The following is a 62,786-nucleotide window of genomic DNA, read 5'->3' as shown; positions in this document are numbered from 1 at the left end:
ACAGTATGTTACTGTTGGGGAATGCTATAGCATATATGGAAAGGTACCAAAATCGATTTGTTTATATTATAGGGATAGGCCCTTTTCAAATGTAACGCGAGATTTCTGGCGTTCAATGAACTACCTGCATCGGTTTCCGACACATTTCACCGCGAGAGGCGCTTCAAACATACCATAACTCTATCGGAAACTAATGGAAACTACGACATGTTCCATTAAACTCCAACAGATGGCGACACGATAGTGTTTACAAGTCTACAGTGATTGCAGTATTTTAATGAATTTTTGTTTCTTATTGAACTTTAAATGGAAATTTTAATAGCCTTTTAGTGCATTGTTTCCAATATCTATTGTATTTTTTTTATAAAACACACCACATGTAATTATTTTTGTTAAAAATGAGCTTTTCAAATGATTATTTCATTTTGTTCCGAAAATGGTGCAGTACGGTAAAGCTGCCGATGGAAAAAAAATGACAGCTCATTTGTGTGGGCAGCCAAACCACAGACGAATTTATATCGATATCAGTCGATCCGGCTTTCCGATTGACGAACAAAACCCCCTAGAACGTTGACGATCAAGCCCTTCAGTTCATGAATCTGTCGGTTGGTCAAGTCCTCATTGGATAAAGTTGTAGAAACGTGTGTCCTCTTCCATCTGCTTCGGGGCCACCAGATAGGTAATGTCATGATCGCAGTGCTTGTTTTCCCACAGAATTTAATTGATAGAGATCAGATACCGTGTGAACAGCGACTCCTTGTTACTGATTTTGGCAAATTGGATATCACTTCTAGTTGGTCGACGAAAAGCTGGCTGGACTATAAGCTGGCTTTACGATGCACTTTTTGGAAGAGGATTTGGTCAACATGTGCAACAAACCTTGTACAGATTCAAACAGCTGAAAACAAAAATGTTTAAACAATTGAATTATTGATTATAAAAATTGTCCCAATTCAAAATTCTCACCATCAAAATAGCGTTTCCACTTGGCCAAAACATCGTACTGCCTGCAGCACCAGTTGTTATTTACTGAGAACTCACAAATGATTAATTGGGCTTCCAGCCGGTTTGTTTGCGTTTTCGTGGAGTACTAAATTGCCGCAACGTTATCAGGATCAAAAATGTTCCCAAAACGTACCCAAAAACAACAAATTACAATATTAATTATTAATATTCAATCGTTCTTTTTTTTTTTTCTTTGAACTTGTCTTGACGACTGGCTAAGACCACTCACTCTAAAGAATTTTCACGTCCGATTTACGTGAAATATCACGTAGCTCATCCTTGTTCGCAAAATCTCAAAAGTTACCTGACGTCAGTAACTATCACCCGATAATCACGGCGTATGCACCGCCCTGTTTGGTAAAATCCACCTAATTTTCACGTAACTCGTTTGAATGCGTTTGTGTTAGTGAACTTCTGACTTGAAAGTTTCCGCGAAACGAAAGTTACGTGAATTTCAGGTGTGCAAAAATAAATTCAATATGGCGTCGGATGCTTGCTGATGTAGCTTACGAGCAAGTTGCTGCAAGTATTTAAGGTAATTCAATTATTTAAAGCAATAGATTGTGAATAATTACATAAGCAGTGAACTTTTTATCATTTTAAATATTTTCAGCTGTCTCCTGACGGTGACGAAGGACCAGTTCAGCGAGTGTTTTTCAACACGAAGATTTTGCATCAAGCTTTTTCACGCCACACGTATTGGAAATTTGTATATGTTTAGGGTTAAGAAAAGTTATAATGATGTATCAATGCATATGTGATACAGTTGTAAGTATAGATTTATTAAATACTCAAAAATAAAAGAATTGATAAATATTATTTGTTAAATTGTTATGTGTACCAGATTGTAGCGAATTTGAGGAGGCAAGAGTTCTTAAATCCCTATATAATGCAATGATATATTTTACGGTCGGGTAAAAGTATGCTTTTTATTGCATTTTGTAAGAATTTAAACTCTCTTGCCTCTTCAAATACGTTGCAAGCTGGTGCTGCTGCTTTATTTTCATTCAAAAATGATGTACAAATTACGTGAAATTCACGTAGAGCTAATCATGTTTTCACGTAAAAGTTACCTGTGATTCCGGTAGCACTCACTCACATTTCACGTAAACGATACGTACAATGCATGTCAAATTTACCTGACTTACCACGTCGATGAGCGAAGCTCACATTTATTCAGCTACCTGAAATTCCGGTGAAAGCGACGTGAAAAATATGGTGGACGAAAACTACCCATCTTTTCACGTAAATCGGACGTGAAAATTCTTCAGAGTGCTGGTATTCAATCGTTCGCAGAACGAATCGAAACTTTCCGGCAGCAAAAAGCAGAACTGTAAACAAACATGTTGGTGACATGTCGCTTGACAGTTCGCTCAGTTCGCCCGTTCAAGGGGTTCACCATAGGGCGCAATTACACAAAGCAAGAGGGGCTCGCCAAAGCGTGAAAATGAAAGTGGTACCGAAAAAAACGATTACTGCTCCGTCTGTATCTTCGTCGGTGGCCAAACAACGTACTGTAAATATCAAGAATCGTGAACAAACTGAAACGCAAGCATTTTGTTAGAGTTCCGCGGGTGATAAAAAGTATAAAAACATGTTTTATGGAAGAACGCGCGGTGCAAAAATATGCAAATACTTTGCCATTGGTGTCCTGAAGGAGAAAAGCAGGTAAATCTTGTGATGCCGTTATTATTCATTGCCAAACAACACTAATTTTCAACAAACTTTAAATCTAGATTGAGTTTAAATAAGGGCGAAAGTAACATGAGAGAGTTCTCTTCATCGACTCTCTCTTATGCAAATTAAAGTGACAAGATGCAAATTTATTGCAGAGTGAAACGCGTGTGGTTTAGTTAAAGGTTACACAAGAATGAAAATTTTATTTCTGACAGTAGCGGCACGGATTATCACCGACTACTTCGATTGCTTATTCTAATACTCCTCCCTAATCCGAGACGCCTAGAAGTTCACAAAATCTTCGTTGTTTTTGAACCGCTATTGGCTTCGTGAATCCGTCGGCTGGTTGTTCCGCCGTCGGAATGTACCGTAGCTGCGCTACTCCTTGTTGTAGGCTATCGTGCACAAAGTGGTAGCGGATGCTTACGTGCTTCGTACGAGGGTTGTAGGAACCGTTATTTGCGATGCTGATTGCCGACTGGTTGTCGCAGTTTATCGGCACCGAACGATTCTCAAACAGCTGCGAACGTAGGTTGTTCCACCACATCGCCTCCTGAATGGTTCTAGACAGAGCCATGTACTCCGCCTCACATGATGACAGGGCGACGGTTGGCTGCTTCTTCACGTTCCATGATATGGCTCCACCTTGTAGCGTGAACACGTAACCCGTCGTCGACTTTCGGTTGTCGGGATCTCCTCCCCAATCGGCATCGCTAAAACCAACAAGCTCGGACGACTCCTCTCTGGAGTATTCCAACTTCTTCGTCGAGGTCCCTTTGAGATAACGGATGATCCTCTTGGCCGCCTCCCAATGCTGTCGTCCCGGATTCGCACTGAATTGGCTCACTGCATTCACCGCATAGGCAATGTCCGGACGGGTCACTTGAGCTGCGAACGCTAGGCATCCAACCGCTTCCTTGAATGGTATCCTCTTCATCTCGTTGGCTTCCTCCTCGTTCTTCGGTCCCATCGTTTTACTCAGCCTAATGCTCAGATCGGCTGGTGTCGCAACCGGGTTCGAATCTGCCATGCCGAAACGCTGAATGACTTCTTCTACGTATGCTTGCTGATCGAGCCAGAGTTTTCCTTCTGCTCGTCTTCGCGTGATCCGGATACCCAAACAGTATTTAGCCTCGCCGAGATCTTTCATCTTGAAATGCTTGCTCAAATACGCTTTCAGTTTTCGTTTCAGGTTCCGATCGTTGGTAAAGATGAGGAAATCGTCAACGTAAATCGTGACGAACATCATCGTATCACCATTCATCATCCAGTACAAACAGGGATCGACTGTGGACCGGATGAGTCCAAATTTTCGAAGAACGCCGTCCAATTTGGCATTCCACACACGGCTCGACTGCTTCAAGCCGTAAAGCGCTTTCTTCAACCGGCAGACCTTGCCGTTTCGCTGATCTACTCCCTGCGGCTGCAACATGTAGATTTCTTCATCGCCGAGATCCCCTTGCAGAAACGCAGTGACGACATCCATCTGGTCGATATCCAGGTCGTGCTTCACCGCAAGCGCCATGAGGTACCGAATTGTGGCATACCGTACCACGGGAGAATATACCTCATCGTAATCCAGTCCAGGCCGTTGCGAGCATCCCTTAACGACGAGACGGGCTTTGTACCGTTCGATGGCGCCGTCAGGACCACGCTTCGACTTGAACACCCATTTGTTCCGGATCGCTTTCCGCCCCGCGGGCAGATCGGCAAGGACCCACGTTTCGTTCTCGCTCTGGGACCGCAGCTCATCGTTCATCGCTCGAATCCAATGGTCTCGGTCCGGTCGGCGCAAAACCTCTTCGTAGGTCGCCGGGTCGTCAAGCTCGCACACGGTTGTGTCGGGAGGTAACTGAGGGGAAACGTTTTCACCAGAAAATGTGCCATAGCTAATATAATCATTATACTTGCCTGGGCGAGAGCGCTCCCGGCCACTGCGCCTTAACCCTTGCTGCGGATCAGCTGGTCTATTGATTTGTGGCGGGAGCGCAGCTTCAGCTGAGTCGATAGCGTCCTCGAAATTTTCGTCTTCGTTACTGCGTATATCGTCATCATCGGAAGGAAGAGCGGCGGCTTCATCTTGCCACCCTGTTTCGCTAGTATCACCTTCACCAGCTGGACTAGCCGGCACCACCATTTCCTCGAAATGCAGCTCGATGAACTCCACCGGCTTGACGTCATGGTCACACGCAACGCTTGCACTGGTCGCACCTTCCGCAAGAACGACAACATCTCTGCTCACACGAAACTCACCACTAGTCGTTTCGAAGACTCGGTATCCTTTGGTGTCCTCGCAGTATCCAACGAAAATACCCTTCTTCGACTTAGGGTCAAACTTCTTCCGCTTCACCTTTGGAACGTGTGTCATCACGTTAGATCCGAAAACCTTCAGATGTCGCAGGTTTGGCTTCTTTCCTGTCCACGCCTCTTCCGGCGTCTTGTATTCCAACGACCGTGTTGGACATCGATTGACCAGGTAGGCCGCCGTCGAGACAGCTTCCGCCCAAAACTCCTTACCAAGCTTCGCATCATTGAGCATGCACCGCGCTTTCTCCACCAGTGTGCGGTTCATGCGCTCTGCAACACCATTCTGCTCGGGTGTATAGGGACACGAAGTTTGATGCCGGATGCCTTCTCGTTCCAGAACTTGACGGAAGCCCTTGTTGACGTATTCCGTCCCGTTGTCCGTGTGCAGAATCTTCAGTTTCTGTCCGGATTGCCTTTCCGCACTAGCCTTGAATCTCTGGAACGCTTCGAGTACCTGGCTTTTGCGCTCGAGAAAGAACACCACGACCTTCTTGCTGGCATCATCCACGAATGTGACGAAGTATCGACTTCCTCCGAACGATGGTACTTCCACGGGACCACACAGATCGGAGTGCACCAGCTCCAACAAGTCTGTTGTTCTTGAATCGCTGGTTGGGAATGGCAAACGCGCCTGCTTGCCTTCAAGACACGAAACGCAATCGGCGAGTGCTTCGTTCTTGAAATCGATCCCGTCGGCCACTTGCTTGAGCCTCTTCAAGCTTGCTTCATTCAAATGGCCCATGCGCTTGTGCCATAAGCCGATGTCATTCACGAGGAAAACTTTCTCCGGTCGGTTGACACGGTATAATCCACCTTCTTCCACGCCGGCGACGACGAGCTCACCACTTTCATCCCAGACTTCGCATTTCTTCGCCGTGAACACCACCTTATGCCCTCGCTTGCAAATGGTACTCACCGATAGCAGGTTAGTGGCTATGTCAGGAACTCTCAGAACGTTGAAAACATCTACTCGTCCGTGTTTGGTATCCATCGCAACCGTTCCCTTAGCAACCGCCTTCATGTTGCTGTTGTTCGCCGTACCGATGTCGTGGTCCATGGCAACCGCACTAACAAATGGTTGATCCGCACGTGCCATGTGACAGGTGGCACCGGAATCGAAATACCATTCGTCGGTCTTCACATCGCCAATGCCGAAAACGCTGCATAGTCCCTTCTGCTTGCTTATCTTCGACGACTTCTTGACATGCGGACACTTGGCCGCAAAATGTCCCGGATTCTCGCAGTTGTAGCAGAGCTTCTCGTGTTTGCTACCCTCTCGATGCTCGTTGCACTTTTTCTGGCTCATTTGGCTGTACAGCGCACCGCCCGTGCTACTGCTGACCGGACCGCGATCAAGTTTTACATCCTGTAAAATTTTCGCCTTTACCGCGTCCGCCGTCAATGCTGTCCCGGAAGCTTCTAGTCCCATGATCATGGGTTCGTACTGCTCCGGAAGACCCATCAGCAGAATCGCCGCGAGCCACGAATCGTCCACCTTGAAACCCACGGATGCGAGTTTATGACTCGTGCTCATTAATTCGTCTACGTACGCCTCGACGCTGGGGCAATCAACCAGCCGCACAGATGTGAACTTACGTAGCAGTCCAATTTTCCGTGTCAATCCGCTGTCCTGGAATGCGGACTGTAACTTCTCCCACGCTTCTTTCGCCGTGGCCGCATCTTGCACCAGGCTGTAGTTGTAGCTCTCCAGACTTAGGCAGATCGTCGCCAGGGCCTGCAGCTTCACTTCCTCAGGAACGCCTTCACCGTTTCCGTCCACGGCACACCAGCTTCCCTCGCGGATCAGGATCATCCGCATCGCAAACGCCCACGTGGTATAATTTTCCCGTCCTCGTAGCTTTTCAATGGCTGGCAGCGCCACGGAACTCCTGCTGACTCGAACGCTTCCTGCTTCAGTCACGCCTCGTCCGCCGGCGGCCACTCCATCTTCTCGCTGACCGGAACTCCTACTCGTGAACATCTTCCTTTTCTTCTGTTAAAAAAATCTTGAAATCTGCAGGTTAATTCTGGGCTCCATAACCTATTGCAAAGTGAAACGCGTGTGGTTTAGTTAAAGGTTACACAAGAATGAAAATTTTATTTCTGACAGTAGCGGCACGGATTATCACCGACTACTTCGATTGCTTATTCTAATAAAATTCAGTAGAACTTTTATAGAGATAAGTGACATTTCAACACACGAACACTAGCGCAAGTTTTTCCTCACACAAAAGTGCACGCCGATTGAAAGGCTATTCAGATTGCATATGCAAATATTACCCAATCGAATTGGGTAAAACGGGTAAATAATGATAAAACTAACGTCCGGGGCAAGAGTGCAAATATTTTCCTCGCAGTTTCACAACTACATCTACAAAATAGGCACGCTTACTTTTGAACGTGATTACCTCTATACACTTAGACGCTAGATTGCATCGCAACCTAGCGATTTATGACCAAAAAGTGCAACCATACTTGCATCTTGTCACTTTAATTTGAAGAAGAGAGAGTCGATGAAGAGAACTCTCTCATGTTACTTTCGCCCTTATTTAAACTCAATCTAGACTTACCCATTTCTTTTGATAATGTTTGCGTTCTGGGGATACGCCGTTTTCAAATGTTACGCAACACCGTATCGAGTAGAGATGTAAATGGTCACTTGAACCGGTCGAATCGGTTGGTTTCTGAAAAGGCGCGCAAAATGTAAACACACTTTCTGACGAACTGCTCAGGTAAATTTCGGGTTTAGTGGAAAGCTGTGGAGAGTATTCGTTGGTTGTTTGATTAGCTTTTAAATACACTCAAAAAAATGTACACGTCTGAGTAATGTGTTTTACATATAGATTTGCGCAAATTGTAAAACTCACGAATGTCACGTGTGAAACATATAGATTTACAAACATTAGTTGAGCCCCGATCTATCAACAGCCCACACCATTTCAATGTGTGTCTCACACAGAATTTGAATTAGATACATATGCATTCTGATTGAAGTGTCAATGAATATACATCTCGATCTTGTTGAATTTGACTTGTGAATACATCAATGTCATATTAAGCTGAACATAAATTTCGTGTTTGGTGCATATGGATTTCTTGTTTTGCTGCCCATGCAGTCCTCCAGGCAAAATCACAATGTGAAGTGTCTCAATTTCACGCAAGCTCATAGTTTTGCCATCACGATTTTGGTTTTACATTTTGAAAAATAAATCGTGATAGCAAAACAGAGCTCGCGCGAAATATGAGCACTTCATGGTACAGGTGAATTCGATGCATTAATTATTATCAAAACTCGAAGTTTGTAATTTCCATGGAATTTAATTATTTATCTTATTTTTATTTGTTATAGTTGCAAATTGTATATTCATTACTTACTTAGAGAGTCACAATGCACTTCGTTGAATCGCTCCTGAACCAATTGCTTCCGATCCCCTTGGATGTTGAACTTGAGACTCTTCAACCGCAAAATGGCATCTGTGCGCTTTCACACGGAGTCGCCAACCTCTTCCTTAGATGGTTATGGAGGCTATTGGAATTCTTCACCTTTACGCACTCTGTTAGAGTTCCAATTTTACTCACGTATTCTATTCACTATGCCTGAAAAAAAAAGTATAACGTAGAAACATATAAATTGAAACCTCTTGATTTTGTTGAATAGTTTTGAACTTACCGTAAAAACGAGGAAGCTGCTTCTGACAATTCTCCTCCATGTTGGCCATCATGATAAAAAAAAACCTTGTGGAAATCGTTTGACGGTTATTTTTCATCGATCATGTGCCATTAGTTATGAAATGCATTTGGAAAAACTAGTAACGCAAATTCGTTTGAAAAATTACTTCAATTGCAATCGTATCACAAATGAGATTGCATTGTTTTGACTGCTGGTTTCAGTTTAAGAGAGAACTATTTGAATGCCAATTGAAACAAAAATTATATTCGTGTGAATTACATTTGATTCGGTGACATAAGCATAGCAGTGAAATCGATGTTATGAATCAGTTTAATCTAACGTGTAGAATACTCATAATATATTGGAAAAACACATCAAACTAACGATGACGCTTTTGACTCAGCCCGCAAGTCAAAACACATGAATCGATCGTGTCGATTTTTTTCAGTGTACTCTATAATTACAGTAATTTAGTGTACAAGAAATTCCAAAGTGAGACGCATTAATTGTGAAAATGTCGTCCTCCAACGGTCAGAACAAGGAAGAACAAGAATCGCTTGAAATGGACGAATTGGAGCAGTTATTGCTAGCGGCGGAATCCGAAGAAACATCCTGTGTGAAAATAGTACCTTCACCTACTGGTTCCGGTGTCATAGCGAACCAGGAAGGAAGCAGCTCCTCAACCGTGAAACCCGTCCGTAAAACTGCCTCACTCTCACTAAGTGGTTCAACATTTTTACAGGAGGCAGAAGGCAGTAACATAAAAACGGACAAGCAAGGTAAAACCGGTAAAAAATCGTCCAGTGCGGTACATAGTGGTGACACGGACTCTTCCGACGATGAGGAAGTGCGGAATTTTCTCGAACGCAAGTACGACGAGTATGGACGAGGTATTAATGCACTGTTGAAACAAAAGGAAGAGGAAAGAGTTGATTTCCAAATTTCGAATTTTATCGATCGAGCGCTGAAAAAAGCTGAAGATGAAGTTTCTAAGCTGCCGAAGAAGGAGACACCGAAACCCAAAACCAAGGAACCAAAGCCAACGGAAGACGTACGACCTTTTCCGGGAGCAGAGATGGTTGAACCTGCACTAGTGGTTTCCAGAAATACAATTCCAGATGTATTCCAGAAAAGCGTTTATACCGATCCCATCTTTGGCATCCGCTTGGTGCATCCATTGATCTCGAGCAGCGTCCTTCAGGAGAGAATGCAAGGTAGGAAACCGGTTCCCATGAGCAAAATCAAGTACCACATCGAGCATGGCAACCTAAAGGAAGACTGGGCCATGGCGGGAGTGGTCCTCAGCAAAAGTCCTCCGAAAACGACCTCGAAGGGCGGCCAGTTTTCAATCTGGAAGTTGAGCGATCTGCACGGGGAAATTAAAATGGTCAGTTTGTTCCTGTTCTCCCAGGCCCACAAGGATTTGTGGAAAACGGCCGAAGGGATGGTCATCAGTATTCTAAACCCGGGGGTGTTGGACCGCAACGAGGACAAAAATATTGAGGCGGTGCTGTCGATCGATAAATCTGCCAAGGTGATGATCCTTGGCCAGTCGAGGGACATGGGGACCTGTCGCAGTCGGAAGAAAAACGGAGATCGATGTACGGCCGTGGTGAACTTGGACAAGTGCGAATACTGCGTTTATCACGTGAAGCAGGAGTACAACAAGGCTTGCAATCGGGGCGGGCTCATTTCATCAACGGCTGGACGGGGACTGAATGAGCTGCGGAATAAAGTCCTGGGAAAGAATGAGGTAAGTGTGATGTCGGGGTAAAGTCGATCAACCACCGACACAGTATTCTGGGATTTAAAAATTATAGAGCCTTCTCCGTTTACTAGTGCTGAATCTGAATTAAGTTTAAAAGTTCTTACAACTGAAGTATTTTTTCTGATACATAAAACTCAACGGTGACCGAAATCCCACAAAGTGTTTCTTATTTTAGTTTATGCTAGAAATAGACACCCATACAATCGCTTCAATCGAAACATTTTCCTCTCTACAGGTGTTTTACGGTGGTCAAAGTTTCTCAGCTGTGAAAGCCAAAAAGAATCCCAAACAAGTGGAAAAAGACAACCACCGAATGATGACGCTGTCGGAGTACTACCAGTCACCGTTCCAGGGCAGCTCACAGTCTAGTTCATCGGCCCCGTCCTATCGCCAACAACCGAATGGCGCCCCAAAAAAATCTTCGGCTGCTAGATTAGAACTGAACGTAAAACAGCGTGAAAAGGATATGGAACGCTTGAAGCAACTGGGCTTGAGTAGCAGTGAAGGATCTCTATCGTTGACTAATGGGTCAAAAGAAGTTTCCTCCGTACAGAAGGTGACGAAAGTGGAACCCACTATAGCGCCCACCTCTCGCCCTTCTGTGCCCAATGGATTCGAAAACAGATCATTTAGCTTGGAGACCAAACAGGCACCTCGCTTGAGCACTGGAAATTTTGTCATCGATTTGGCAGCATCTCCGAAGCAAGCACTGCATTCCCGCCAGAAAGCCATTGATATTCTGAAAAAGAAGCCTCTGGAGAAGGCCAATCCCAATTTTATCAAGTATCGTGGCACGGAAACTGGGAAAAAGCGGGCATTGGAAGAGATTCAAACTAAGGAAGCCACTGAAAATGGAAATCTATCGAAGAAGCAGAAACTAGACCAAGAAGATCAAGCTCGCAAGGATCGCATCAAAGCAATTATGGATGCTAGCTCTTCTCACACAGATCTAATCCAAGCTCACGAGGACGAAGAGCAGGAAAAGTATTTCAAGGATCTCGAGCGGAAGGAAGCAATGGAGGAGAAAATGATGAACACCTTCAAGGTGGAATGCAAGGCTGTGATATGCGTTCAGTGCAAGTATATTGCCTTCTCGGCGGCGGACCGTTGCAAGGAGGAACGCCACGAACTGAAAGTTCGCGATGCCGAGAAGCGGTTCTTCAAGTGTGGCGATTGTGGTAATAGAACAGTATCCCTGCACCGTTTACCCAAAACTAGTTGCAAAAACTGTCAAAGCTCTCGATGGGAGCGCTGCGCCATGATGCGGGACAAAAAGGGACCGAACATTGGAACGGCGTTGTCCATTCGAGGCGATGAGGAGACATTTTTGGGAAGCTGCGCAAATAGTGCCAATTTGAATTTGTTGGTTCCGGATGAAAGTTAAATTATTCTACTCACGAAGTTTGGTAAGTCATTAAAACAGTTTAATATATTGTTGAATAAATTTTTGTTGATATTGTAAACAATCTTTGATGTTCGTAGTAATATCACCTGAAAATCAACTCAAACCCTAATTGACATATTTATTCAGATAAAGATGTCAGCAAAGATTTATAGATCAGTGTTACGAAACGCATTATCAATAAAATACGTGTAATTGATGCCAAATGAGTATTGACATTTTGTACGAAAATGACTGTGTATATACCTACATACTTTTCATATTAGTATCATAAAAACCAGTACAAGAAATAAGACGCATAAGTAAATACACTCAACAGCAATCACTAACTTAATAGATATAACTTCTGGACAGATCTTACAGAAATGCTAAAAAACTACAGTGTCCAATAAAGCAAATACTAATAAACTGATATGGCAAAAGAATATCAAATAGGTAAATGTTCAAATTTAGAGTCAAGTTTTTTGAGTTATGTTTACCTACGTTAAATAGCTTACATTTTGACAAGAACCTTAAAAATTACAACAAACTATTTTTCACACTTTCTACCGTGACCTTCCGGGTCAGTTTGCAACCACCAGGGTGCGATGATGTCACGTTTTCGATTCCCGCATCTTGTACCAATGTTTAGGGAACTCAAATGCATTGTCAATGGGGGGAACCCAATTAACAGTGCCGGATTTAGGGGGAGGGGGGGGGTGGTACAGGGGGGCCAGGCCCCGGGCCCCCAACATTTCAGGGGCTACCACAAAATTTTACTTCAAAAAAAAAAATATGAAGCAAGAAAAAAAAAGTGCCAGAAACTTCCCTTGATTTAATTTTATCAAAAGAACTTCAAACAACTGTCTACTGGCAAGATGTATGTGTGATTCTTTTGAAAAATACTACAATAATTTATTTATTTTAGCTAGGTATTTATGAAATTTTGAATTTTACCTTAAAAACTTATCAACATTTTTTGTGCTATTGCTCAAAATCACCGGAAATCATGAAGAAGAAAATCTTTGACTGACTTCTGGAGGAACTCCAAAACTGTATAAGTTTAAGGGGCGATTTCTTCACCCTGGCCTGTATGGCTTACCCATACAGTTAAACCTGGCTTAACGCTTAAGCCAGGGTGAAGAAATCGCCCCTAAGAGTCAAAAAGTTCCTGCTAAATTTGTTTTTTTTTTCTGTTTCTGTATTTATGAAAATATTTTGAAGAATACTCATAGACCGTAATCCGGGGTAACATTGATCAAATTTTTTGATCTTTCTTGAATAATTTTCTTGTTAACCCTCTACTTCCCATGGTTGCTCTAGAGCACCATCGATTTTCGACGAACTCCGAACAAACGGAATTAGATGAATATGATGCAATAATTTTTAGAATATGGTTATAACCTCATAAGGTTAACCCAACTACTAACTACTTGTTTCAATAGTTGAACTATTGATAAACAATCAAAAACCAATTGATTTACAACTAAAGTTTTTTTCATTGATTTCGAAAAGTTTAGTTTAGTTTAGTCAATTTGCAATAACTTTTGTTCTACCACTTTTCTCGGAAACGCTTTTTTGGCATAGATATAGTCGTTCAAAGTTGTGGAAAGGAAAGGGTTAAAGGAAACATTACATGTTTTATATTATTAAAACGAGTACTGGCCCTCTGAGCATATGTTACGCTACTCGAAAAAGTATTATAAAACTTTAAAACATGTTTAAATAGGCTTTTTGATCTAATTTTTTATTTAGTTGATTTGGGGTAACATTGATTATGTCAGTGATCAATGTTCGTTTGTGTTGAAAATACCCTTACTAAATTCGGGGTCGCTGATTTCGAATATGTTGTCTAAATCCTTATATGTTATGTACTTTCTTAGTTATTTCAGAATTAAAATCCTCCAAACCGCGAAAGACGCCTGAAGGTAGGCAATTGCTTAAGGAGCCTACTTTTAATAAATCGTATATTTCATTGAAAAGGAGCATTTTCATAAAAGTTTCGTTTATGAAATCCAACTCTAGGATATCATATTGAAGTATTACAGTGATTTCGAAACTCATATTGTATCTAGGATTCACGCCAAGCATGAATGTTTGACAATGTATCTCATTGCGTTACGAATCACAGTTATGGAAAAATCGATTTATTTCAATGTTTAAGAAAATCAATTTTCATGAATTTCATGTCATTTTATAGCTAAATGATAAAATATTACGATATACCATTCGAAAGTAGAAACTGATTCAATGTAAAATGCTTGTTTGAACATATCATGAGGCCGGTCAAGCCGATCAATGTTACCCCGCTGATCAATGATACCCCGTTATACGGTACTTGGAGGAATTCAAGATTTTTTTTTTTTTGAAATTTAGAAGTATTTTTGGAACTCATGAGTTTGACTTTACTTAGACAGCTAACGACTTACTCAAATCGGAGAACACCGACACTATTCAAACATTTGTAGAGAAAATCTAGCAAGGCAAATTATTTTGAAGAGTTTCAGTCCGATTTGTTTGAGTTGAGAAATTTGCGCACTGAAATAAGGTTGAATCCATGGCAAACTCCTGATAAAAGCCATAGATTCCTTGAGTAAATTTCAGAATAAATTTGTGAAGAAATTGACTAAAAATTTAGAGTTTTACACTGAAGATTTTCAGGAAATTTTATAGAAAATTCTATTGGAAATTAAGTCACAAATTCCTTCGGGAGATTGTATAACATTTCGCGGTAAACCACTTCGCGGTAACCCATTTTGCGGTGTCCCATTTAGCGGTATTACATTTCGCGGTTTGTACCATTTTGCGGTACGTCATTTCGCGGTTAACATTTTCGCGGTCGGTACCATTTTGCGGTACGTACCATTTCGCCTTTTTTTCCACAAAGGACGTATATTTCAGAATTCATAACGAATCTAAACCCACATTAAAATATAGGAATATAAACTCATATCTCTCTTAATATTTGTCATTACAAATGAATCAATAAGCTTGGAATATAGAACGTGTACTGTTCCCAAACCATACGTACCAATAATAGAATTTCTGAATGTAAAAACACCAAACTCAACCATTTATTTCAAACGATTTTTTTTGGTTTATTGCAACAAAATTCAATGAGAACTTGTTGATTGTGCTACTTTTCCCCGAAAATCAATGCCCCGAATAACCCGTTTGCCCGAAAACCATTCTTCATTCAGCAGTGTTTCAGCAGGTCTGAGGAGCGATAGAACTTGAAAGAACCGCCTATAAAATAAAGAAGGGTGTGATTCGAGGAAATGGGTCATTTGGGGAAAAGTGCCATTCGGGGAAACGGCATTCGGGGAATCGGCGTTCGGCGAAACGAAATTCGGGGAACTGACATTCGGGGACATTCGGCACAACCGTTTGAAAAAAGGTAAATTGTTCGATGAAAAAGTTAACAGCTTGATGTCAATTAGCATTTGTTAAATGTACAGTAGACGTTCGATAACTGCAACATGTTTACGTTTCACTTAGCGAACGAAATTCGGTAACTGCAACGACTGACAGATGTCAACAAGTTGTCAAACGACAAAAAATACCCGTGAACGTGATCCAACTGTTCATTTGGGCTAACATGGCGCACCATTTTGACGTTTGGCGGTGCGATAACTGCAAATTTGTTGCACTTACCGGACTTGCAGTTAAAAAGCATTGCAGTTAAACCGTTTGCACCGACCGAACGTCTACTGTAATTCGAAAAACGGCCTATGCGTTAAAGAAGGGAAAATATACCATGAAAATGTTAACAGACTAATGCCAACAACTATTTGACCAGTATAACTAGAAAGAATAACCTATGTTTGAAAGAAGGGAAAATACCTGATGAAAACATTATCAGATTGGTTGTGCCACCAATTGTTTCGAAAAGATAACTCGAAAGAATAGCCTATTTAATAAGAAGGAAGAATATACCATTTGTAAAAAAATCCTTACATTGAAAAAATCCAAGAATGTCATTTAAATTTAAAATTCAGCCAAATATGTATTACATGCATATATGTACACTGAAGTTTTTTTTTTACGACGGTAATGGTCCCGCGTAAAAAAAAACCGCGTAAAAAAAACCGCGTTATTTCAAGACCCGTCGTAAAAAAAAACCGCGTTATTTCAAGACCCGTCGTAAAAAAAACCGCGTTATTTCAAGACCCGTCGTAAAAAAAGTCAAGTCACGTTAGATGTGGTGCTGACTATTTTACGCGTGTTTTTGAAAAAACGCGGATTTTTTTTACGACGGTTTTTGAAATAACGCGGTTTTTTTTTACGACGGGTCTTGAAATAACGCGGTTTTTTTTTAGGACGGACCGCGTAAAAAAAACCGCGTAAAAAAAACCGCGTAAAAAAAACCGCGTAAAAAAAAACTTCAGTGTACATGTATAGATATAATTATCTATCATTATGGTATTGTCACACATGAATGATAGATTGAAAACTGTAAGGTATCTTTCGAGATATGATGTATTCTGGGAAGTGAATTTCCCTGAAATTCGGCATTTTGGGAAATGGATTTTCTGGAAATGACGGGACAGCCGTAAATATTTGATAAAATAAAGTAATCCTTCTGCGGCCTTATTTGTGTATCCATTTGTTCAAAAGAACAAATATGAAAGGTGCTGGTAAATAGTGTATGAGTTTTCTCTAAGAAAGCTTCAAGAATAATCAAGTTGTTTAAAGACAAAATGATACCGCCTAAAGGAAAACCGCAAAACGGTAAACCGCGAAATGGTATATACCGCGAAATGTCATACCGCGAAACAGTACACACCGCAAAATAGTACACACCGCGAAATGGCTCACCGCGAAATGGGTCGCCGCGAAATGGTTTACCGCGAAATGTCGGACAACCGTTTCGTGGACCTCAACTAGCAGTCGCTTTGGAGCAACGTTTCCAGAGATTCCAGCAAGGATCCACTAGAAATTATCTTCGGATTTCGCAAAAACGACACCGCCGATTGTACTACAAATTTTGCTAAAGCTTCTTGCAAATTTAAGCTGTAAATTCTTCTTGCCATTTCTTTGTTAACTCGGCTTGATTTTTTACTAAATCAGGAATCTGGGAATACCCTCATGAAATGCATTTTTACATTATATGAATTTCTTTTATCATTGTTCTTCCACTAGAATTTTAGAACATCTGTTATGAACATATACATGGATACAACATTTTCATTATATTCAAAATTTTCCACAACGACAAAAACACCCTCATTGTTATATTTGTTAGTAAGATTAATATTATTTGGATTTTTCCATGTTAGATTAGTAAAATATATATCCTTTATATGGAGGGCCCCCACAACACTGTGGCCCCGGGCCCCCACATTTGTAAATCCGGCCCGCCAATTGATGTTGGCTGCATCAAAAAATCCTATTGGGTGGGAATAGGGATGTCATATACGTGTTTGCAACAGTGTCATCCCTGGATGTTTATAGTCATCCGCGTCTGGTAAACTGCTTAAGTAGGATTATGTTCTGGTATGAGGTTTCTACGTTATTTTGAATCTGGTTAGTAACCTTCATAAAAATAAAAATACATAGAAGAAAAATGTTAAAGTATTGAAGAAAAATCAAATCACACCAAACCGCGAAACAACCACATTGAAGAAATGGTTGATACAAAGTAGGGCGATCACTTGGATGAGATTCCTTAAGTCGGGTTTTAAAATACACTCTTCAATCATAATTGCTTTTCTTGGAGTTATTCAGCAAATAGGTAATTAAGTAATCATTTGTGCCTACTTGCTACTAAATCGTTTTTACATATTCTCATGTTTGATCACATACTTACACATAAACTCTTAACCATATTTAACTATAAATATCTATACAGAACTGGTATTGATTTAATAACACCTAATATTCAATAGTTAATTCATTTTTTCCTCTTTGTATTGTTTTTTTTCCTACTTCTATCAACTGTTGCATGGATCAAAACCATATGGACGTCGAAAGTTCATTACCGACTCTTTCGAGATGACAGCTTCGACTGCTTATGCGCTGGGCTGGCATGCAACAATATCTTCTGAATGAAAAAAAAACATCATCTATATATGCAAGTAAAACACAATTCTTCGATTCTCAGTACGAAAAGGTTAATAATCAACTACAGTGGCATCACCTAATTGGGCTGCAAAACGGTGAGTCGATAAGGAGAGCGTCCAATATAGCTCTGGTCCTCACAAGTTCCTACCTCATGCTTGCACGGGTCAAGCGATGACAAAGACCGCCAGCTAAGAGTTGTGTGCTTAGCTGGTAGTGCAGCCTGGGCATTGTTGTCCTTCTGACTTTAGCTAGATTGAGGAGGTACGATCCGAGCGTCTGTTCACCAAGGAGGTGCGGCTCAAACAGCGTCTGTTCTGGCATCCAGCGGCTGAGTAAGAAACGCTGCACCACGCCCAGCTAGATCCAAGGTGGTAGCCCCATCAGCGTGGTCGTCCCAGTGTTGGTTGGGACGTTAAACAGAACTGGCACGATGGCCCTCCGGCGAGACAGGAGTGTTGGCGTAGGCCCAATAAACCACCCGTAAAAATCCCCATTGCGAATAACATAGGAGAAAATACGACTCGATACAATCGGCAAAAACAATAGAGTTAATAAACTATAGAGGACGAATGTCGCTGCTGCTCCCTTTGTTCTCGCTCGCAAACATGTCGGGTATCTATCTGTCAAACTGCATACTTTTTCGCTTTGACACTTATAGCCCGGCCTATCTCCGCCAGCAAGAGATGTTTCGGCAGCGACGCCAGCGACATTCTTCCTCTATAGTTTATTACCTCTATTGCAAAAACCCACGCGACGAAATAAGGACTACGATTGGAAACTTGGAACATGGAATTGTAAGTCACTAGGTTTCGCAGGATGTGACAGGATAATCTACGACGAACTACATCCCCGCACTTCAACATCGTGGCGTTGCAGGAACTTTGTTGGGCTGGACAGAAAGTGTGGAAAAGCGGGAATCGAGCGACTACCTTCTACCAAAGCTGTGGCACCACCAATGAACTGGGAACAGGATTTATAGTGTTGGGCAAGATGCGACAACGTGTGATCGGGTGGCAGCCGATCAACGCAAGGATGTGCATGTTAAGAGTTAAGGGCCGTTTCTTCAACTACAGCATCATCAACGTCCACTGCCCACACGAAGGGAGACCCGATGACGAGAAAGAAGCGTTCTACGCGCAATTAGAGCAAACATACGATGGTTGCTCGCCGCGTGACGTGAAAATCGTTGTTGGCGACATGAACGCGCAGGTAGGAAGGGAGGTCCGGTAATCGGGCGAAACAGCCTGCACGCCGTATCAAATGATAACGGCCAGCGATGCGTAAACTTTGCAGCCTCCCGTGGTATGGTAGTCCGAAGCACCTTCTTCCCCCGCAAAGATATCCACAAAGCCACCTGGAGATCACCCGACCATCAAACAGAAAACCAAATCGACCACGTTCTAATCGACGGTAAATTCTTCTCAGATATAACCAACGTTCGCACACACCGCAGTGCGAATATAGATTCGGATCACTACTTAGTCGCTGTATGCATGCGCTCAAAACTTTCGACAGTTATCACCACGCGTCGAAGTCGAACGCCGCGGCTCAACATCGAGCAACTTCGTAACGTAGAAGTGGCTCAAGACTACGCGCAGCAGTTAGCAGTGGCCCTACCAACGGAAGAGTAGCTTGGCGCAGCTACACTTGAAGATGGCTGGAGGCACATCCGATCCGCCATAGGTAGTACCTCGGCTACAGCACTAGGCTTTGCTACTCCGAATCACAGAAACGACTGGTACGACGGCGAATCTGAACAGTTGAAAAACGAGAAGAATGCAGCATGGGCGAGAATGCTGCAACACCGTACGAGAGCGAATGAGGCACGTTACAAACAGGCGCGGAACAGGCAGAACTCAGTCTGCCGGATGAAGATGCGCCAGCAGGAAGAACGAGATCGCGAAGCAATGGAAGAGCTGTACCGCGCTAAGGACACACGAAAGTTCTACGAGAAGCTGAACCGCTCGCGCAGAGGCTTTGTGCCACAAGCCGACATGTGCCGAGATAATCACGGGAATATTCTCACGAGCGAGCGTGAGCTGGTCGAGAGGTGGCGGCAGCATTACGATGAGCACCTCAATGGCGACGTTGCAAGTACCGAAGGTGGCGTGGTAACAGATGGAGTATGTGCACAGGACGAAAGACTTCCGGCCCCTGACCTCCAAGAGATTGAGGAGGAAGTTGGTCGGTTGAAAAACAACAAATCCGCTAACTACTAAGCAAGCTTCTAAAATACGGTGGAGAAGCGCTGGTGAGAGCACTCCACTGGGTCATTACCAAGGTTTGGTAGGAGGAAGTATTACCGGAGGAATGGATGGAAGGTGTGGTATTGTACATTGATTAATAAAGCAATGAATGTTACAAAAATAAAAGAAAATTAATTATTCCAAAGGATTAACACATCACGATACGTGGAACCTTATAAATGCACAAATAAGAGACATCACAAGTTGACGCAAGACAACACATAACATAAATGTGCCCTGTTATCCAGATGGATAACTCCTTCCGATCACAGGATGATGAGGTTTCATGCTTTGGTTTGGGTCCATCAGTCATCCTGAAATTGTATTTTAGTTGGCATTTTGTATTTTAGTTCACATCATTTGTTGCTGTGTTCATAGCTTGGTTTTGTCTAGGAAAACTAATCCTAATCGGGCATCCCGTTTCAGGGTTCGATACTTGAGCTTAACAACTGAAGTCCGTGGCAGGGAAAGGTTTACATCTCTAGCACTTGACCGCTGCCCGAAATAGCCTGAAAGTTGGCAATCGAAATAGGATTGCACTTCATTGGCCTCTATCCTGCCAGAACCCTATTAATGTTAATTAATACTAGGGTAATATTTACAAGTTAAAATTCAACATGTAGCACAAGGAACGAACGAATATTGAACTTTAAACACATTAAACAATTATTCTGTCTTATTATTGTAACAAATATTTATACCCGTAACATGAACTATGAACTAAACAATTACAGGATGATTATTTTATTGGACACAGGAAAGTGACAATACGTATGGGAGCCAATGCGTGTGTCCTCCAGTGAAGTCGCTGTCAGGCTGCTTCCTTCAACTATCGGCCTACTAAGTATGATCGGAATCACCACAGAAGGTATCGTGTGTCCCATCTACAAAAAGTGCGACAAGTTGGATTGCGGGAGCTATAGCGCGATCACACTACTGAGCGCTGCCTACAAGATACTCTCTCAAATTTTATGCCACCGTCTATCACCGATTGCAATAGAGTTCGTGGGGCAATATCAGGCTGGATTTATGGGTGAACGCGCTACAACGGACCAGATGTTCGCCATCCGCCAGGTGTTGCAGAAATGCCGCGAATACAACATGCCCACACATCACTTGTTCATCGATTTCAAATCGGCGTATGATACAAACGATCGAGAACAGCTATGGCAGATTATGCACGAATACGGATTCCCGGATAAACTGATACGATTGATCAAGGCGACGATGGATCGAGTGATGTGCGTAGTTCGCGATTACGGCAAGGTGATAATCTTTCGTGCTTGCTGTTCAACATTGCTTTAGAGGGTGTAATTAGGAGAGCGGGGATAAACACAAGTGGAACGATTTTCACGAAGTCCGTTCAGCTGCTTGGTTTCGCTGATGATATTGATATTATTGCTCGTAAATTTGAGACGATGGCGGAAATGTACATCCGACTAAAGAGTGAAGCCAGGCGAATCGGATTAGTCATTAATGTGTCGAAGACAAAGTACATGATGGCAAAGGGCTCCAGGGAGGAATCACCGCGCCCGCAACCCCGAATTCATATCGACGGTGATGAAATCGAGGCGGTTGAAGAATTCGTGCACTTAGGCTCACTGGTGACCGCCGACAACGACACCAGCAGAGAAATTCAGAGGCACATTGTGGCAGGAAATCGTTCTTACTTTGGACTCCGCAGAACTCAACGATCGAATAAAGTTCGCCGTAACACGAAGTTAACTATCTACAAAACGCTGATTAGACCAATCGTCCTCTATGGGCACGAAACATGGACCCTACGTGTAGAGGACCAACGCGCCCTTGGAGTTTTCGAACGGAAGGTGTTGCGTACCATCTACGGTGGAGTGCAGATGAAAGACGGGACTTGGAGAAGGCGAATGAACCACGAGCTGCATTAGCAGGGCTGTTACAGGTGGCGCGGATTTTGCGTTTTTCGCGGTTTTTGCGTTTCGCGCGGATTTGGCGCGTTTTTGATAATTTCGGCGCGGTTTTTGCGGAAAGGGTTTTTAAATGCACTTACATGAACTATATAGACATTGAGCTCAACACAATCAGAAAAAATAAAGAACATTTTCAAATTTGAGTTAGGTATTAATTTTGTGATTGAGTAAAAATAATGTTAGTAGTCACTAGCTTGGAGTGGTAGATAAGTTGCACTGCACTAAACGCTCAATTTTTGAAAACAGAGAAGTTCCTCTTCTGAATTTCGTAGTCAACCTCTTGAAATCATTTCTGTCTTAACCATCATATTTTGGCTAAATTTTCCTATAATTTTTTTTGGACGGGACTTATTTAGAAATGTCCGACGTTCGAAAAACATTGAATCATGGCAAGATTTCTGCAAAAATTCCTAGAATTTCTTGGTGATTTTGAAACGGTTTTTTTTTTGTGGAATTTGCAAAAAGACGTCACTGGAAAATTTGGATAAACATTTGATTGAATTTTGTAGTTAAATTGGTAGAATCTCGTGAAGAAAATCATTGGTTTTGTAGACTGTGTTACTTGTAGAACTTCTGTCGAATCGATTTTTGTTCAACCAGAGTGAATTATCCCAAAAATAGGGAATCGCGTTACTTGGGCGGTGGCTTCTATATTCGTCTGTTTCCACTATAACTCAGTCAAATTTGAACCAATTGACACAACTTTTGGAATGTGGTGAGATAGATATAGTATCTACCCGTGTACAATAATTCAAGTCAATTGGTTCAAAATTCACTGAGTTATAGTGGAAAACAGAAGAATATAGAAGCCACCACCCAAGTGGCGCGATACTCTATGTAAACTTCTGTTGTCAGCAGTGCTGAAAAATTCATTTCGTCATATCTAAATTCAATCACCTACACCTCATTTTAGAAGCAAAACCTGAGAATATGGTTGATGGAAAACTTGTGCGGCTAGACCAGTTCTGCAAGAAAGTCACGGAAAAACTGCTATTTTTCGAATATTTAAGGTAAATGTCACGGACTACCTGTGATCAATGCCAATGATATTCACGGTGAATATCATTTGGCATATTTCAAAGGTAGTCCGTGACATTTACCTTAAATATTCAAAAAATAGCAGTTTTCCAGTGACTTCCTTGCAGAACTGGTCTAGTCACATAAGTTTTCCATATATCATATTCTCAGGTTCAGCTTAGAAGCTGAGCTGTAGAAGGTTGAATTTAGATGTGACGAAATGAAATTTTCAGCACTGGTTGTCAGGGTAAAATTTATCTTTGATTTCCAATCGGAGCTTTCGTTGAGAGGGAAGTAGCGAGCACAGTTAATAAAGAGTTTCTTGGAAGAATTTTTGGAGGATATTTTTAACTTGGAAACTTGAAGCTTTGGTATCCTATGGAGGACATTCTTGCTGAAATCTTTACTGAATTTCCAAGAGTGTGGAGTGGCCAGAAACTCTTATCATAAGTTTCTAATAAATTAATACTTCCCTACATACCGTTTGCTCAAAGGCAAGAACATTTGCCTGACTTTTTTTATGAAATGTTTCCTATTCAAGAAATATCTCCCTCAAATATTATTCCTATTGGTATTGGTGATTTATTTAATCGATAGATTATGTTAGAATGTTGATTATGATTGATTTTTATGATTGATTATGATTGAGAATGTTGATTATGAATTATGATAGATTATGTTAGTATCTACATAAAAAATCCGAAAATTTTCTTGCAGTTCTCTCGAACGATCTTTTGGGACTTACTACAGATTTTATTGCACGTTTTCTACCATAATGTTGGTTATAATTATTTCAAAGATTCGTCACGAATGCTCCTTTCTCACTGGAACTGGAACTGTTTCAGGGAACAGAAAACTCCATTCTCGTAAAAAAGTAGTCACCCTGATTGACCAGCAATCAACGGACTATTTATTCAATACTTGTTATTCCTATTCAAAAAAAAAACTAACCTGTTTGCAACAATTTTATACTATTGGTTGATGTGGAAGTTGCATTTTAGATCATGGATGAATAATAGTTGAAATCGGTTTTAACTTTAGAAATGATCTTCATCTGGAGTGCAACAAAAACCATAAATAGTTGAAAAATTCAGGCTTTTTATGAGTTTGAGTCATCAAAATCATATATTTTGTTTTGGCGCGGATTTGATGACCTCGGCGCGGATTTCAAATGGCTTGGCGCGGATTTTGCGGTTTCCAAATCGACACTTTTGTAACAGCCCTGCATTAGCTGCTGAGATAACCTACCATCGTCCATACCGCGAAAAACGGGAGGCTGCGGTGGGCGGGTCACGTCATCAGGATGTCGGATAGCAACCCGACTAAAATGGTTCTCGAGAGTCATCCGACCGGTACAAGAAGACGTGGAGCGCAGCGAGCTAGGTGGGTCGACCAAGTGGAGGACGATCTGCGGACCCTACGCAGAGTGCGGAACTGGAGACAAACAGCCATGGACCGAGTGGAATGGAGGCGGCTACTATGTACAGCAGAGGCCACCCCGGCCTTAGCCTGATCGGTAAGTAAGGTAAGTAAGACATCACCTATTATTCCAATCACTTTTTTTCGGGTTTTCGTTGGATGGAAATGGGAGCCACATGCCTATAATGAGTATAGATATTTATGTCGTTTTCGTTTTTGATTCAGTTCCAACCTGGGTTGGAACTGGATGAGATCACAGTTTCAACCCCAACCCGACTTCGGGTTCGCTTGTACTAAAGTTTGTTTGAGTTTGTTTGACGTTTGTTTGTTTACACATTTTCCGCCAATCCAGTTCCAACCCAGGTTCAAAAACGAATTCGACATTAGTAGAGTAAACATAGATCCGCGATAATGAATCCGTTGTATCCAAACGAACTGCCAAATTTGTATCCAAACGAGCATGACGTCACGATTCTAACAACAACAACATTAGGTAGAGTGACAATGGGTATTATCGGCAGGTTTGTTCTCTTCGTCATGGGGGGGGGGGGGGGGGGTGGACTTTTGTCAGCCAAATATTTTCTGAAATTTGGGCATATAACTCAGCTTGGTTAGGAAAGATTCGATGCCAAATCTGAGTTCAACAAGTTTTAAAAAACCCCGCATGACGAAGAGAACAAAACTGCCGAGAATAGGTAATTTCTCCTACTACAACATCAGGTAACGATTATCCTCAAGATTGAATATCCTACATTTTTTAAATCTTTTCGAAAATGATCGAAATCGGAAAGTAGCATGCCATGTGTGTCTCGACAACAAACCGTCAATCAGTTTTGTTCGTTTTGTTTCTTGTGCTTCTTGGTTTTGGTTCGAGGGACTGCTGTCGATACATCGAAGAAATCTGCCGGGCGCAGACCATCAAAGTGCCGGGTGTTGTTCATTCGATCATCATCATATGGAAAAGGTAGAATAACACAAAGACTAATTCTGTGCAGCGGACAGTGAGTGTGAAAAAGTTACGTGTTTGAAGTAAAAGGCCCGGTGCAGTGCAAGTGGGCCGGTTTGCCGGTGCGTAGAAGAAACGACGAAGCAGTGTTATCATTAGGCACCACCACCATCAAGGGTGTTGTCGCGGAAGCAAGGAGTGGTCCAGGTCAGCGGTTCTCAATCTATTAATATGGTTGCATGTCACTCACTGTTATAAAACTTCCTAATGAAATATGAAAAAAGTTGCATATTCTGCATTAAGGCCCATAACTGAAGAGCTTCCGATAATTCTCTGAATTTCTGAACCTATTTTAGTTATGTTGTTTTCTAACGGAAAACATTGGTTAGAGGAGTTGTACTCTCCATCAGGAATTTCTTCGCAGATTCCTTCAGAAATTTCTTATAAGATTCTTACATAAATGTCTCCAGAGTTTCTTCCAGGTATTCGTCCATGTATATTAGACTGGGTCAACAAAGTCGATTTTTCGGAACAAAGCTTTTTCGATTCCTTTTAGCGTCCAAAGCAACTGTGCAAAATTTGGGAGCGATTGGTTGCTTCCCCGTATTCCGCATTGCGATTGAAATTTGTATGTAATTTTGTATGTGAAAACGTGCTTTTTTGCATTTTTCTCATAAATTGTAATTTTTCGCCTAAAACGATCTAACTAATGACGTTGAAGTATAGTCTAGGATATGCTGAAAAACTTTGCCGAAGACCGCAAAGTGATCCGACACTTGTGAAAAAAGTTATAACGTACAGATTGCCTGGTGGTGCTTAACATTTAACATGTAAAGGAATAACATCAATAACACTAGTTTACAAAATAAAACGAAAATCGTGAACTTCTGTCAACGACCAAAATTTTTGAAGCACAATTTAGTACTGATTTCGAAACCGTGCTTCAAAAATGTTTAAGTAGAGCACTTTTTGAGTTCTAGCTCAATATCGAGTTTTACAACTTTTAAAAATATGGAATTTACTAAAATTCAAATATCTTGCGTTTTGTTCAACCAATTTCAAATCTTTTTCCATAAATTATAAGCTGAATACAATACCATTCGATCATCTGAATGCAGATTTTGCGTCAGATTGATGAAATACAAGATATTGGCGAGTTTTAGGGACGATCTCCTTAAATTTTAGCCAAATTTCCAAAAATATGTGAAGAAATGTATTTTTTTTCAATAAGAAAAAAACAATCTAAAAATTCTTTCTCAACGTTTATTTGACACATCATATGTAGGCGAGTTACAGTAAAAATTCAGCTCAATCGTAGCATTGATTACGGAGAATGAGATGTGTGAAGTGAGCGACGTTGCTTAAAAATAGAACAAAAATTGATTTCAAATCATCAACCTTGTATGAAAAGTCGAAAAAAGTTCCGCTCTACTGTAATTTTTTTCCTTCGCGTTTTCGAACTCAGGGCATGATTCTACACCAAAAATGATCATCAGCTTACCGAGTTCAAAAATGCTGTAAACTAGTGTAATAAAATCTCAATTTTTGGCCTAAGTTACCAGGCGAATAACTTTTTTCACAAGCGTCGGATTACTTTGCGGTCTTCGGCAAAGGTTTTCGGCATATCCTTAGGCTATAATTTAACGTCATTAGTTACAGGGTATTCTACAAAAGAATTCAACTTATGAGTAAAATGAAAAAAAGTATGTTTGCCCATACTAACTTCCATATACAAATTTCAATCGCAATGCGGAATACGGGGACGCAACCAATCGCTCCCAAATTTTGCACAGTTGTTTTGGACGCCAATATAGATTGAAAAAGTTTTGTTCCGGGTTGATACAATCAAATTTATAGTTTCTCACAACGTTGACCCACTCTAATGTATATTTACATCCTGCAATTCATCTAGCGATTCCTTCAAAAATTCACCAGAATTTTTTCTTTGGGGTTCTTCTAAGAATTTCTTCAAAAATTCTTATCAAAATTCTTTCTTTAGATTTTCTTTTTTCAGGAAATCTATCAGAAATTCCTCAAACGATTCCTTTAGACATTTCTTTAGGGAATTTCTCCTAGAATCATTTCTGATTCTGTCATATGATTTCTCCAAGAATTCCTCTTGAAATTTCACAAGAAGTTCTCCTTCAGGGAATGTATCAGAAACTAATCCACCGATTCCATCATAGATTTCTTCGGATATTGCTCCAAGAATTTTTGTATTGTGCTTCCTTCAGAATAACTTCTAAAATTTTACAAGAAATTTTCCTCGTCTTCTTTCTTAGCACTTCCACTTCCAATTAACTGCGAGCTTCCTCCGCCAATGACCATTTTGCAAATGCGTATATCGTGTGGCAGGCACGAGAATATTATATGATCAATGAAGTCAAGTAAATTTTCATTACGAAAAGTTCCTGGACCGAACGGGAATCGAATCCTTCACCCTCAGCATGGTCGAGCTGAATACCCGCGGGGATCATTCAAAAGTTTCTCCAGGGATTATACTTTGGCATTTTTTTTTCAAGAATCCCCCCAGAAATGTTTCATTCTTCTAGGAATATCCTTCGAAGGTACTCCAGAAGTTTTTCCTACAAATTTCTACAATTTTCCAGGGAGTTTTTCAAATATGTCTTCGAAGATTCGTTCAGAAATTTATCCATGGTTTTTATATAAAATTTATTCAAGCTTTTCCCCTGAGGGAGTGCTTCAGATATTGCTATGAGGATTTTTATCCATGAATCCCTCCAGAAAATCCTCAAAAAAAAGAGATATCTATGATTTCCTACATTCATCAGGATTCAAAAGTTCTCCTAAATCTTTTTCTTCGCGTGACGTACTCACTGGTGCAAAGCCACAGCTTAGTGTTCTATGAGTACTTCCACAGCTTTTGACTGAGAGCTTCCTCTGCCAATGACCATTTTGCATGCGTATATCGTGTGGCAGGCACGAAGATATCCTATGTCCAAGGAAATCATTGAAATTTCTATTGCGAAAAGTTCCAATACCCATGTTCTGAATACTCTTTACAGCTATGACCATATCGGATATTTCTTCATGGACTCTTTCAAGGATTTTTGATATTTCTGCAGAGTTCGGAAGAAAATTCGTTCTGTAGTTCTTCCTTCAGAAATTCCTAATGGAACTCCTCTGAGCATGCATGCGAAAATTTGCTCAGAGGTGCTTGCAAGGTTTCTTCAGACATTGCTCTACTATTTAGTGCTCTACTACTCCCAGAAAATCCTCCAGCTGTGCCTCCAGTGATTCCATCAGTGATTTCTCTAGAGGTTGCTGCACAGATTGCTTTCTGGAGTTCTTACAAAAATTCTTCCAGAGATTTTTGGATCTTTACTCCAGAGATTCCTGCAGTAATTCATCCAAAGATTCCGACAGGAATTCTCTCACAGATATACCAGCGAGAATTTTCCCAGAAAATCTAGCAAAAAAATCTTCAGGAAATCTTGCAAGAATTTCTTCAGAGTTTTCCTTGGCCTGATCACGGGGGATTGACGAAACTAAAGTGGAAATGCATCATTACATATTAACTACACGGTGTTCAATAAGTTCGGATACACAGTAAAATTGAATTTATTTCCCATCTGTAATTCAGATTTGCAAAGTGAATGTATTAATTGAAAGCTCACATAATGCTGATCAAATACAGTATATGTTTTGAAATAAACTGTCCTTTATCCTTTTGTAATAATTGCAAATGTGTATAAAGTTCCTTTCGGCCGGCACGCACGTCTGTCATTGGTATTTCGTCTAGTTTTTATTGAGTAATGGTGTTAAGTTAAATCAAATTAGGTCGTTGTCCTCAGCATTAGTGGTAGCAACTATGGCCATACGAAATAATCTATAAGATTCAGATTGGGTGAAGTACGGACTCATTTTATTTTGATCTTTTAAACCGCTAAAATTGCCACTGAACATGTTTTAATGATTTTGGTTTTGTCAAAAAGCAAGGCTGCGTTATATCCCAGTTAGATCCATAATTATCTTTTCCAAAACATGATTATATCCCTATAGTGGCAAATTTTAACCAAAATTGGCTTTATATAATGTATTTATGCCTTTTTCATAGATTTAAGCACATTTTTACTAAACTTGCAAATTTATCATCATATCATCACTGAAATAGCAGTGTAAAGCTTTTGTCTATTAATTTAGTTATTTTAATTTAGTATAGAGAGATATAAACTCAAAAGTCAACGTTTTAGACTTCTGTACCTTTAGCAACTTATCGAAAATTATTCCAGCGTGCCGGAGCTAACAAACATTAGATACATCTAAGGCTTATAAAAACGCAGAAAAATCTTTTTTAAACTCAAAAAAATCCTGTGTAAAAACAACAAAAATAATTATCGTTCCCCGGCTAATAATTTTATTTTTTGATTTCAAAAATAAATATTCTTTGGTTTAATAATCAAAATTGTTGTTTTCAAAAAAGCCAGCTGTCAACATCTACAAATAAAATTTTTGTTGAATTTACAATTTTTTTAATGTTTTGGCAAATCAACAATGATTCCAAGCGGGAATCGAACACACACTTCTGGAATGCTGATGAGTTACTGCGCGTTGTTCATTGTAGCCACAACTGCTCTTGAAAATTGATCAATAAATGTGAATCACTTTCTACGTTATGGACGCTTGACGCTTTCCGATATTGCCAAAACATGATCATATATTATCGGTTAGCGTGATTTTCCTCTATGGTTGGTGGTGCCAACAACACTCAAAATTTGGCAGAAGGCACTTACAAAGTTGCAATCTTTTCCGCATACACTAGTGTGTCAGCTGCCTGTCATTTCGACGTGAACATTTCTTGGATTTACAATAATTTTTGGAATCAAAAATAAAAAAGTATTTCAAACAAAAAAATATTTTTTTAAATTTACAATTTTTGTCTCGTTCAGCTGTTGTATTGAAAACAACAAATTTTATAGTTGAATGAACAAAATAAAATTGTAGAATTGAAAAATAAGTCTGTTTATAACAAAAATGAGCTTCAAAAATATATTTTTTTGATTCAATAAGATGAAATTTCTCTGCGTGAAAAAGTAGAAAAAGACTTTATTCAAAACCATATGCTATAATTGATCCCGAACTTATTGAACACCGTGTACAGTCGGAACCCGCTCGTTGAGCCACAACCTCCACCCAACCAACGAATTCGATTCGCTAGTTGGGTGAAGTGACAGCAGCACAAGGGGCGTGCTCATTGTTTTTTTAATCATGTTTAGGTTGAAATCAAAAAAGAAAATTTTTCAATTTGTTTCACATTCAGAGCAAAACTGATACGTTTTGCAAGATACATATATGGCCAATGCGAGAAATAATTATTTTCACCCATTTTTAGTCGGTGAAGTGAAAATATAGATGTTTATGAAACCACCCGGACCAAAAGCAAGCACAAAACGCTTTCAACGATCGACAAAATAAAGATTGCCGATGTTTTGGATTTGTTTCGAAGTAATTGTACATATTCTTTCTTTTTTTAAGTAATATGAAATATAAATTGTTTTCGATTATCAGTAAAGTTTAAGAAACCAAAAACTCATTAGCTCGCCCCTCGGAATTACAGATTGGTTGTCATTTTCAGTTTGACATTGAATTATGACATCCAGGTACTTTTTAGTTGGCTGACAGCTCAACTAACGGGGCCCCAACTAAAAAGTCACCCAACTATTAAGCCCCCAACCAGCGGGTCATGACTGTATATAATTATTATTTAGTGAATAGGTACAGCACTTTAGTGCGCCTCTAACGATTCAGCGTGGATCGGCTGCTTTCAGACAAAGTATCAAATATACTTTATGAACATGATGTACCGCCTGGGCTTAGTAGATTTTAGCCTATTCCTCTCCTTCTCATGTTGATCGGTTGATATTTGACCAATCTTAGCTGTTTATATTTATCTCAAGTACATACATTTGCTGCATTATTGCACAATATTGAATAATATAAACTCAAATATTTCTATATTGTACCGTATGCGTGACAATGTTTGTACCATTGTAACATAACGTTCCAGTACCACTTGTGAATACAATAAATTGTTTTTTTTTGCAGGCTGTCATAGTCAGAGCTGCATAATATCAGTCATGTCAGTTGACTACTGATGTTGCACTACCGTCACTATCACTGCAGGCCGATCAATATCAGGACGACTATGACAGGCAACGACTTGATACTGATCCACTCTCCAGATCACTATCATGGCAACTGAACAGATATTTTGGCGATTCTAGCCAAATCTCGAACTTTTTAATGACAAACATGTAATACTTGTTATTTTATGCCATACATTATTAAAAAATCATAACTGAAGTTGTTTATTTCGATTTTTGATCGAATTTGGGTAGGGTGCGAATACAAAAATTTCGATTTTCTTAGTTTGACACTTGCACAATGACTAAGTGCATTTGTGACTACTCGTAATTTGTCTACGTAAATGTCGAAAAGTGACTTTACAGTCACCGTGGGAGTTTCACATTTAAAAATCAAATTGTTTGAGTTTTTTCTATTTTGACATTGTCTAATGGTGTAGACATACAATAAAATTATTGTATTCTTCCGACAGCTGGCTGGCGGGAGACTAAATCATATCAAAAGTTGCATAGTTCACATCACTTACCAATGTGAATCCAGAGCTATGTAACTTTCTATCCCTTCCATTCCCTTGTAACAAACTTCCTTCCTGTGACAACGGTCGGAATGCGGAGGTACACACGGTCTCTAGTAGCAACGGATGTCACACTAACATTCCTCCCATTCCCCGATGACCGTAAGGACGTGGCCGGCGCCGGTACTGACAATGTTAAGTTTTGAACCTTCAAAATTGCACATTGAGGATGGAAAGCTTCACCCAGGCCCCATCCTTTTGGTTCCCTGTGCAATGTTGACTGTTCTGGTCAGTAACGGAGTAGCAACTACGAATTGTACGGTCATCTCATGCTTATGCTCATTTTGACATTGCCTAATGGTGTAGACATCAACACTCAAAAAATAATTTAGTGTCGCTATTGGTTCTGGAATTTGGTACGGGATCGATAGTAAACATGCTCTCGTCGGAAAACAAAAAAAAAACGGAAGACTTTCTCACATGGCGCTACTTCAAGCGCTACTCGTTGCTCCCGGATGCCTTTGGTATTCATGTGAGTTTTTTTTTTCTATGGTCGAAGTTGATGGCCCCCATAATTTTCCTTTTCGATCTTCCGTGCCGTTAAGTAGCTGATTTCGCGTTTTTTGCCATTTTTTCATTCAGGGCACATAATTGGGCCAAATCTTCTTTGTGGTGGCAGCGATAGCTTTCGTAATCCATGCTATCCCGAGCAGAGAAGAATAGCAAATTGATAACAACAGAATCACATAGCCTGTTTTATATCATAATTTGTTATTATTAACTTATCAAAGTATTGCTTTTCTATAACATGTTTTGTTGGGCAATCTTATTTTGTTATGATCAAGTTATTGGGATACATCCACTAAATAATATTTCGATAACATATTTTGTTGTAGAACAAGTTTAGTTATGATTCTACTATTGAGAATGTACAGATATGTGATGAACAATAACGCAACAAAAACTAGTTTTGAAATTCACTGTTATAGAGTTGTTATTGAATATAACAAAACAGGTTATTGAATTGGTCTTCCAGGATCACTTTTTTGTTATGATATTTGTTATTTTGCCGCTTATGACAGACAAGTTTATAACATAAGGTTGATGAAAGGTACGAGGAGGGGGGGCAAAAATAAATAAGGAACAAACAAAAAAAAAAAACTATTGAAAAATTACAAATTATACTAACGATTTAAAAAATATTTTTCAACTATTGAAAAATAGTTGCTTGTGAAAAAATTTTCTTTCGAAAATGGAATCAAGGGCAGCTATGTTTTTTTTTTGCCCCTTCAATATTTTGGGATTTTTGAGGGGGGAGAGGATGACATAAAACAAATTAAATGTTTGCATCGGCCTAATATGTTATTTTAATAACTTAAAAACTACTGATTCTATTATTCAGTTATTATGCCAAAATAACATATTGTATTATGCTCGAGATATTTTCATCTGCTCGGTCAACCTTGGACGACCAGTGGACACCTTCGCGAATAGTCTCCCTTGGTTTTTTCGGTCTAGGACCGTTTTACGGCCCACCTAAACACTCCTGAGATGTCTTTTTTAACATTTGCGCGTTGGCAAATCATGACTGCCACTGCAACCTCTTCATGGTGCAAATTTTTAACTTAAGAAATCGGATTTTTTTACTCACAGCCTACTATGATATGAGTTAGAGCTTGTATGTGCAAGTGATATAGGAACCTTATTTGTACGATGCTGGAAACACTATCACGGATACGGTAAAACTATTACTTTTAATCGATTTCTACGGTTAATCTTTGAGCTAATCTTGATAAAATGTCAATCATATAAACAATAGTTTCTATAAACTTAATCAATAAGCGATAAATAAACAGTAATGCAAGAATGTTTTGGATCGCTGGACAAGTGTTTGGCTCGTTTACCTATGCATCGTTTCGGAGGCTTGGTTTCGGGCTGTGATATTTGGTAGGCTTGCAGCGTATGTTTGTCTTACAACTTTGTCAAAGAACATAATAATCCAGCCTGCGAGCATCGCTTGGCCATCCTTAAAAATATTTCATACCACTGTAGGTACAGTTTGGAGACGTTGTATGACAGACCGACTCTACAGGTCTTCTGGAATAAGTTGTGGGGGGAAGAGTCAGACTCTTGCAAGGTGATATGAAACATTCTTGGTAGGAAGCAAAGGTTCATAGTTAAATTATGAAGCTAACGCATGATGACCTCAATGAGTCTCGACATTTTGGACGAAAATTACTACTTTTCGGAAAGGCTAGTGCAACAATTGACTCATGTGTCAGTTGTATGCTGTTTGAATAAGAATCTGCTGTAAACACACCATGTGGTTTCATCTGAGTTTGTGTTGCATAACAGTTCAAGATTCAATAATTATTATTTGGCAGTGTCATGAAAGTCTCCATGGAATAGTTGATTTACTTTATTGTTCTTCCCATAACTGTCCCTTTAGCACTAAACAGCAACTAACTGACGTCTTGAAAAGAACCTAACAAATTACATGGACATTACTACAAAAAGCAACTTTCCCACTTTCTATCGTAACCTTCCGGGTCAGTTTGCAACACTGTCTTCTTGAATGCCACCTTATCCGTGCACGTCAGGTAAACTGCTTCAGAAGTATTATGTTCTTTCCTATCCAAGGCCTTTTTAGAGGGTTCATCGCTACTCAGCGACCGGCTAGTAACCTTTTAAACAGAAAAAAGGGATTTCTTCAGAGATTCTCTCGGGGATATCTCTAGTAGCTGGGCCAGAGATTCTCCTAGGAATTTGTGCAGGAATTTCTCCAGGGTTTTTTTTTTCTTCTCATAACTACCTTCAGGAATTCCTTCTGAGATTCTTGTTGCGATTTCCTTGGGGATTTCTCCAGAAGTTGGGTTAGGGATTCCTCTAAGATTTATTCCAGGAATTGCTCTAGGTTTTTTTTTCTCATAACTCCTCAGGAATTCGTTCTGAGATTCTTGGAGGTATTCCTCCGGAAATACCTTCAGAAATTCTTTGAAAGTTCACCAAAGCTAACTTCAGAAATTACACCAGGGATTCCTTTAGAAATTTAGCTGCAGCTTCCTCAAATAATTTGTCCAATAATTGATCTTTAGGAGTTTTCCATAAATTCCTCTACAAATTGCCTAGGCGATTTTTGTGGAAAATGCTCCTGGGATGTTGTTTAAAAAATGTTTAAGGTATTTTCTAGAAGTTCTTCCAAGTATTCCTTCAGGGATGGCTTCATACACTTCTCCTGGTTCCTTCACCAATTTTTACAAAGTTTCTCTCATGAATTCCTTTGAAAATTTCTTCAGTAAGTATCATTCCTAAGCCTACATTTAAAATAAAGACCTCGTGTACAATACAAGCCAGCTTTACTATAAAACATGATGTTCTGGAAGTGGATAAAAAATTTTCTATGGCAATGCAGGTTTTAAATTCGCACCAAAAATGTTGTCTCTTCTTTTTGGAACAGACCATATCGACTAAATTATTACTATAGAGCTTGAGAATCGCTGACCCCAGTAAATATTAGATTGCGACTGTGTACCACCACGATCTGTACATGTGTGTGTGCGTATATTCCACCCCACCAGTACCTCAGCACGTAGCCGAAATTTCCTACTATCGCCATCATTAGATCGTAGACCCTTGAACTAATCTGGTGCGCACTTTTGTTGGTGGAAGCAGTGAAAGACCTAATACCCTATAGTAAATTTTGTGTTGCAACGTTCCTGAAAAGATGCAGTCGCTTCGGAAGACGACCACATGGATTGCACCGTCCGCCATGAGGTAAGTGCAGTTGATTATACTATGCTTTTATGAAGTTCAAATCTACTTCCCAATTTTGATTTTGTGCGCTGAATTTTTCAATCAATGTCATAAAGAAAAGACGTAGAATGTTGGGGTTTTGCTGTGCGGATGAATCCAGTTAGCGATATTTTGGCTCGTCTGGCTAATAATAGATGTTTTCTTTTTCTGATCTGATTGTTGGTCATTTTTATTGATATGTTAGATTCAATTTAGCATAGGAAATAATCTTATCAGCCATTGGTTACCGTGTGTTGATGTTGGTTCTCCAGTGATTTTTTTGTTTGGTAATTCTTGCAAATGCCGTTAGGTATATGGATGAGATCATGCACCAAGCAAATTTATCAGCATATTGCTTGTCATGCAATCAATCGACCACAATACGCAATGTTGAAAAAAAAAACAATTTTTTAAGAATAGAACTTTAACCATACTAGTTAACATTATAATCGTTTGTTTACAATTCCTAATCATATCACATGTTATACACCGTTGAACAACTATTCGAACCACATGTTAAGCATATTTACCCATACTAGACAAAATTGCATTAAATTTCAAAAATTGACAATTATCGTAATAAGAGTTGTGTGCTCCGAAATGAGTTTGTTTATCAGTAGGTTTCATGATTGTGGATTATCACCTCAGGTGCACACCGATAACTCTGCCCTGTGCGAATGGAACGAATATACGCTAAATATAGCCCTTGTATCTGCTTCTGATGGTGTGTATACATTTGATTCCCAAACACTTTGACCGTTTTTTTTTGTGCGTTACATCGTATTTACATCGTCCGCACGCTTGGTTGTATGCTGTTTGAATAAGAATCTGCTGTAAACACACCATGTGGCTTCATCTGAGTTTGTGTTGCATAACGATTCAAGATTCAATAATTATTATTTGACAGTGTTATCAAAGTCTGCATGGAATGGCTTATGATTTACAATATTATTCTTTCTATAACTGTCCCTATGTCAATCTATGTCGATGCTGTGAGATGCTGTGATTCATTTTTATTACTTTTACTGGATTTCAGATTTTACTCCAGTTATTGTAATCATTTGATTTATTTAGAAATGGTTAAATGCCCCACATAAGACATCAATCTCTTCTACCAAATCTCCACAATATAGTCAAGTTTAGAACAGTCGGAAGAAATTTGAAAATATCTAGTATTATTCAAAACATGGAACCATCCTCCAGAAATTCATGCAGGGATTTACTCGGAAATTCCTTCGGGGAATCTTTTAGGATAAACTCCCCAGGCATTACTTAAAAAAAATCTCCAAGGATTCCTCCAGGAACTCTACTTGGGATTCCTTCAGGAACTCCAAGAATTCATCCAGTAATTGTTTAAAGATTTCCTTCGGTAATTCCTCTTGGCATTGCATCCGGGATTCTTTCTGGGGTTTCTTCATGAATTCCTCAAGGGATTCTTTCAGGAACTGCTACAGGGATTCCTCCAGAAATTCCTCCACGAACTCATCTTGGAATTCCTTCAGGATTTTTTCAAGAATTCCTTCTGTGATTTCCTCAGTACTTCCACCTGGGATTTCTAAAGGAATTATTCCTGGGATTCCTCCTGGAATTGATCCAGTGATTCTTCAAGTAATCCCTCCAGGAAGTCCTCCAAGAAGGAATTCAGGGATCTCTCCTTGAATTTCTTCTAAAATTCCTCCAGGCTTTCCTCGTAATTTTCTTCGTCAAACACGTGATTCTGTTGTGTGTTGAATGTCAAAGCATTTAACGTTGTAATATCCTCTTGGCTTAGTTAGCCTAAGCAAAAATCGAGAAATTGACTTTCCTTGAGGTCTTCCTCTCACTATTCCTGCATTGATTCTTTCAGGCATTCCTTTAAAGATTTATCCAGGAATTCCTCGAGGGATCTCTCCAGAAATTTCTCCAACGATTCCTAATTGATCTGTTCCAGTGATTCCAGTCCTCCAGAAATTCCTCCAGAAATTCCTACAGGAATTCCTCCAGAAATTCCTACAGGAATTCCTCCAGAAATTCCTACAGGAATTCCTCCAGAAATTCCTACAGGAATTCCTCCAGAAATTCCTACAGGAATTCCTCCAGAAATTCCTACAGGAATTCCTCCAGAAATTCCTACAGGAATTCCTCCAGAAATTCCTACAGGAATTCCTCCAGAAATTCCTACAGGAATTCCTCCAGAAATTCCTACAGGAATTCCTCCAGAAATTCCTACAGGAATTCCTACAGAAATTCCTACAGGAATTTCTCCAGAAATTCCTACAGGAATTCCCCCAGAAATTCCTACAGGAATTCCTCCAGAAATTCCTACAGGAATTCCTCCAGAAATTCCTACAGGAATTCCTCCAGAAATTCCTACGGGAATTCCTCCAGAAATTCCTACAGGAATTCTTCCAGAAATCCCTACCTGAATTCATCCAAGATGTCCCCCAGGAATTTCTCTAGGAATTCCTCCAGATATTCCTCCAAGAATTCCTCCAGAAATTGCTCCTGGGATTCATCCAGAGATTCCTCCAGGAATTCCTCCAAGGAGTCCACAGTGTTCGTAAACACTGTGAAATAACGCTGCATTTATGTAAACAACCGGTACCTGGCCCAGTGCACTAAAGTGTCATAATTTACAAAAGTGCAGATAACTTTTGATAGCAAAAAGATACATCTCTCAATTTTTGATATGTTGTGTAAAAATGTCCCTGCTTTTGATTGACGCAAAAGTTTTGAAAATCGGTGGTTGCCAACATGGTGAAAAAAAGCTTTTGGTATAAAAATCCAAGATGGCGGCCAAAATAAATATGGCTGACCCATTTTTTTATAACTAAAAATAGTAGCCCTATCTTTCCTCTTTTCAACAACATTTTCTTATGAGGTGATTTTTGGAGAAACTTTTGAGTTATAACGGTTTAAATGGGCCAACAATTGATCAAAATCGAGGGGTCCGCAAAAATGGTTGTGGCTCTAACTAACGGGGGTCCATCAAATTGATTAACAAAATGCATTTTTCTTACTTTTTTGAGGAGGACTTTAAGAAAATCACCACCTCAAACATTTTTAAAGACATGGTGTAAATATGTAGTGGGACGGTCTCAGCGAGAGTTACCCTACAGGAATTCCTCCAGAAATTGCTTTTGGGATTCCTCCAGGATTTCCTCCGGGGATTGCTCCAGGATTTCCTCCGGGGATTCCTCTAGGGATTCCTCAAGGCATTCCTCCATGCATTCCTCCACGAATTCCGCCTGGGATCGAATCCCACTCCCGACAAACTCACAAAATGTGAGTTCTTCCTTCGGAAGGGAAGTAAAGCGTGGGTCCCGAGATGAACTAGCCCAGGGCTAAAAATCCAGGCATTCCTTCTGGAATTCCTCCAGGCATTCCTCCATGCATTCCTCCAAGATTTCCGCCAGGCATTCCTCCAGGAATTCCGTCAGAGAGTTCTCCAGGAATTTCTCCAGGGAGTCCTCCAGGAAGGAATTCAGGGATTCCTCCTCCATGAAGTAACACGTGTTTCTGTTGTGTGCTGAATGTCAAAGTATTAAACGTTGTAATTTTTACTTGGCTTGGTTAGCCTAAGCAAAAAAAATGATTCTTTCAGGTGTGTGAAGAATTAGCATTAAGTTAAAATTCACAAATACAAAGAAATTAAAAAAAATCTTTCAGGCATTCCCTTCATCCAGGAATTCCTCTAGGGATCTCTCCAGGATTTTCTCCAACGATTCCTCCTTGAATTGCTCCAGTGTTTCTTCAAGAAATTTCTACAGGAATTCTTCCAGAAATTCCTACAGGAATTTCTACAGGAGTTCATCCAAGATTACCCCCAGGAATCCCTCCAGAAATTCCTCCTGGCATTCCTCCAGGATTTCCACCAGGGATTCCTCCAGGTATTATTCCAAGAATTCAAGAAGTCATCCAAGAACTCTTTCACAAATTTCCTCAAGAAGTCCTTTAGGAGTTCATCCACATTTCTTCAGGAACTCCTCCAGAGATTCTTCCTAACTCCCTGGAAAAGTCCTTCAGGGATTCTACCAAAAATATTTCAGGGGATTCCTTAGAAATACCCCAAGGAATGCCTTGAGGATTTCAACCAACGATTTTTTTAGGGCTTATCTTAGGATATCCTCAAGATTCCTACCAGGTATATCCTTCCAAAATTTGCGTAGGGAATTCTTCAGAAACTTCTTTTGGTATTTTCCCAAGAAGTTGCCTAAAAATATTTCAGGATTCCTTTGGGATTTCCTCCAACAGTTTCTTCATGAGTTTACTCAGGGATTCCGGAAGGAGTTCTTACAACTTCTTCAGAAACTTCTTTTGGTATTTTCCCAAGAAGTTGCCTAAAAATATTCCAGGGATTCCTTCGGTAATTCCTCGAACAGTTTCTTCTCATGAGTTTACTCAGGGATTGCGGAAGGAGTTCTTACAATAATTCTCTTCCATGGATTTTTTTAGGCATTTCTCTAGGAGATGCTTCAGGAATTCACTAAGGGAAGATTCTTTCGAAATTCACGCATACCTGAAATCTCTTTTTGCATACCTTCCAGCGAATCGTCAAGAATCCCTTCAGGTTATTTCAAGAATTCCATGATTTGAGAGTTCTCCGGGAATACTTCCAGGAAATTCTTCAAGAATTTCTCCAGGAATTCACTTCAGGAATACCTTCAGTGACAGTTTCAAGGCAATCATTTACGAGAATTCCTTCAAGAATTCTTCCAAGGATCCTGTCAGGAATACTTCAATTAACATTGGCATCTGAGATGAGCATGTCGCTATCAGTATATAAAACTGTCTTAAGGGAAATTCCGGCAAGGATGCACTTGGAATAATACAACTGAAGGTTATTTCTTAGAAGAATACAGATCCAGGGCATTCTTCATTACATCAACTAAACTATACTCAAAATTTCAATTTCAATTTAAAAATTTTACATTTTTTCAACTTTTTTTTCAATATTCTACAGGTTTGCCGGAATTAGCAGCCAAATCGGCGAGATGGGCTCTGGCGCAGGAAAGGGGGGTGGTGGTGGTGGCGCTATTCGCGAAGCTGGCGGTGCCTTCGGCAAAATGGAAGCCGCCCATGAAGAGGAATATTTCTTCAAGAAGGTAATGTCCCTATACATGTCTCAATTTGGAATTGTAATCTATGAAGTATGACACAATTGTAGCGCCAAGAACAGCTGCACAAGCTGAAGGAAAAGATTATCGGAAAGGTTGATTTTCACGAGGAATCGATTAAGCATCACGAGGAAGCCATTGCCCGCCATAAGAAGGCCATTGAGGAATTGAGCCGAAAACAGGAGTAAGCTAAAATAGATCCAGGTACACATTACGATTCAGGAAACGAAAATACTTAGTTTTGACTAGTGTGATATAGCGCAACCAACTGGCGTTTATGTGTGTAACTTTGTTTGGAATATATTAACGGGTTTAGATATAGAACACTTTTTGTAGCTAGACTGTTACTTTTCCGTGAAAACCTATCACATCCGGGAAAAATTATCATTGACTTGTATCCTGGTTCCAGACACCTAAAAGCAAACCTGAAGCACTGACCAGCCCTATCCTGTTATTGTTGAGAACCAATCAATGGTCGCAACCCCGCGTTTGCTTCGATCCGGGACGAACCGGCCTTTTCAGGCCCACCTTTCCCATCTTTCCGTGACGCCTGGCTGAGGTTGGACTTTACTATCGACCTCCGGGATTAACAGCCGTCTAGCCTTGCGGGTGCCACTTCACCTGATGGCCGCCTCATAAGTTCCTGCTATTGCTTGTCCATAAGCAATAGCATCCGCTACACCTTTGGGTCTACCCGCGAAAGCGAAGGCGTCAATCTGTTGCGCAACCACCTCCATCGCTGAGAGCCCATCACGTTTCTTGTTTATGGCCCTCGTTAACCACACTCCGTCCAATACCTCACCCGACAAACTAGCCGGGGAGGAGATCGGATTGCCTACGCTGGTACTACGTGCACAGCTCCCTACTCCTCCATTTGCTCTCCTTAACGGAGATCTGGCCAACCCGCTTTTCTTGCGAAGGGGTTAACCTCACCACAGATACCCCACAGGCTGAGTTAATGATCAAGCATCTCTTTCAGCCCCTCGATCCACTGCACGGGCCGCTTGCATCTTGAATTGTGATTAGTAGTCATATTCTTCGCCAGCAGCTACACAGCCGAATCGCAGAATGAGCGGGATCGTCAAGCCCCTGGACAACTGTCCCTACTGCCCCGAAATCTACCATAGCTGATCTCGATCAATTTCATCATACGCCGATTTAACCCTCGAGTGATTGCGCTGTTGTATTTTGTACAACACGTTGAAAAATCTCTCTTTTTGTATATTAATAGCATTACATAATCTACTGGGAAGCTCTTGAAATCTACAATGTCATTTATAGAAACTATAGGGATAATCCAGGTCAGTCAAACTACCTTGGAGTTCAGAACTTGAAGTCTACACTTGTAACTGTAGCCATATCTGTTATACTGAGTAACGTTGCATAACCAACCGCGGTTGCTGGATCTGAAGTCTACTTAATATTATTATAAACGTCCAAACTGTCCTACAATGAAATCGTTCAAATCTACAAGAATAACTTTATGTGTTTTCGCAGGGCCGGATCTAAGGGAGAGGAGGCAGGGCCATGGGCCCCCACATTTTAGGGGCCCCCACAACAATGTTTGCTAAACATCAACTTTATTTTTCATTTTACTAAATTACTGTTCAAAAATTAAGAAAAACTTTTTTGCTCATCGCATTTGTACCTCCGAGGGGCCTCCATATCGGCTTTGGCCCCGGGCCCAAACAATCTTTAATCCAGGCCTGTGTTTTCGCTATAAATAATAGCATTGCATAATCTGCTGGGATCCGTGAAGCTATTGAAATCTCAAATATCATTTAGAGACACTAAAGGAATATTCTAGGTCAGCCAAACTACCTTGGAGTTCAGAACCTCAGGTCTACACTTGTAACAGCAGTCATATCTGATATACTGATCACAAGTGTAGACCTAGAGCTATGTTCTCCGAAGTAGTTTGGCTGATCTGGAATATTTCAAAACCTGTACAGCCAACTTTCGCTCATTGGGCTACGTTTAGGTGGGCTACGTTTTAACTGGGCGCTATAACCCAATTAAAGCGTAGGCAAACGTCACGTCAGTTCGTTAAATAGTTTTGATCGCTAACTTTCATAAGAGATCTATTGAAACGCGGTGGCTTATGCGCCACTCTTGTGAAGACAGACCACCGGTCGTGTTAGGTTTGCCCGACTCTGTAAGAGACTATTATTTCAGAGGATTTGGAACGATTCACGGAAAATCGGCAGAATTCCTTAAAACAAAACCCAATTTCAAACTCTGTCAAGAACACAACTAAAAACTCACGGAAAGCTGAAGGAAAACAACAAACTTAACGAAATAAACATAACAGTGAGTGATTTTATTCAAAATAGTCGAACGTAATAGAAAACGAAACTCTAATTCAACCTTTTCATCTTTGAGGCAACAAAACTCAAGAACGGATGAATCGATCAGCATGACTCTTGCACGGTTTGGTTCGTATTTGGCGTGGCTGTGTTTATATGTACAAAAAGTTACGAAAATCAACTGGAAAAGTAACAAAATTGATAAAGTACCGTAATCCGGGGTAACATTGATCAGAATTTTCGGTCTTTCTTGAATGGTTCCCTTGTTAACGCAAATTAAAATTATATTTTTAAAACAAGTACTGGCCCTCTGATTATGTGTTAAGCAACTCGAAGAAGTATTGTAAAACTTTTAAACATGTTTAAATAGACTTTTAATCTAATTTTTGATTTTGTTGATTTGGGGTAACATTGATCATGTCAGTGATCAATGTTCGTTTGTGTTGGAAATACTCTTACTTACTAAATTCGGGGTCGCTAATTTCGAATATGTTGTCCAAATTCTTACAAGTTATGTACTTTTTGAGTTATTTTAAGATTAAAATTCTCCAATCCGCGAATAACGCCTAAAATTAGGCAATAGCTTAAGGAACTGATAGCCTATTTTTAATAAATCGTGTATTTTACTGGAAAACATAATTTTCATAAAAGTTCCGTTCATTAAATCCAACTCTAGGATATCATATTGAAGCAATACAGTGATTTTGAACCTCATATTGTATCTGGTATTCACGCCAAGCATGAATGTTTGACAATGTATCTCATTGCGTTACGAAACACAGTTATGCAAATATCGATTAATTTCAATGTTTATGAAATTCAATTTTCAAGAATTACATGTCATTTAATAGCTAAATAATAGCAGATTACTATATACCATTCGATAGCAGAAACTGATTCAATGTAAAATGCTTGTTTGAACATTTCATGAGGTCGGTCAAGCCGATCAATGTTACCCCGCTGATCAATGATACCCCGTTTTACGGTACTGATTTTTCATGAGCTGGGAAGGAAATCAACACGACCGAAATGAAATCAATCTAGAGTGCGGTGCTTTTTTGAGCTTAACAGTTGTCAAACCACCACAACTTGGCAAGACAAAGTTTGCCGGGACAGCTAGTCTATATATATAAAAATGAGTTTCAAGTCCCTTTGAGGCAACAAAACTCAAGAACGGCTGAACCGATCAGGATGACTCTTGCATGGATTGATTCGTATTCATGGTGGCTGTGTTTATAAGTATAAAAAAGTTACGAAAATCCACTAGAAAAGTAACAAAATTGAAAAAGAACTGATTTTCTATGAGCTGGGAAGGAAATCAACACGACCGAAATGAAATCAATCTAGAGTGCGGTACTATTTTGAGCTCAACAGTTGTCAAACCACCACAAGACGGCAAGACAAAGTTTGCAGGGACAGCTAGTAATTCATAAATTATGAACTCAGAACGACATTCATTCGGGTTGAACTAATTATCTACAAACGTACGGAACAAGAAAGTTTCATGGCCATGAACACAAATGGACGTACCTGCGCAGGTTTTACTCGATGAACTTCGATGCTGACGGGAACAGAACTCCGCTGACTCGAAGATGGCGAAACTTGAAGGCGGCCATCGGCGTGTCCGACGATGACTTTCTAGACCCTTGTGCGTTATGGTCGAAGTACGGTGCGGAGGGAGTGGCGGCTGGACGGAAGCTTCCGAATTTCGGGATGATCGAGAGTTATTCCCGGGATGGTCCTCCTCTGGTCAATAGGGACCCAGCAGAGCCCAGCGACCCGGCTTCGTGTACTCAGATTCCTGCTAGGCCGAGCGGGGAATGCTACGTCTTCTATATCCCAAATTCTGACCTGATTCACGGCGTGCGATTGACGACACGCTACGATGAACCAACTCTCGTGACTCCGGTCCACGGGAATTGACGGACGGGACCTTACCGTCGGTAATTGGCGGCTGACGGGAGAATTCGCTACTCTTTGCTCTAGCGACTGCACTGCCCTCCGTTTAACTACCTGCGAGAGGCGGGCCTTGACGAGCACACGGGTTCCAAACGAACGAAGAGGGCGGTTCACACCGCCGACTGAATCCCGATTCGACGATAGCGATCGCCGAAGAAGTACACAATTTCCAGCCGTACGAAAAAAAAACGCCTTGCGCTGAAAGTCCAACGCGAAGTCACATTAACTATTTAAATTCACACAATAAATCAACTATAATTACCTTTTTTCGTATTTGCCAAACACTACAACTGAGCGGAATACGTGGATTTAATCGGACCTCAGTCCACTATTAAAAAGACACTACATCGTCTTCAACCAGAGGTTGTACAGACTGAACAACGGACAACACACAACACCCAGTGGCCCAGTGGAGAATTTTCCGTTTGACGAAAAGTTTTCCCCGACTGGAGCGGGAATCGAACCCACACTCCGAGGCTTACGAAACGCCTAGATGACTGACGCCTCTAGCCGCACGGCCACGAAGCCCGCAAACAAGAATAAACTAAGAAACTATGCCTCTTTTCGTTATACATATCCAATTCAATTATTCGACTATTATCTAAAATCGCGCCAACAAAATTCGGATGGCCGCAGAGTACATTTTGCGCCATCGAAATATTCCTCTCTATCTACGTTACACGCATCGTTATTTAACTAGTCAGGACACAAACCATACACGAACGATATTCTCAAATGTTCAAATTCAAAGTCAAGCTGAGCAAATGCAATTCCAATAGGATTTTACTTGAAAAGATAAAAATGTCAAAAACTACAAATAGTAATAATTTAAATAGGATAGAAGCTTCAGTTTTGGCCAGTCCGGAGTTTTGGCCATAGTGCGGTATTGAGCCTGTTGCGATCTAAATCGGCGTAAATTTATTTTTTACTAGTAGATCCTAATACAATATGATGATTACAGCTGTGAAAACCACACATTTTGATTAAAAATGGAAGAAAAAAATATATTTCCTTAAAAAATCTGCTCCCATATATCTATTTTGGCCAGGATGCTTCTAATTTCTAAGAAATACACGTGATTGGCCAAAATAGAAACCAAACTTAAGAATATGGCCAAAACTGCGGCAGAGCTTCTATTTTGGCCAGTGCCACGTTTAATACAAAAATTAAGTATTGGCATGATTTCTACATTTTTCCTTCAAAATATAGATTGAAACCTTTCTTTTGACGCATTGGTTGTTTTCATAGGATTATTGGTTATTTTTATAAAAATGATTTCCCTTAGACTGGCCAAAACCGGTGCCCGCACCCTATACGAACTTTGAGATAAAATTAAAAAAAAAACAGATTTATCAAAATTTATCCAACTGAATTCAAACTTTATTTTACTTAAACAGAATAAAAACGTCAAAACGTTACAACATCCACTGCTTTTACCAAAGTAGTTGATGGACCAATAAGCGTTGTTATATATTTTTGAGATATTATGGGCCATTGTTACGGAGCTGAATTGATAAGAACAACCACTGCAACATGAGGTAATTTTGTTTTAGATAAATCCGTTACACAACCAAAGGCTCTATGAACCTCCTAACTCTCAAGGGTCACTTGATGATAGATTTGTGATACTTTAGACAAATTTCGTTCATTTGAAACAAAAATATTCATGTTTATTTGGTAAACTGATACAATTTCTAAAACCAAAATTTTAGGTTTTAAAAGCTAGCTCAATTTACATATTAGGGGTACTCACTAAGGGCCGATTTCTTCACCCGGGCTTAAATTTTAAACCAGGCTTAGCAAAATTTTAAGCCGGGCTTAACTTTTTTTCGATTTCTTCACCTCGGCTTAACCACTAAACCCGGTTTAATAAAGCTACGGTTTACGTTAAGCGTGGCTTATTTTAAGCGGTGCTCGGAGGTGGCTTAGCAGAGATAAGCCAGGCTTAAGCCGCAAATTGCAGAGTTTGGGTTTTTTCACCTGATTCATGGATACATTTTTAAAACAGCAAAAGATATCTATATATATAAAAATGAGTTTGAAGTTCCTTTGAGGCAACAAAACTCAAGAACGGGTGGACCGATCAACATGATTCTTGCACGGTTTGGTTCGTATTCATGGTGGCTGTGTTTATATGTACAAAAAGTTACGCAAATCAACTAGAAAAGTAAGAAAACTGATAAAGTACTGATTTTTCATGAGCCGGGAACAAATTCAGCGTGATCAATATTAAATCAATCTAGAGTGCGGTACTATTTTGAGCTCAACAGTTGTCAAACCACCACAAGACGGCAAGACAAAGTTTGCCGGGACAGCTAGTTTTTTATAAAACATGTAAACTTAGGAACGATACAATTGTAAAACGTTTGGATACGGATGGAGGTGATAATAAAGAAAATGATAATCTAGCCAGCGCGTCGTCAATATAATGAATTCAACATCGGTTTTTGGGACAATTAAGTTTTTACATTAGATTGAGTCTTCAAAAAGGCAGTGTGTTGATTTTAATTCGGTTCTTCCATAATTTTAGGTCACAATAAACATATGTTTGTCTGTTATGGTTCAAGAGATGTTATATTTTAACAAACAAACATAGGATGACACTCAAAAAAATTCTTATAAGAACTTTTTATACACTGATTTCTTACAAAAACTTAGTTCAAAGCACGTTTAGCCCATCGAATATTCAACATTTTGACTCATAATTCTAAATATAAAAAGTATTATTCGTGGTGTACTTCCAAACATTACATATTTTGAATACCTAAGGCGCCATCCACAAATTACGTAACGCTCTAGGGGGAGGGAGGAAGTATGGTCAAGCATTACAGCCCATACAAAAATTGTAAGGTTTTATACAAAAAAGCGTTACGGAGAAGAGGAAGTGAGGTCGAAAAATGTCGATTTTGGCGTTACGTAATAAATACATGCTGCCTAATAGGGTGACGTTGGATATTATTGGCAGGTTTTTTCTTCAGGGTGGCCACTCAATTTCAGTTTTGAAATTCCCTTCTTTTTTCCGGTTTTCCCAGTGCGATTACCAATTTTTTCCCGGTTTTTCAATTCCAAATACTTGTATTACATGAAAAATTTACCATGTAAAAAGAATAGGGGGATTCACTTAACAGCGTAAACTGAGAAAACGTCGCGATCATCAAGGTAATCTTTGATTATCTCATTCGCAAAATCATGAAACATTTCAAATAAGCAGAAAATCATGGCTTATGCAACAATTTAAACTCTTTAAGGTGAAACATCAAGAAATCCCATTTCAATTTTGCATACAAAGTTTAGAGGCACAAATCTGACGAAAAAGCATCGAAACATGCCTCATTTGTTTATCCTGGCTTTGCTCACTTGCAAAAAGAGGTAGCTTTTCCAAATCTAGCACATTTGTTTAAAAATTTTCAAGATTTGTGCTCTTGAAAACGTGAGCAGGGGTCCAAGTCGGCCATTGTGGCAGCCATATTTGTATACTCTGAAGTTTTTCCTTAAAGAGTACTCATAATGTCCTTCTGGTATGCGATTAGCTTGTGAATACTAATACGTTTCCTCAACAAACCGTGTCATGTAAGGACAATTGAAGTTAAAAGTGAGTTTAAGTTTCAGTACTTACTACTATACAGTAATATATTATATGAGGATCGGAATGACTTATATAATTTATAAATTTTATACATAAGTTCCACTACCTAAAAATGACGCAAGTGGATTTTAAATATCTTTTTACAACTCAGCACTATGAAATTTGGTTTATACTTGCCGTATCACAACGGACTAGTTTTTCGTACTACCAATACCAAACAATTGCAATATGATTCATAAAGCAACTGATTTCGGTTGTATACCGCATTTAGTTCACTACTGGACTGCGAACTGCGACATTATAAGTGCGAAAACGTAAATAAAAGTGCGCGATTGCATCAAATCAGGTTGATGTCTTCGACGCACTATTTCTTCAATCTATGGAGAACAAGTGCTCTGAAGACACCGAGTTGATTTGATGCAATCGCGCACTTTTATTAGCGTTTTCGCACTCGTGAAAACTAGTGCGATAGTCCAGTGGTGAACTAAATGCGCTATATTATGAATCATAATGCAATTGTTTGATCCACAACCAGGAGTTGTCACGGCAAGTGCGATTCTGGATATCAAAACATAAAATCAACATTGCAACGCCTTTTCTGCAATGCCGATACTAGCGTTGGGTAAAATATCAACAGTCTAGGTAGTTCATGATTGTTAATTTCCTTCTGCATCCGAAAAGTTTAACGAGCGATTCCGCTTTTCCTACTAAAATTTCAACGGATGTTTTGTTGTTGTTACTTCATACCACAGACAAACAGACATACTACTCAAATCGAAATCATCGCACGATTTAACGGTCATTTTGAAAATATAGTGTGGTTCGGACTGTGCTCGCATGTGTCATGGTGGCGCTGCTGTGCCTACATCACCTCTCAATTTTGGAGAGAAATGAACGCGACGCCGATCAATGTTTACATAAAATGACTCAATCATGAACCTTCATTCATGTTTTAAGAATGGATGACGGCACGGGGGAGTCGTCACCTGCAAAATTGCTACATCGAGCCGAGGGAAACCACACCTGCAAATGAATGCTTCGGATTGAGCATTATAGAGGGTGCTAGTGAGATGCCAAACGATGTTTTTGAAGCAATTTTCTTCTAAGTAATATGTCTGTTTGTCTGTGTTCATACTGCATATAACGGGCATTTCAAAATATCGGCGGCTTAAAATGACGTTTCCATTGGAAAGTCACTGGAATGACATGGGAAATTTCGTTAAGCCTGGCTTAGCTTAAGCCATCGCCTTCATTTGCTAAGCCGTTACGTCGTTAAGCCGGGTAGGTGAATAAATCGGCCCTAAGGGTTGATTTCTTCACCCTGGCTTAAGCGTTAAGCCAGGTTTAACTGTATGGGTAAGCCTGGCTTACCGGTTAAGCCGAGGTGAAGAAATCGGTCCTAAACAGATTAAATTGCTGCGTAAGCCATGATTTTCTGCTTATTTGAAATGTTTCATGCTTTTGCGAATGAGATAATCAAAGGTTGCCTTGGTGATCGCGACGTTCAATCAGTTTAATCGATTTACGCTGTTTAGTGAATCCCCCTATTGATTTCTACAATACCCATTGAAGAGCCCCTCGTTTTGCCGTCGAGAACATAAACAAAAATCACAAGTTCCAGTTGCAGGATCGAAGAAGATTTTCTCCTGCAAACACGTCAAATCTCCCCAAGAGTTTCCGCGAGGTCCCGTTGTTTTCGGGAGAGTATGAGATCTACATGATGCCTGGTATTGAAAGTGCTACGAGAGAGGCAAAAGGAAGCAATTAGTAAATTTAATGGAAAACAAAGATTTCCGTAGGGCCGATCTGTCACACGCGGAAAAATCTATGGTAAAATAAAAAAATATTTGAGATAAATTTAAATAAATTATCAATTTGTTCAAACCACAAAAATAAAACTATTTGAAACAAATCGAATGTCAAATTTGAAGCAAATGCAATCCATGTTTGAAACAAACATGCATTTTTTATTCATTTCTGACAGGTTATGTTAGAAATATTATTCGAATCAAAATAAAATCTACTTCGGTGACTATTTTTAGCCGCAGTGAAAGATACGCGCGAGATAGTCGCCTAAAGAAAGAAACCTGGATTTTAAATTTTCCATCATAGCGCTCTTTGATATTTCATGAAAAAAGGTCACCACATGGCCGGGTAATGTGATGACTGTTGCGACTTGCACTGCGATTGAATTTCTACCATCACTTCAGTAACAAATTTTTAAAACGACGTATAGTGTAGCACGTGTGGTGTAGCATTGATTATACGTCGTTTTCAAAATTTGTTACTGATTTAAGACCTAACGCCATTTTTGTGTTTGTCATCCAACGTATTCTCAATTTAGTTGAAAATCGGAGTTTTCGACTAGCGAAGTTGGGGTTTTCTTCAAATCCATGCGTCGGACCTAACTTCGGAAGTGGTTCGCTGTATAGTAAACCTGGTCCGCTATACAGCGCAGCACTTCCGAATTTAGGTGCGACGCACGGATTTGGAGAAAAATCCAACTTCGCAGGTCAAAGTTTCCGGGTTTCAACTGCACGGAGAAAACAGTAAATGTAGATTTTTTTTAGAATTACTGAATTTTTGCATGACAGGAAAAATGTTTAAAATCGCTCATAGGTCGTCGCCAGTTTATCATATCATGTTCACGTCTTCTACAATAAGGGCGGAAATGAGCTAAAGATTTTTTATTCTTTTCTGACAGGTTATGTTAGAAATATTATTCGAATCAAAATAAAATCTACTTCGGCGACTATTTTCAGCTGCAGTGATACGCGCGAGATACAGGGGATAGATAAAATGATCGGGACGGGCAAAATTTTCACTGTTCAAAAAATGTTTAACTAGCTCTAACTTTTCGAAAAGTGTTTCAAATATTCTCAAATTTTCACTGCGACTTGATCAACTAGTTGTGTATCAGTGGTCAAAATTTGAAAAAGATCGGGCTGTTCTGTACAAAGTTATAAAGATTCTAGAAAAAGGTAGAATTATCCGATTGCCAACTTTGAGCTGATATATCTCCGGATTCAATGAACCGAATGCAATGAAATTTTGAGCATTTATGACTTATATAATGAGCTATTGAAAACATTTGAGTTAACTTAAAATTCTTAACACGGAGAAAAAAATAAAGTCAAGTCAATCATATTGCGGTCCCAAACAAGCATATTTGTGCACTGACTTTTATATAATCATATTTCGAGATTGTATTGCGCATAATATAATAGGTCGAAGAATAATGGAAGCTTGAATTAAGCATAATTGATGATCTCTTTAGAACAAGAAGTATGGTTGGTTCAATCATAATATGCTTCCATCAACAATATTTATGGTTGATGATTTGACAGTTCACTTATTGTCATGGTGGATTCAAGCATGTTTATGTTTAACTAGACCCTTAACTTGAGGCTTGAACTAACTATAGCGGATGATTGATTTAAGGTGCTTCAAGCATACATAGAAAATCACTGCTATTTCATTGAAAAAATATTGCAAATCTTCAAATTTTTGCATAAACTTTTCAATAATAGTAGTATGTGTGTGCAATACGAAGCTTACGCTCACTTCAACAAAATAGCAGGAAAATGGGAGAATCTTGTTGAAAGAATGACTTCGTCAAAAATGCCCTTTCTTCGTTGCAAAGATCACTTTTCTCACTTTTTCTTATCGAAATATGCATCTCAGAGGATTAAACAAGCTATTTCTTGAGGGAATAGTAAATTTTCTTCTAGAAGTGCCTTGGAGAATCTCGTTGTCGATACTTTCAATTGACGCCGCCATGATAAATCCTTGTGGTTGAATAGATAGCAGCCAAAGTAATGACATATATGCTTGGTTTAATTTTATTATGGTTGGTATTCAAAATTGTTGATTCAAACAAGAAATATGCTTACTATAATCATCAAATCGTCGTGAAACAACCATTTGAAATAATTATACCAAGAAAATCATCGAAGCTTAGGCGAACTATCAAAAAAGTTATATCAATCAGACGCTATTTCTGTCCGTGAACACGGAAGAAAATTATAACGGTTAGATTATTTTTCTAACAAAACACCAAATTATCCAAAATTTCAACATCGTTCCAAATTCAAAATGCCAATTATAGTTCATTTCAATTCCCTCTAATTGACTTGAATATAAATATGTTTTAAAGGAAAGTAAGAAAATAACCGGTCAGCCATTCCATAGAAAAACGGTATAGTGCATCTCCGATTGTCGTGAAACTTGGTGGGCTTGTAGTTCTTCGGAAATAATTAGACCCGTATTTTTTTATTTCGCCATTAGGGTGACCAATTTTCATATAGGGTTGTCCAAAAAATCAAGGTTTTTCAAAACTAAAAATTTGAAAAAAATCGTAACTTTTGAACCATTTGACCTATTTGAAAACGTGAAAAAACTAATATATTTACATATTTTGTAGTACTCGATACATTTTAGCCCCTTGGGCGTATTTTTCTACAACTACAACTCAATAGCTTTCAAACAAAAAAAGAAGTTTAAAATCGGTCAACTGGTTCAAAAGTTACGATTTTTTGTAAATTTTTAGTTTTGAAAAACCATGATTTTTTGGATCACCCTATATGAAAATTGGTCACCCTAATGACGAAATAAAAAAATACGGGTCTAATTATTTCCGAAGAACTCCAAGCCCACCAAGTTTCACGACAATCGGAGATGCACTATATCGTTTTTCTATGGAATGGCTGAATATCTACTTACAGTGAAATTTTGAAAATAATTGATGCACTTTTCAAAAAGTTATAGTTAGTTGAACATTTTTTTAAAAAGTGAAAATTTTACCTGTCCCTATCATTTTGTCTATGGGGCTGTCCATAAACCACGTGGTCATGGGGGGGGGGGAGGTGGGTTCGGCCAATGATCATTTTGTATGGACAAATTAAAAATTTTGTATGGGCAAATGACCACGCGGGGGGGGTGGGGGTTTGAAAAGTCCCAAAAAAATGACCACGTGGTTGGTTTATGGACAGCCCCTATCCCCTGTTAGTCGCCTAAAGAAACAAACCTGGATTTCAAATTTTCGTGAAAAAGATTACCACATGGCCGGGTAATGTGATGACTGCTGCGACTACACGTGGTATCGGCACTGCGATTGAATTTCTACCATCATTTAAGACCTGGAAAAGTGGTCGCCATTTATTGCGCATTGCGCAGTTAAAAGTGCGACGATGAAGTGCGGAATCTCTAATAAAAGTGCGATTTGGTGTCAGATCGTTTCGGTGTCTTCACCGCACTTATTCATTAGCTCATGATGAATAAGTGCGGTGAAGACACCAGAACGATTTGATGCAATATCGCACTTTTATTTAAGATTCCGCACTCTGTCGCAGTCCAGTTAGTAATGCAATAAACTATAAAAAAAAGACAATTACGCGCAGAAGACATGCATACGCGCATATGTATATTAGCCACAGAGAAACAGCGATCACCTTTTTAACGGTTGATTGACATCCAGTAGTAGGTTGATTTATCACTCGTGGCGCCGGTACCCTCCCAAATTCATCCTATTCGAAAACGAGCGATTGCGGCACCGATTGATTTCGTTTTTTTTTTGTTTCATGCGTGCTCACTTCTAACAAAAAAAAAAAGAAAAATACAAAAATAAGAAACAAAACAAACAGTGCTTCAATTCAATCTCTTGTTTTTTTTATAGGATGAAAATGGGAGCCACGTGCTTTATAAGGGATAAGGGTACCAATATCCTACATTTTATTTTAAGTTTCGCCAAAAAACAATCATTTACGCTCCGTTACGGTTAAGAGTAACTTATAAAATGGGTACATGCAGATTCTATGATATTGGTGTTTCAGTACATCGTACGCCCCCTGGTTCAATAGTTTGAAATTGTTGATCTAATTGGTTGTGTCGGGCATGTGAACGTTATCAAAAAGCTTTATCAATAAAATTTCTCACCACGTGCTTTATTGAGCAGACATGTATTGCATTAGCGCAGTTTCTGGACATTTTTCAGCGTTTTCAGTAACTTTCTGCACACACTTTTGCACTGCTCAACATACTATCGAGCGTCACTTTAGCAGAGCTAAACTTTTGAGTCAAACATCCAGAATAGTTTGTAAGTTTTTCGTTCAATTTAGCTTCAAATCCGGGCAGCACTCCGTTAAGTTCGGGGATCACCTTGGTGATGCCGAAATTTATCGAAGCGATTGCTTTTTGGATGGCATCTGGATTGCTGATGACATTCTTCTTCCGGAAGAGACCAAATACACTATACTTACTTAGATCTACCTCTTCGTCGTGACTACGGCTGTACACTTCTGAAAGTATTTCGGCGACCGACGTGTCCATCTTTGCCAAACAATTGCTGTAACCCACTCCAACCCACCTTATGGTGCCTTCCAGAAGTGAGACGTTGTTTTCCCAACACCAGTAATCGACGGTTTCTCCGAAGGCCGACAATTCGGCTTCGGTGTCCAAGACCTTCTGAACAGCCTCAATTTGTACTGTCAGAACGCTGCGGTAGAAACTATTGAGCACATCTGTGGCGGACTGCTCACTGGATCTACTCCGTTTACTGGGAATTACTGACTGTACCTGCGCCAGTACATTCAGTGAGCTCTGTCTTTTAGGTGGCACTTTCGCAGTCTTAAAATTAAATCGATGTCATTATTAACATTCGTATCGATTGAAAACTAACTACTTACAATAAAAGCCACGAACAGTAATACCAGAACAACTTGTAACAGTTTCATTTTGAACTGTCGAGGAATAGAATACGCAGGTTTATGTACCATAAACCATTTCTTGAGTCGTTTATATTCGAAATGACCCGAAGGTAAATTTTGGATTTCATCTTATCTTATGCGTTTCTTTATGATGCGTATCAAAATGGTAATATAGGTGAGCAAATTTCCTTTCAGTAAAAGAGTATAGATTATACAATATTGTTGAATACCATATACATACGTCAATCGGACCCACTTCTTGGATTTATTGATAACCAGATTAGATTAATAGCTGGAATAATTTCGTTCTATAAAACCCGGAACACTCGACGAGTTGCTTCATTTCGCAAACCGTACAGTAGTCACGCGCGCTTACATTTGGCAATCCTTCAACATGAAAATTTTGCTGTTTCTTGGTTTATTGGCTTTTGCCGTAAGTATAACTAACTACGCATTCAGGATAAAGTACGAGCTGATATTAAACAATCTCATACATGAATCTCGTTTAGAACGCGCAATACGCTGAAGTGCGCCACATTGCTTTAGATGCTGTCGACAAACTCCGTGAAATTTTGCCCGACTATCAGAACGCGCAAGATGTCACGATCAACAAGCTATACGAATCAAAGCGAAAGGCCTTGGGCGAGCTGAACTCTTTCTACAATCGAACGTTGGACCTGAAGGCGAACTCTCTGAAGACACTGATGAACGCCGAACTGGACATTCTCCGCTATGGTGACAGTATCGAGGTTTGGTGTTGGGAGAACAACATTCCGAGCCTACAGGGTGACATGGGCTGGGCGGGCAACAAGTACAGCGAATGCATCAAGAAGCTGGATGACTCCATCGAGAAGGACGTTGCTGAAATCTATGGACAATTCGCCGAAAGTGAAGCTAAAATACAAAAGTATAAGCTGTTCGAGGTTTTCTTCAAGCCGAACAATATCATCTCTAGGCCCGAATCGATGGCGGACACCATCAGCAAATTGAAGATCGATATTACGAACGACATCCCGCACTTTGAAGACATCATTATCAGATTCGTAGATGATCTACACGCTAAGCAGTTTGAGTACACGTGCTGTTTGAACGATCTTCTGAAGGAATTCAACAATAGAATGGAAATTCTGAGATCTCGTTCTGAAATTTGCCTCAAGGCACAATAGTAATAAGATGTGTTTCTTGATGGTTTTTGGTGCATACAAAGGTTAATAAACGATCAAAATTATTTCCATAGCCCAATAAAAATGGTTGATGACATTCTGGAATAGATATAGCAGCACGTGTTGCAGTGTTTTTTCGAAGACTACTCTAGCAAGAAGGCGCGGAACTTTGTTATTTTTTTTTTCAAAACTAACGGCAAGCGTCACCGCATCGACGGCACCTTCATTCGTGGTGGCTCTGCTAACAGTGATTCCCAATTTTCAACAATGTTGCTAGTATTATCGATAAAACACTGCGTTATTTGCATTGGCCGATTATATTTTCGTAACAGTTATTTTAAGCAGGAATTATTTTAAGGGATATGTCTGTTTGTCTGTGGTATGATACCACCATATTGTCAACTCATCACGTTATTAGAACAGGGAACGTCCATAAATTACGTCACGCTTTGAGGGGGTAGGGGGGGTTCAACAAAGTGTGACATCCCATACAAAAATTTCAGAGGTCTCATACAAAAAGTGTGACACAGGGTGCGGGGGGGGGGGGGGGTTGAAAATGGTAGATTTTTGCGTGACGTAATTTATGGACGTTCCCACACCACACAAGGAATCGATGACATGCCATGTGTATCGTAGAGAGGGAGAGGGTTGAAGAAAAGTCACGCTCGTACACGATAGAAGGGTTGGGGCAGAAACAAAATACGAGTAATATTACCTTCATGAAAATATAATCGTCCAATGCTAATCACACAGTGATTCGCAAACCATTTAATAGGTGGCAGTAGTGAGCAAACATCAAACAGGACCAAATACGATGCAAGCGTTGTGAGTGAGCGATGTGCGAAGCACAGAAAAAGCAGACGTAATACTTAACACAAATTTAATTTAACAATATCGTCACGGAAACGCCCAATGGTAAACGTACTGTGTTTGGCAGGTCCATCAATGGGGCACGTTCGGTGTAGTACTAGATTTGTAGTAATGAGCTGAATTTTTGTATGGTGAGAAGGTCAATTCTCCATTTCTGCAATGAAATGGTGCAAAAAGCGTGGGTATTATGATTCCTTGCCCAATTTTATGCTGTTTGAGCAAAACTTTGGATAACTATGTTGTTTATGTTGCAAGAAATGGAGAAAACAACAACACTGCTGCCCAAAATTTTGCTCAAACAGCATCAAATTAGGCAAGGAATCATAATACCCACGCTTTTTGCGCCATTTCATTGCAGAACCGGAGAATTGACCTTCTCACCATACAAAAATTCAGCTCATTACTACAAATCTAGTACTTCATCGATTTGCCCTATAGATGGCGGTAGTGAGCAAACGTCAAGCAGGAGCAAAATGATGCCAACGTCGCGAATGGTCAATTGACCAAATACCGAAAATTTGAATCAACCGTTAAAAAGGTGATCGATGGGAAGCGAGCGGCGTGTGACGTCTGTTTGTCTATGTGCGAGCTATGTATTATTTGAATCACCCGTTAAAAACTTAAACGATGGGAAGGGATTAGAGTGAGACGTCTGTTTGTCTGTGGTTGGGGCACAGACAAACAGATATAACACCTCAAACAGTTTTCAAATCAAACCAGAGTCATGGAAACATATCCGCCTAATTTTAAAACGACATAATTGATCGGTGATTTTCATACAAAATGGCCAAGTTTGAGATGGTAACTATGGTTTGCTTTGATGGATTGATCTCAATTTTTGACATAGAACTTCTCGCCTTCTCGCGGCCAGACATGTAAACAAAAACAATTTATACTTCTTATACGTAAAATTCGGCATAGTTGTAGTTCCATGTCCATGAATTATCTCCTCATCAACCCTGGCATTCTTTAAGGAGTTCCTCCGGAGAAACTAGTCGTATAACGCAACTGGAGAGCTGGATTGGTTCTAGGAGGCTTGTAATATCATGTGGACTATTCAATAAATCACGCTTGTTACTGAAATAGCAAAAAGTTGGGACAAAAAAGCTACGTTATATCGAGTTACGTTATATCAAAGTATGACTTTTAATGTGTGTTTGCCGAAAATTTCAGGTTGCGATTTTTGAAGCTTTATTGTGAAATATTATAATTTGAAAATTATACCTTTTTCGATTTTTCTTCAATGTTTAACCCTTTGGGGACGGATGGGCCAATATATGCCCAGCCGAGAAAATCGCTCATCACAAACGTGATCTAGACCAGAGAGGTTGCATCCAGAAAGGTGATCTTACATAAGCAACGTACAATGTTTTTATTGTGTGTGGGTCCTGAAAGTTCTAGCCAAATACACATACGCTTAATGAAGCCTTGTACATTAATTGCCTTGTAAGTAATAGCGTTATAATGATCGGTGAAAGTTCATTTCGAATCCAAGATAACTCCACTTTACAACTTCTTGATTTCCCAAAAAATTAGTTATCGGTGGTGTGCTATGTTTTCTGCTGAACGTAATTGAATTAGGTACATTTTTTTACGCTTAACCTTCCGTTAATCGCGCTGTTGTACTTTGTACAACACATGAGAATTATCGACTATTACTTTGAAACCATCTTTTCTATCGATGTCAACCCCAAATGTATTCTACAGGAATCTTATTTGGAATATTATAAGACCTTTTTTGAAAACAGTATAACTCCTTATAATGCGGAAAATTGAAAATCGCAATATGAAGAACGTACTATATTTAAGATAAGATAGACAGTTGAATGGGAATTAGTGTATTTCAAAATCTAAATGATCTAGAAATATGGTGTCTTCGGCAAAGTTACTTGGGATATCAAGGGCCTTCGCGAGGTGATCTGAGAAATTCAGATTTCAACCGAGAGGCGGCGCTAGTGAGCATGTAATTTTTCTATCCCATATAACTCAGGATCCTGAGTACTTAGAAAGATGGTGTCTTCGGCAAAGTTGTTTGGTTGGTTAAACACTAACTGATGGAGAGCCATTTGGTTTGAAACTCCACATCTAGGTGGCGCTAGTGGGCATTGAAATTTTATAACTCATACATCTCAGGACCCTGATTACTTAGAAAGATGGTGTCTTCTGCAAAGTTGTTTAGTAGATCAAACACTAACTGATGAAGACAAGTATGATGTGGAATTCCACATCCAGGTGGCGCAAGTGAGTACTCAAATATTATAACTCATATATCTCGAGATCCTGATTACTTAGAAAGATGATGTCTTCAGCAAAGTTGTTTAGTAGATCGAACACTAACTGATGGAGAGCCGTATGATTTGAAACTCCACATCTAGGTGGCGCTAGTGGGTATTCAAATTTTATAACTCATGAGTTTCAGGACCCTGATTACTAAGAAAGATGGTGTCTTCTGAAAAGTTGTTTAGTAGATCAGACACTAACTGATGAAGACAAATATGACGTGCAACTTCACATCCAGGTGGCACTAGTGAGCATTCCCATTTTGTACCTCATATATCTCAAGATCCTGATTACTTAGAAAGATGATGTCTTCGACATTGTTGTTTGGTGGATAAAGTATGGATGTACTTATCCCGTGACATTGACAACCTTAAGATAGAGTATATTGAAATACGACGGTCAGATATTAAATATTTTACTAAGCGCTTTAACTTCATGTAAAATTAATCAATCAAGTGCAAATTTAAACAAATTATAATCAACTAGTTGTGTAATTTTCAAATTTTGAAAACATTCGGAAGTATAAAAATTTACAGCACGTTGATTTTTTTCTAGATGAATAATAACACTTCATGCTTTTGCAAATTTACAACTAGCGTCTTCTGGTGGCAGAAGCACGAATCAAATGGTCAATCAACTGAAAGCCCTTGATCTACCAACCAATCTTGCCAAAGATATCAACTTCCCAGACTCGGAGATATATAAGATATAAAATTTGCATACTCATTAGCACCACTTACTGGCGAAATATTGATTTCAACGACCCATCAACCAAATGCACTTAACCTATTTGACAACTTTGCTGAAACCACCATCTCTCTTCTAGTAACCAGGATCCTGAGAACTATTGCATATCCATTTTTTATGTTTACTAGCGTCATCTAGTGGTGAAATTACGATTCAAACGGACAACTATCTGTAAGTTTTCGATTTTATAGAAGGTCGGCACGAGAGGTAACTTTTCCTCCATTTGATCTACCAAACAACTTTGTCGAAGACACCATCTTTCTGAGTAAAGTGAAGCTTCGTGGCCGTTCGGTTAGCGTTACCAAGCGTGTAACCGCACCATGCTATCCGCTGGTGCATGTAATGTATGTAGTGGTCCATGGTCTAGTGTTAAGTTCTGTTCAGTCTATACAGCCTCTGGCTGTAGACGGTGTCCCGTGCCTTTTTAATCGGGATCCTGAGCTACATGAGACTAGCGCAACTGTCACTCATCTATAAGCCCTTGATATACCAAACATTTTTGCCGAAGACACTATTTTTCTAAGTAATAAGGGTCCAGAGATACATAATATATAATATTTACGTTATCACTAGCGCCGCCAATTGATGAAATTTCAAATTAAACTGCGAATCATCCGTAAGTACTTGACCTACCAAACAACTTTGTCGAAGACACCATCTTTCTAAGTTGTCAGGTTCCCGAGATACATAGGATATAAAGTTTATTTGCTCACTAACGCCGCCTAGTGGTGGAATTTCCAATTAAACGGCCAATAATCTGTAAGCCGTTGACTTACCAAACAACTTTATCGAAGACACCATGTTTCTAAGACATCAGGATCCTGAGATATAAGATATAACATGATATTGCTCACTAGCGCCGCCTAGTGCACGTATTACGAATCAACTTTGTCAGCATCAAGTAGCCCATGAAATTTACAACAACTTTGCCAAAGACAGTCCTCCTCTAAACAATCAGGATCCTTAGATATTTCAGAATGTATGGGTGTTGTACAAAGTACAACGCGCGACTGCTCGCGTTACAAAAATTGGCGCGAGTACTGAAAGGTTAAGCACATCAAGATCCTCATATATGCTGACGATATGAAACTTTTTATGGAAATTGAAAATGTAGAAGACAGAGAATATTTTTTGAGAGAAATAGGCATGTTTGACCAATGATGCAAAAAAAGCCTACTGCAGTTAAGAATATACGTGATATCGTTTATAAACAATATACAAAGTAAAGGTCCTGAAAGTGAGTCTTGAGGAACTCTTGATAATACTTTGATAGGTTTTGTTTTTTTTTTCACTCAAATCTTACTATCTGTAAACGGTCAGTTAAATACGATTCGATCCATTTTAGAAGTCTTGACTCGATTCGCATTTTATCAAGCTTGAAAATCAACATTGGAATGTCAAGTTTGTCGCACTGAAAAACTGATTTTTTACTATTTATTAAAGTTTTTTTTTTAAATAAAACCAAAACAGTAGACTGTGGAATTTTAACGTCTGAGAAAAAGTTGTTTATTTTGTTAAAATGAAAAACTTTGCCGAAGACACTAAATCTCCAGAATGTAAAAATAAAAAAAAAATAGATACTGGTGCCACCTATGCGGATAAGTTGCAAACTACTGAACTCTTGGCAATTAATGCCCCTAAGATTGCAAAAAAAAATGTCGAAGACACCATGTGCGGGAAATGCTTCGTTAAGGAGTAATTCATTTTGTCTCGCTAGATTGCGATCCTGGCCCTTAGTGCAGTGGTGTCCTATTTCCGGAAGATTAAAGTTTTTTTTTCTTTACTTGTGCATTAATTATTCTGCACACGCTATGTCTGAACCAGCAGATTATAAAAATTGAATGTACATCGAGTTTCTTTCCTTAAAACATCAGTATTCAAGCTTTATTTTCATTTGCAGAAGGTTTCAAAATATTCTATCGGGGAAATTTTGATTTTTCCATCTTTTTGACCGTTTTTCATACATATTTGCTTGAAATCCTCATTTTCGGCCATTCTCTCTCCCATACAAAATGAATGGAAAAAATTTCACCGATAGAATATTCTAAAAACTTCTGCAAATGAAAATATATATTGAATACTGATGTTTTATGGAAAGAAACCCGATGTACATTCAATTTTTATAATCTGCTGGTTCAGACATAGCGTGCTGCAGCTTCTAATGCTTTCTTCTGTTCATATCTACAAAACTTCCGTAAGAAATTATATCTGAACTCTTT

The 62,786-nt window shown here is 39.6% G+C and overlaps 4 protein-coding genes across 5 annotated transcripts; 3 read left to right on the top strand and 1 right to left on the bottom strand.

Moving 5' to 3' along the window:
* Nucleotides 1–7,407: 7,407 nt before the first annotated feature.
* LOC109401720 (protein MCM10 homolog) lies at nt 7,408–11,815 on the top strand. 2 transcript variants are annotated; one of them, XM_062851090.1, is made up of 3 exons: nt 7,408–7,721; nt 9,126–10,412; nt 10,663–11,815. In XM_062851090.1, exons 2-3 carry the CDS (start codon nt 9,174–9,176, stop codon nt 11,809–11,811), a joined length of 2,388 nt encoding a protein of 795 aa, XP_062707074.1. In that variant the 5' UTR covers nt 7,408–7,721; nt 9,126–9,173; the 3' UTR covers nt 11,812–11,815. The 2 variants fall into 2 exon arrangements, with proteins under 2 accessions (XP_062707074.1, XP_062707075.1); XM_062851091.1 differs by lacking the exon at nt 7,408–7,721 and having other exon boundaries at nt 9,107–10,412.
* A 23,862-nt stretch (nt 11,816–35,677) lies between these two features.
* Nucleotides 35,678–41,276, top strand: LOC109623132 (ATPase inhibitor mai-2, mitochondrial). The gene is made up of 3 exons (XM_020077617.3): nt 35,678–35,838; nt 40,799–40,940; nt 41,003–41,276. The coding sequence occupies exons 1-3, from the start codon at nt 35,789–35,791 to the stop codon at nt 41,138–41,140; spliced, it is 330 nt and encodes a 109-aa protein (XP_019933176.2). The 5' UTR covers nt 35,678–35,788; the 3' UTR covers nt 41,141–41,276.
* A 13,431-nt stretch (nt 41,277–54,707) lies between these two features.
* Nucleotides 54,708–55,625, bottom strand: LOC134287005 (uncharacterized). Its single transcript, XM_062848717.1, has 2 exons — nt 55,487–55,625; nt 54,708–55,427 (listed from the first exon to the last, which is right to left on the bottom strand). Exons 1-2 carry the CDS (start codon nt 55,574–55,576, stop codon nt 54,801–54,803), a joined length of 717 nt encoding a protein of 238 aa, XP_062704701.1. The 5' UTR covers nt 55,577–55,625; the 3' UTR covers nt 54,708–54,800.
* Nucleotides 55,626–55,800: 175 nt separating this feature from the next.
* On the top strand, nt 55,801–56,771 carry LOC109420494 (uncharacterized). The gene is made up of 2 exons (XM_019694864.4): nt 55,801–55,940; nt 56,017–56,771. Exons 1-2 carry the CDS (start codon nt 55,902–55,904, stop codon nt 56,671–56,673), a joined length of 696 nt encoding a protein of 231 aa, XP_019550409.4. The 5' UTR covers nt 55,801–55,901; the 3' UTR covers nt 56,674–56,771.
* Nucleotides 56,772–62,786: the final 6,015 nt, after the last annotated feature.

The sequence above is a fragment of the Aedes albopictus genome, chromosome 2, assembly GCF_035046485.1.
Source record: "Aedes albopictus strain Foshan chromosome 2, AalbF5, whole genome shotgun sequence".
Classification (NCBI taxonomy): Eukaryota; Metazoa; Arthropoda; class Insecta; order Diptera; family Culicidae; genus Aedes; species Aedes albopictus.
Note: the sequence above shows the minus strand (reverse complement) of the source record. Positions and strands in the feature narration are given on the sequence as shown.

Coding starts and splice junctions, on each gene's coding strand:
- LOC134287005 (XM_062848717.1), bottom strand. CDS start 55,576: ATGGTACATAAACCTGCGTATTCTATTCCTCGACAGTTCAAAATGAAA. Junction 55,428..55,486: donor TACTGTTCGTGGCTTTTATT/GTAAGTAGTTAG, acceptor TTTAATTTTAAG/ACTGCGAAAGTGCCACCTAA.
- LOC109623132 (XM_020077617.3), top strand. CDS start 35,789: ATGCAGTCGCTTCGGAAGACGACCACATGGATTGCACCGTCCGCCATG. Junction 35,839..40,798: donor ATTGCACCGTCCGCCATGAG/GTAAGTGCAGTT, acceptor AATATTCTACAG/GTTTGCCGGAATTAGCAGCC. Junction 40,941..41,002: donor AGGAATATTTCTTCAAGAAG/GTAATGTCCCTA, acceptor ACACAATTGTAG/CGCCAAGAACAGCTGCACAA.
- LOC109420494 (XM_019694864.4), top strand. CDS start 55,902: ATGAAAATTTTGCTGTTTCTTGGTTTATTGGCTTTTGCC. Junction 55,941..56,016: donor TTGGTTTATTGGCTTTTGCC/GTAAGTATAACT, acceptor AATCTCGTTTAG/AACGCGCAATACGCTGAAGT.
- LOC109401720 (XM_062851090.1), top strand. CDS start 9,174: ATGTCGTCCTCCAACGGTCAGAACAAGGAAGAACAAGAATCGCTTGAA. Junction 10,413..10,662: donor AAGTCCTGGGAAAGAATGAG/GTAAGTGTGATG, acceptor TCCTCTCTACAG/GTGTTTTACGGTGGTCAAAG.